The sequence below is a fragment of the Vitis riparia genome, chromosome 7 (assembly GCF_004353265.1).
Source record: "Vitis riparia cultivar Riparia Gloire de Montpellier isolate 1030 chromosome 7, EGFV_Vit.rip_1.0, whole genome shotgun sequence".
Lineage (NCBI taxonomy): Eukaryota > Viridiplantae > Streptophyta > Magnoliopsida > Vitales > Vitaceae > Vitis > Vitis riparia.
In genome coordinates this window covers 9,487,847-9,559,626 of record NC_048437.1, presented here as the reverse complement: position 1 = coordinate 9,559,626, position 71,780 = coordinate 9,487,847, and the positions used below count along the sequence as shown (strand labels likewise).

The window sequence follows — 71,780 nt, the reverse complement described above, 5'->3', positions numbered from 1 at the left end:
AGACTGCTTTTCGAACTAGATACGAGTATTATGAGTTTTTGGTTATACCTTTTGGTTTGACTAATGCACCTACTGATTTTATGGACTTAATGAATAGGGTATTCAAGCCCTATCTAGATCAGTTTGTGGTGGTTTTTATAGATGACATCTTGGTATACTCAAGAAGTAGAGAGAAGCATGAGGGCCATTTGAGTATTGTATTATAGACTCTCAGAGATAAACAGTTGTATGCTAAACTGAAGAAGTGTGAGTTTTGGTTAGACCGAATTTCTTTCCTTGGGCATGTGGTAAGCAATGATGGCATCTCAGTTGACCTTGGAAAGGTAGATGCTATAGCTAATTGGAGAAGACCTAGTACTGTGACTGAGATTCGAAGTTTCTTGGGACTTGCTGGTTACTATAGGCGGTTTATAGAAGAGTTCTCTAAGATTGCCCTACCTTTAACTAAGTTGACACAGAAGAGAGTTAAGTTTGAGTGGTCTGATGATTGTGAATGTAGCTTCCAAGAGTTGAAGAATAGATTAGTGTCAGCTCCTATTTTGACTATCCCTTCAGGTTCAGGAGGATTTGTGGTGTATAGTGATGCCTCTCATCAGGGTTTGGGTTGTGTTCTTATGCAGCATGGGAGAGTTGTAGCTTATGCTTCTAGACAGTTGAAGCCTTATGAAAGGAACTACCCTACTCATGATTTGGAGTTAGCTGCAGTGGTTTTTGCACTTAAGATTTGGAAACATTTTCTTTTTGGTGAAACTTGTGAGATATTCACAGATCATAAGAGTTTGAAGTATCTATTTTCCCAAAAGGAGTTGAACATGAGACAGAGAAGATGGGTAGAACTACTTAAGGACTATGATTGTGTTATTCAGTATCATCCTGGAAAGGCGAATATTGTAGCCGATGCCTTGAGTAGGAAGTCAGTTGGTTCTCTAGCAGCTATTAGAGGCAGTCAAAGGCAGTTACTTGAAGAGTTGAGGAGTTTACAAGTCCATTTTCAAGTTATGGGCTTAGGAGCACTTGTAGCAAATTTCAGAGTACAACCAGACTTAGTTGGGAGAATTAAGACCCTACAAAAGAATGATTCCCAATTAGTGCAAGTTATGGAGGAAGTTAAGAGGGACAGTAAGCTTGATTTTGTTTTGTCAGATGATGAGATCTTGAGATTTGGGACTAGACTTTGTGTTCCAAATGATGAAGACTTAAGGAGGGAGGTTTTAGAGGAAGCTCATTGTTCCAAGTTTGCAATCCACCCAAGAGAGACAAAGATGTACAAGGATTTGAGGCAAAACTATTGGTGGTCAGGTATGAAACGTGATATTGCACAATTTGTGGCTCAGTGTTTAGTGTGTCAACAAGTGAAGGCTGAGCATCAGCGACCAACAGGGTCTTTGCAGCCACTTGCTATTCCTGAGTGGAAGTTGGAGCATATTACCATGGATTTTGTGATAGGATTGCCAAGAACCTTAGGGGGGTAATAATGCTATTTGGGTGATTGTTGATCGGTTGACAAAGTCTGCTCACTTTTTGCCTATGAAAGTCAACTTTTCTTCAGATCGTTTAGCTTCTCTTTATGTGAAGGAGATTGTGAGAATGCATGGAGTACTAGTTTCTATAGTGTCTGACAGAGATTCTCGTTTCACTTCTAGATTCTGGCATAATCTACAAAAAGCTTTGGGCACTAAGTTGAGTTTTAGTACTGCTTTCCATCCTCAAACTGATGGCCAATCAGAAAGGGTAATTCAGGTTTTGGAAGACTTGTTGAGAGCTTGTATTTTGGACCTGCAAGGTAATTGGGATGATCATTTACCTTTAGTAGAGTTTGCCTATAACAATAGTTTTCAAGCTAGCATTGGGATGACACATTTTGAGGCATTGTATGGTAGAAAATGTCGATCTCCTATCTGTTGGAATGATGTTGGAGAAAGGAAACTTCTGGGGCCTGAACTTGTGCAGTTGACTGTTGAAAAAGTTGCTTTGATTAAAGAAAGATTAAAAGCAGTTCAAAGTAGACATAAGAGTTATGCTGATAATCGTAGGCGAGATTTGGAGTTTGAGGTGGGTGATCATGTGTTCTTGAAAGTTTCACCTATGAAGCCTGTGACGAGATTTGGGAAAAAAGGAAAACTTAGTCCTCGTTTTGTGGGTCCGTTTGAAATATTAGAAAGAGTAGACACTTTGGCATATGAAGTAGCCTTTTCCCCAAGTCTATCTAAGATTCATAATGTTTTCCATGTTTCAACCTTGAGGAAGTATATTTATGATCCCTCTCATGTTGTGGAGTTGGAGCTTATTCAAATTTCTGAGGACTTGAACTATGAAGAGGTACCCGTTCAAATTGTGGATGTGATGGATAAGGTACTGCGACATGCTGTTGTCAAATTGGTAAAGGTTCAATGGAGCAACCATAGTGTTCGTGAAGCTACTTGGGAGTTAGAAGAAGAGATGAGAGAAAAACATCCTCAATTATTTCAAGACTCGGGTATGTCAAGTTTAGAGGACTAAACTTTTGTTAAGGAGGGGAGGATGTAACGCCCAAGCATTTTCTTTTAAGGGTAATTTAGGAAATTACTAATAATAATTAAATTAGTTAATTAATTAATTTAATAAAGTGGAAGATGGGTAAAAGTGTAATTTTACGAATAAATACCCTAGGTATAAATTAGAAATTCTATTTCTTCCTGTTCTTTTCTGAATAGAGTTCCTGTTTGCAGAATTTCAGAGAACGTAGGTTGGAGTCAGATTTTAGGGTTGAAGAACAGATCTCTATAGGTAAGATTCTAACCTCTAGTTTAATATTTTAGATTCATTGGTTAATTTCAAATACATTAGATATCTTTTGGAAAACCCAAATCTAGATTAGGGTTAGTTTATTTTATTTTTAATTCGTTTTAATATCAAAATAATAAAAAATTTAAGATTTTGATTTTTATTGTTGGAATTTGGGAGATCTTAAGTTTCATTAGATGAAAAAAAAAAATTTGGAAGGTTTCGATTTTAGGCTATGGTTAATTTTATAAAAAATAAATAAATAAATAAATAAATAAATTGTTATTGGTGGTTGAAGAGATTAGAAAATGTTAAAAAAAAAAAAAAAAAAAAAAAAGAACGTGTGTGCACAGTACTGGAACAAAGAATGGAAAAAAAAAACACACACACACACACAAGAGATGCATGTGCACACTAGAAGGAAGGAAAAAAAATGTTTTTTGGTTTGTACCCGAGATGAGTAATGGTTGGGTGGCTTTTGAATTGGTTAATTAAAATAATAATAATAATATTTAGTTTTAGATTAATAAATAGGATAATAGTAATAATGGTCTTTTTTTGTAATAAATAGAATGAGAGATTTAGCAATATATATATATATATATATATATATATATATATATATATATATAGAATTTTATAATGAAATAAAATTGTAATTTAATTAAATTAGTAATGTGTTATCAGAAACAAATTGGGAATTTATTAATTATAATTAAATAAGGAATATAGTAATTAAATTATTACTTTGTTAATCAGAAATATTAATCTTAACATTTAGAAATTTTAGGATTATCAGATTTATATTTTGAGGTAAATAGTAATAGTGGTCTTTTTATTGTGTTAGGTGAGGAGTAGACTTTTCAGGGTTATTTTTCCTTCAAGGTCTTTGCATATTTTGAGGTAAGAGAAATTAATGCAGTTGTTAAATTCTTTTTTGAAACAATTTATATATATATATATATATATACATTATTTGAAAACGTTTGAGGTTATATTTCGTTTTATGCATGGATCAAACCTGTTTTGCATGAAAAGTATGTTAGAATTTTATATTATGTTTTTGACAAATAAATGTGGAGATATTATATGTTGTAAATTTGAATAAATGAAATAAATATTTGACTCTGGTTTGTTTGGCCCTTATCAACGGGATATAATAGTTGACTTTTGGCCCTTATCAATGGGATATAATAGTTGACTTTTACATTTCTTGGTGGGGAATGTAATTAATTTGAACCCCAGCCTCTAGGGGTTTCGATTAGAGGTTACTAGTACTAGTAGTGTTTGGTTCTTCCACCAGGAACAATTTGAGGCTAGCCACCCGTTTGAAAAGTCCCACCTAATTGGGCATTTGATATTTGATAACCAGAGTAATGAAAATTGAATGGATTTGATTGAATCTTATGTGAAAGTGTTTGAATTTGATATGAAAATAGTTGGTTGAATTTTGAATATATAGTATTTTTGAAACTCTGATATTTGATGAGAAAAAAAATGATATCTCCTATTTGAAATGAAAATATTTGATCCATGAACTGCATTAATATTCCTTATTAGGTTGTGAGCTCATTCCCAATTGTTGAAAATTTTTCAGGTACTCTTAGTTCGGGTGAGGAGTGATGGCTAGGCTGAGGAATGGTCATCATTAGGATTTGACTTAGGATTTTATGTTGGATTTTGTTTAACTTTAGTTATGTTCATTTGGATCTTTTGGTATTTGGAAGCTATTTGGATATTGATCCTTTAAATTTTATGTTAGTTCAAAGTTGAGTTTTGGAGATTTTGAAGTTTGTTTTCGTACTTGAATTGTTTAAGTTTGCAATTTTTTTTTTGGACAATGGATTTTGGATAGTAGATGTTTTAGTGTTGAAATCAAATTTTCAGGATTTTAGATTTTGTTCCGCTACTCTGAACAAGTACTTGGCAATTGGTAACTTCCGATTACAAGATAATTGTTTGGGTCAAGTTACACTATAAGTCTTCGGGTTTGAAGTGTGAAATGACCTTCACGCCTTTGGAGTGGGTCTTGGGGTGTGACAGAGTGGTATCAGAGCCGATCCCCGATCCCGGTGTAGGGGTTTGTTTGGCCCCGTAAGGGGTGTTTGTCTGTTTGGCCCTGCAATCTCATGGGACATAACGAGGACGTTGTGTCTGCATGGGGGGTGTTTGTGATGTCCCACATTGGATAGGGGAGAATATTCCTGGCGCTATATATGTAGAGGCTCGTCTTAACCCTGAAGACGCGTTTTAAAGCCATGAGGGCCCCTTTGGACCCAAAGCGGACAATATCTACATGGTTGGGTGCGGGTCGTTACAAATGGTATCAGAGTCGATCCCCGACCCCGGTGTAGGGGTTTGTTTGGCCCCGTAAGGAGTGTTTGTCTGTTTGGCCCCGCAATCTCATGGGACACAACGAGGACATTGTGTCTGCATGAGAGGGTGTTTGTGATGTCCCACATCGGATAGGAGAGAATGTTCTTGGCGCTATATATGTAGAGACTCCTCTTAACCAAGTAGACGTGTTTTAAAGCCGTGAGGGCCCCCTTGGGCCCAAAGCGGACAATATCTACATGGTTGGGTGCAGGTCGTTACATAAACTGACCCATCTTCCACATTAAGCCTCATAACCCAACAATTTACTAAAACTAGGAATTAAATTGGCCCATTTTCCACAAGATAATTCAGTTTTCAGATGGAGCAGGAAGTGGACGCTGCTATTATGAAGCCAGCCTCGGATCTCTGCCACTATAGAAGCCACGCCACCCAAGCCTTTACTCTGGTGTCGAGGCTCATCTCCCACCTTGGCACGAGCAGACCAGCCAGTTAACCCCACTCGAGTTACAAGTTCCCATGACTGAACTCGGTCGGAACCCTAAGCCCCATCGAAAACTCAGCATGACGCCTTTCTTCACCGGCAGCACCCCATCGAAAACTCAGTGCAATGTCTTCCTTTACTGGCAACATCGTGCTCGCGCTCAAATCCACGCCAAAAACAATGCGGTCTTCACCTCAGCCAAACCAGTCTAAGTCTCGAAGCCGCTTGTAATCTAATGATGCAGGCCTAGTAGCGGGAGATGATGCACTGTGGTCCAGCAACATGCAGTGCATTTCACTCTAGGAAACCAAAAACCCAAGCCTTCACCCGGATCTTAAGGCTCAACTCCCTACTTGGAACGAGCAACCCGGTTTCTCAACCCCAGTGGACTCTACCTCTCCAGCCAAACTTAACATTCAACCATTTACATACACCCACCACTCTGCTCAGTCCCAACCCAAAGTGCAGGCCCAACCTCACTACCAAACTGCAGAAATTCTCTGGTTTCCGTCACCTATTGCCATATAAGTTCATGTAGATGTGGTGTTTGTTTTTATGTACCAGATGTGCAGTTTTAATGTTTGGTAATGGGTTGAGACGGGTTTGACATTCCCGACAGTAAGCAAGAGTATTTTATTTTATTTTTAAGCAGTGATTTTGAGATATCAGAAAAGGAAAATTTTCTTTCAAGCATACTACATGAATGTATCTCATAACCACATCACCGGTTTCAGAAGAAATTGACCACTAACAAAGTTTCTGGTGTAAATAATACCAAGGCAGAGGCAAGATTTGCTGCTATAATACCGAATGTAAGGAATACATACAATCCAAAAGTGTGTGAAAACATTGTCATATGAATCAAAACTGAAAAGTTTAAGATCAACTATAACCTCCAGCCAGTTTGATTTTATGATACTTTTGCTGCAATTCTTGGCTTTTCCAAACTCTGATTTCTCACGAAAGATGGTGTAATACTGAAGGAGAAAACAACTGAAAGTCTAGTTCAGGAACCAAAACTATATATTTAGAATTGTGGCTTTCCATCAAAACCATGTCATTGCCTTTGCCACTATTTCAGAGCAGTCGTGGGTCACATTCCTAGACTATAGGGAATGTGGAAGATGTGTGGAGGACTTGGTCAGAGGTATTGGACCACTTCAGAGGTGTTGAGGGCGTGTAACAGAAATAACAATGGGATGCTTGTTTACAGAGAAAAAATTTTCTCAACTTTTACTATGAAATGTTTGTTTCAAATAATAATAAGAATAATAATAATAATAATAATAATAATAAAGAATATATTAAAAAGAAAGAGAAACATTTACGTTCAAAAGTTTAGTTGTTAATTATTGTTGATGACATGACAAGTAAAAGAGATATTTTAAGGAATAATTATATAACTTATTAAAACGTGTATGTATTTTAAATTATTTTTAAATAAATGAAGATAAAACTATTTTTTAAAAAAAAATATGTTCTTTTTTCCATATATTTTCATATTAGCAAGTCAAAATTCACTTTTCCCTTAAAGAACATAAAATATTTAAAATACCAAATAGATTATATTTGAAAGAGAGAAAAAACCATGTTAAGTACCTGAATTAAAACAATCCAAGGGTCGAAAAAATGTTAATGTAAGAGGAAAAATACATAAAAATAAAACATTATTTTAATTAAAGTATGTGATATAGGTTAAACTCTAATCCATTGATTTAAGTAGAATACTGGAAAACAAGAATGCAAAAAACAAGCAAAAATGTGAAATCTTATTGAAAAGAAAAATAATTGCTTCTCATAATCTTCTCAATCCTCTTTAAACAAACCAATCCCATCTAAAATTGGAAAAGTAAAATAAAGGAAATAAACTTAATTCCTATCCACATGCACTACATCCTCTTCTATTTTAGGAAATGAAAATTATTAAAATGCATATTAAAAAATAATGAGAATTTAGATTAAACTTTAAAAAATGAAAAATAGGAAGAAAAAAAACTAAAATTGGAAGGGTAATATAAAATTTGTTTACTTGAATGGCTTTGACATTAATTGAATAATGTTCTAATTCTTCCATGAGAAAGAACACTACAAATAGATTAATGATATAAAATGGATGATATGAGAAATCAGATACAACAAATGGATCAAATGGTTAGTTAAGTAATTTTAATAGGAAAACGGTTATAAAAATAAGAAAAATAAAAATAAAACTTCTGCAACTTAATTAATAATCTGAGAGATAAATCACATTAAATAATTTGAATTAATGCTTAGAATTTCTTTATCAAGTCTATGTTTGGTTTGAGGAAAAAAAAAAATCCTCTTGCTTATTTTCTTGAAGTTTGTTATCCGTGCTAATGAATTTCTTGGGAAGATTCAATACAACAAAGAAAGAGATTTTGTGTACAGAAAAATAAATTTTACATTACTATAAATAAAACTTTTATTTGAAAAGAATGATTTAATAATGATTTAACCATTTTTTTTTCCTCCTAAACCAAGTGGGGATTTATGCCATTTATTTTAAATTGTGGTAATAAATGTGAATCACCTTAGATAAATTGAATTAATTGTTGATAAACAATGGGATGTGAACTTCAATTTTCACCGTAAGTCTAAATTGGTTGGCTCTTTCACACCTGTAATTCCATTGCATTTAAACATTTTTTCTAGTGTAAGGTGGGTCGTGGGCAAATATGAGGCTAGCTTAAAAATACAACTTAGAGTTTGACAATGCTATCATAACATAAAGAAAAAAAGATAATTCCACATAATAATAAAACATCAAAAAAAAAAAAATCATGTACGTGAAATCTAAATATGTGCAAGCATGAGATATATGAAAATTAAACTTTGATTTATTAATCTCCTTAATACGTCAACAAATGAGGTTCCATCCACATCCAACTTCTACTCTCCTCCAAACTCTAGCTTTTCACAAGGCATGGATCATAATATATTTGTTGATTCTAAGAAAACTTAAGACTTCTCTCCCACACCTATCGACCCGTAAACAAGAAAACTGCGTTTGGATGTGTGCGAAGAGAAATAGTGTTGATGCTAAGCCAACTGGAATAAGATCCGTCTAGCTTCGCTGAAGTTAGACGAACTTTTTTCTTACTTCGTGCCTCTTGAAGAGTCCATCCAGCTATACTATAGTTAGACGGACTTCTTTCCTGCATAAAAGGATGTCCGAATACGTGGTCCGGGCACACCCCTCTTAAGTTTAAGTTAAATAAGAGTAGTTCTAACTATTTTATGGGAGATAGTGAACGTATATGCGCGCATGTACCTTGTTCGTGATTTTTGGAGGGTTTATATAGGTCTGATGACACTGCCACTATAGTGTTGACTATGCACTCTAACCTTTTCTGTAATGATGATTGTCCTTAAGATGACTAGGCAATCATCTTAGTTAAGGGCGGTTGGCAGGTGTCATCTACTGACGTGTCAAGATCTTGGACCGTGCAGTTGCTTGTCCATTCAGTATGTCAAATGTCTAGGATTATGTGCAACAATTAATTGACGTAGACTTGTGGGCTAAATGGAGTCTCGTCAGCCACTCGGATGTCAGGCGTGATGGATCATGCCAAAAGTCTTTAAAGGCTTAACTAGACAAATTTCTCTAGGTTTTCGATTCCATTTGGCTTGATGGGAGAAGAGAGTTCTTTCACTTTTGATACCAGACGGAACTTATCTTGGCCTGGACGGAATGATCCCAGATGGGTTACACACCCGTCTTAGACGGCCAAGGGAGCTTGAAAGGGATATGTGGAGGGGAACCCCCCCCCCCCAAATAGTACACCCTATTTGCAACCATCTTTGTTTGCTATCCTGCTGAAACTCCAAACGAAGGCTTCCCAACAAATATTACTCCACCTTCCAAGCTTTCCATCTTTCTCCAGGCCCCATCCAACCAATCATACTTGAATATCTTGCACTCTGACACCATATCAACCTCTAATTCCATAAGAGATACTACATGTAGATGTCCACCATATGTAACAAAGTACCACGTCCCTATAACAAAATCCCATACATTGATTCTGTCATCGATCAAAGGTCTTTCATTAGATAGCAACCTTCACTCTTGGGTAGCAATATGGAAGGATGTCAACCCTCCTCCTACATTATAATAGTAAACACCCTTCGCCATGTAGGCTATGGCATGAGCAAAAGGAGTATTATGAGTCTTCCATGTTTTATTCCCAACGGAATATGTGTTGATGAACACACATTGCTCTCCTTTATGTACTTTCTTTTTTCATAGTGTGCTTAGCTAATTAAGGATGTTTGTAAAGCTTTGTTCAAAATGCTTATTTTCAAGCACCTAGTGAGTGAGAATGCCCTTGACCCTCCAATTTTTTTACTTTAATCTTTGAAATACTGCAAGATGTATTAAGTCGGTCAACTTCTCTAATCTAGGCAGCCATATGACAGTCATGTTGTGGCAACTCCAATATAGGCAGCGATATGATATCTTTAGTGAAATGATTGTAGACATAATACCGATAGACATGATACAAAGTAGAATTAAAAACTTCTCTAATCATTTCGGAGAAAAGCACCCACCCGCATCTTGAAGTACAAGTTGTTGCACGAGACAACAAGCTTCCTGTTCTTATCCACCCCTTTCCTCTTCCATAATGTAAGGTAGCTTGCGACATGGTTCAAAGAAAGAGCATATGGTATGATGAGGTGAAAATCAATAATACATTATCCATGGTAATTTATCAATGAGTGGAATATCATGAATAGGTGATGCTATCCAATTCTTGCAAACTGCATGGAAGCAGATTTGATCCACCAGGTATAACCGTTCCACTACTAATCTTAGTAGATCTTTAGGAAGCTTCAACCATGGACGCCAACTTCTCTTTCTTTTTCTACTTTTATCAACGGTGAGAATGGAGTGAGAAGCCATGCCTGCCCATGCGTAGACTTTCTTGTTCAAATATACAATGAGGAATGATGATGATTAAAGGAGAGGAAAAATGAGATTTGATTCATTAATATGAAAATATATAGAATATTAGTGAACCAAATCCCACTTTTTCTTAAAGGAGGATTGCAATTCATTTCCTAAACTACACTAACCACCGATTTTCTTTTTTAGAAAAGAATTACAAGTCCTTCCATAAAGGAAGTCCAACTATACCAATAGTATGCCTATCTAGGGAAATAAGAAGGCGAGTTCCTTCATTAAAAAGAATCATATTACAGGACCACACGATAGGTTAATCAAAATAAATTCATTTATAGTATATATAAAATTTTGATTGGAATTCCCTTGTTAAGTTTATATTTGATTGAAAAAAATTAATATATATATATAACCCCTAATATAAATTTAATTTAAATTATTATGTAGAAAATAATTTATAAAAGTTTTTAAAATTTAAAATAATAAAATTAAATCTTTATAATCTCTTGTTACTTTTTGGAGTGTTATATTTCTTCCAACCCAATGAACTTTACCTGATTTTTAAAATTCATATTAAAAAAATAATTTCTTTGGAAATGATAGAAATATGAAATGAAGTAATTTGATATGCATCATTATTAAAAATTATTTTTACAATATGAAGGGATATGATACATTGTTTATTAAAAATTAATAAATAAAATTAATTTTTAGAAATTAAATTATTGATTATCAATGTTTTTAGAAGTAAATATAGAACCTTCATAAATATATGATTTATATATTATTAAAATTACAAATAATTATAAGAAAATAAAAATGATAAATTCTACGAAAATTTCAACAACTTTCATCTATTTGTTGAATTTTTTCACAATTTCTTTCATAATTAAACTTTAAAGTATATAGTAATGGAATATAAATTAAATTTGTTTTAATAATGATTTAATTAAAAAAAAAACTAGTTTGAAAATAAGGTAAGATGATTATAAAAAAAAAATCATAAAACTTTGTAAAGTACCTCACTATTTTACATTAAGAGATTATTCAATAGATATTGAATTAACTAATTTTTGCACCAAATGTGTTATATATGTAACACGTGAAAATCATTAAATTATCCCTTTTTAATATTTAGAGTTCATTTGATAGTGATTTTAGGAAACGCTTCTATCATTTCTAACATTTAAAAGTTTTTCATCATTTAAGTGTTAAAAAGTTAAAAAAAAAAAAAATATGTGACAAACACACTCTTAATCCTCTTACTTAATGTTATAAAATAATGAATAAAAAATATTTCAACTATAACAATCTATTTAATTGAAGAAATATTTTATTTAAAGAAATTAAACTTGTTTTGAGTTATGTTTTCTTCTTGAAATAAACGTACAAACAAAACTAACAAGATTGGGGCTAAAATACGATAATTAAAAAAGGAAAACGTTTGATTCAAGAAAATTAAAATTTTCAAAATTATAGATTAAAGGATGTGATTTTATGTTCACTTTTGAATTAAACTAATCTGAAAATAAGCACCCATTATAGAAAATATCTAGGTGTGTGTGAGATGGCATCAAGGTGCATAGCTTCATGGCTTGTGAAGCTTTTTCTCCAATGTGGTTATTGTTAAAGTCTTTTTTCATGATCCAAGTCTGTATCACTCTCACTTCTCTTTATGGGCACCAATGGAACTCTCTAGAACCCACAAAGGTTCCCCACTATCTTAGAATTCTCTAGAAGACTCTATATAAAAGTTATGTACAAATATTTACAAGACATGTCTAGAAGTCTCTAGAATATCTCATAGGTTTCCATTATCTTCTACCCTTGGTGTAGAGATGTGTAGACATCTCTAACTCTCTTCAAAACCTTCCACACTCCTTCACTAGTGTTAATGACTCCAAGGTTCCAAAAGCTTCCAGCTCACTTATATAGGCCCTGGGAAAGGTCATTTAAGCAGGTTGTGACATTGTGCCAAAATTTCTAATGGCTTTGACCTACATGTGAGATCCTAAAGTGATCATATATTTCTTATGGATTGAGTCACTGTTAATAGAGGTTGGTGGTAATAGGTATTCTCAATAGAGGCACCATGATATCTTATAGAGTTTGTAATAGTGTGTCCCCTTGGTGAATATAAGGAAGCGTGTTCAAGCGAACTCCATAGTAGTCCCTTAAGCGGACCTTGATATAAACTCTTTGTGAAGGATGGTAGAAATAATCTTGAGAGGTTGATAGAATTCACCTTGTTAAATTTTGGAAGTCAGTTCATGGGGATACTGCAAACAATGGATAGTAGGTTACAAACCTAAGTTTTATCTCGTTGTAATATACATAGGGTATTGAAGTGCAGTTGATTTTTTGTAGTGAGATGATGAGTCAACATCAGAATTGGATTTCAAGGAAGCCAGTATTATCCTATGGGCCCTAGTGGTTCCTATTTGAGCTTATATTATTTGATAGCAAGGTTTATAAAGATTTGATTGGTTCTTAGTTCACTTATGTCCATAAGAGCATTTTAGTAAATACACAATATTATACATGAGCTATTGAATAATCTCTTTGTATTGGACTTATTGATTAATTAGAGTTCTATTAAGCTAATTAATTAATTAAGATCATTTTTGGGTTAGATTTAGTGACTCAAGCCTTTAGTGGGTTCAAGTCACTAAATCCTAATGGAAAACCTATAAATATCCCCCTATGAGTAAATGCTTCAAACTTTTATCTCTTCCAATTGTTGGGATTGAGCCCTAGAAACCATGACATGATGTAACATATTGGGATTCATTTATAAAATTATTTAATTATGTTTCTTAGTTTCCCTTTATCCCATATGTATCAATTGGTTATTTGAGCAAAAACACACACATCACTTGCATTGCACATAACTTGGATGCATTAGGAGTAGCATAAAAGATCTAAGTCATATGTTCCTTGCAGAGTGATGAGTAATCCACAGTCGATTTATGAATTTGTGTAATCCATTAGAGATTGTAGTGGATTACCTAATAATTGAAAAAATGATTTTTCTTAGTCATCGACATGGTTGTCCCATAGTGAGCACACTCATGTACGTAATTTACACTAGACCAAACCTATAGTGAATCAAAATATAAGGCTATTAGTTGTTATCAAGGTATATGAGCTCAAATGGGGACCACTAAGACCCATCCAACAATATTAGCTCATTAGAATCCAAATTTGAAGTTGATTCAGCATCCCATTACAAATAATCAACTACACTCCAACACCCTCTATAAATAATAACGAGACCAAGCTTGAGTCTGTGACTTCCTATCCACTACATACGGACTCCCCATGAACTAGTATCCGTAATCTAACAAAGTAGTGTTATCACCTATCAAGATTACCTCACTAATCCTTGAGTTATAAATCCTACTTATTATGTGATCAATTGACATACTCTACTTCAAAAAATCATAAGTGAAATGTTATGACCGTAATATTTTAGATAACATGTCATTTGGATCACCTAAATGGATACACTATCTTAATATCATAAGATATCATAGTGTCTTTATTAAAAATATCTATTTCCACCAACCTCTATCAACAGTGACACATCCATAGGGATATATGATAATTTTAGGGTCTTATCCATAGATCAAAGTCTCCTATTAATTTTGGCACAAGCTCAATACCCTCTCAAGGTTAAGAGTTCATGTAGTATAATAACTTGGTGAATCATGACAACTGATAGTCTTATGTCATGACTCATTGTAGGTCCTATCCAGTGTGCATCAAATACACTAGTGCACTCACCATGGGAAAACTATCTTGATGACCAAAACAAGTTATCCTTTCAATTAAGAGGTAATGTATTACAATCTTAGATAGATTGCCTAAATTTATGAACCAACTGTGAACTATGCATCATTTTACAAAGAACCTATGACTTAGATCTTCCATTTAACTCCTAATGCACATTTTATAGTTTTTCTAAGCAATTGAGAGAAAGATAGGGAGTTAAGAGAGTTGAGAGAATGAAAGATAAGGATAATGAAAGAAAAAAAGAATAAGATAAAGAGAAAGAGAAAGATTTCTTTCTTGCTCGGGATACATCTTACACAAGAGATGGGAAACCTTAATTAACATTTATTATAATAATGTGGTGGCATTCACCATTGCATTTATAACACTTCCCCTTGAATGTCCACCACATTAGAAAAATATGTCTCATTAAAACCTTAATAGTAAAAACACAATGGGAAAAACCTAGTGAAAGAAAAAAAAAATACAATATTCTTATAATTCTTTAAGTTGCTCTTGGTCTGTTAAGACTGCCTTATTAAAAACTGTTAGGAATTTGAGGCTAATCCAAACTATGATAATCATCCTAGAATGAGGGGTAAATAGGGTGATGGTCTCTTTTTCACAAATTTAAACTATGCAAAAATAAGAGACAATTATATGCAAGTATATAATAAACAAACTAAAGACAATTGCATATAATTTAAAAGAGTTAGGGAAGAGAGAGTGCAAACACAAGAGTTTATAGTGGTTCGGCACTTCTTTGCCTACGTCTACTCTCCTCAACCTCCTAACCAAGTGAGGGTTCCACTATCTTGAAGCTTCAACCTAGCTTCCAATCTCTTTACAATTGGATTATGGTTTCAATTCACCCTCTTGGACTTTTGGCTCCAAGCACCCTTTATACTTCTTCAAGAGATATCCCTCTCTTGAACAACCTCTCAAGTGATACCCCTCACTTGAGAAAATTTCTCACAAAGATATACAAATAATGATCTCACAAAAATCCTAGTAATAGAACTTTAGGCTCAAAGATACAAGAAAAACTAGGATTGAATGGTACACTAAAGATATGCAAGTTATGAAACAATAGTGTACTCAAAAACACTCTTCCAAGGCTCAAATATATTCAAGAATGATTTGGGAAGGTTAAACTTTTTAAACAATGAAGTTTGGAGCCTTTTTATAGAAGAAAAAAGTCAAACTAGCCGTTAAGGGTTCGATCGGTTGACTAGTTGTTAGGAAAAGTGACAGTTGGGCCTCAACTGGACCTCAACTGGTTAAGGTTCAACCTTGATCGGGAAGAGAAGGCCACTGAGAGAGAGATAAACTTTTTGGCCTCCCTCAACCGGTCCTCGACCGGACGAGCACAACCAGTCGACCGGTTGAACCATTTTTTTGGCTCAACGCTCAACATTTTTCAACTTAAAACCTTTTAACACAAGTTTGAAAATCATTTAACACAAGGTTTTAGTTGAAAACATAAAATCATCCAATTCTTAAGATATTTAAAACAATATTACTCTTGGATGATTTTGGTGCATAAATAAAGAATGAAATGCATGAAAGTCCTAGTGCACCAACAACCTTACAAAGAGATCTTAAGAAGCTTTAGTCTTGAAAAACTCTTCTCTTTGAGGTGGTATTCTTCTTCATGATTTCTCATTGGCTTGATTTGTCTTTGGATTGCCACTTTGGAAGTCATCTTGTCTAATCTCACTTGAAATATGATCATTAGTTCTAAACCTTGTTTTGTTATCATCAAAATCAAGATTAACCAAACCTTGGTTTCACAAAAACCTTGCCAATAAAACTCACCGGGATAAGACCTGGACAAAAGGAAAAAAAAGTATGGTACACTAACACCCTTTTACAACCATACTCCCCCTCACATCAGTATTCTTAAGTTGACGCATTCTAATCTTGCATATGAACTTCTTAAATGTTGAGTTTGATAATGACTTTGTGAATAAATCTACTAAATTATCACTTGAGCATATTTTTTGAACATCAATTTCACCACTCTTTTGGAGTTCATGCGTATAAAAGAATTTTGGTGAAATATGTTTAATTCTATCTCATTTAACATAATCTTTTTTTATCTGTGCAATCCATGTAACATTATCTTCAAAAAATTGTGTAGGGTCACCTTTGATATAAGAGAGTCCATGTGATTTTTGAATATGTTGGATCATAAATCTTAACCATATACATTCACGACTTGCTTCATGAATTGCAAGTATTTTTTAATGATTAGATGATTGACCACCATTGTTTCTTTGACAAATCTCCATAAAATAGAAGTATCATTGCAATTAAACACATATCTTATTTGTAACCTAGCTTTATGTGGATCTGAAAGGTATCTTGTATCTACATATCTAAGAAATTGTTGTTGTTTTGATTCCCTTGAGTAAAATAGACTCACATCAGTAGTTCCATGAAGATAATGCAATATATGTTTGATACCATTCCAATATCTTTGAGTTGGAGCAGAACTATATCTTACTAATAAATTGACAAGAAAAACAATGTTTGGACGTGTACAATTGACAAGATACGTAAGAACATCAATAGCATTAAAATATGATACTTTAGGACCAAGTAATTCTTCACATTTTTCACACGGACGAAATGTATCTTTTTTCACATTAAGTGATCAAAAAACCATTGGAGAACTTAAGAGATGTGTTTTATCCATATAAAAACACTTCAAAATTTTCTTAATGTACGTTGATTGATGTACTAATACTCCATTTGAAAAATGTTTGATCTACAGGTCAAGACAAAATTTTGTTTTTTCAAGATCTTTCATTTTAAATTCCTTTTTCAAATAATTTGTTGTTCTTGTGAGCTCTTCAGGAGTTCCAACAAGATTTAAGTCATCAACATACATTGCAATAATTGCAAATTTGGTTTCTAATTTCTTAATAAAAATGCATAAACATATAGGGTTATTCACATACCCTTCTTTTAGAAAGTATTCAATGAGACCATTGTACCACATGCATCCAGATTGCTTTAATCCATACAAGGATTGTTCTAACTTGATTAAGTGCATGCTACAAGGCTTTGTACTATTTGTTTCAGGTCATTTAAATCCTTCAGGGATTTTCATGTATATATCATTATCCATTGATCTATATAAATATGTTGTAATAACATCCATGAGATGCATATTCAGTCCTTCTAAGATTGCCAAACTAATTAAGAAACAAAATGTGATTACGTCCATGATGGGAGAATATGTTTCCTCATAATCAATATCAGGTCTCTATGAGAAACCTTATTCCACTAATCATGTTTTATATCTTATGATCTCATTATTCTCATTGCACTTTCATACAAATACCCATTTATACCTAACAGACTTTACATCTTCAAGTGTTTGGACTACAAGTGTAGAACCTCAATTTTGTCCTTTTGACACTTGCATTTATTTTAGGGGTGTCACATGCACCCAATTTTTATTTTTTTTTATTTTTTTTTCGTATGGCACCGCCATGGCCACCCTTTTGGGCTTGATCGATTTTCGAGCCTTGTGTAGGTTCATCTGTGGTCCAATATAGTGCGAGTGTGTAGTTCATTTTGGATGTCATCATGGCCAATTCCCTAGTTTTTCACATCATGCTAAAGGAAGTGAGATCCCCAAAGTTTCAATTCAACCCAAGTTCATAGGAGTAGGTTCAAATATGGAGCACTTGGGCTTGTTTTGATCATATCTCCCTCATTCGAACTCAGAATCTTGCACCATTTTTTTTTATGGACTTCTTGTTCTTCAAGGAATATTCTGTTAAAATTTCAAATTTTTTCTCAACTGGATCCTCTGGTCCCCAAAATTTCAGTTCAGCCCGAGTTCATAGGAGTAGGTTCAAATTTGGAGCACTTGGGTTTGTTTCGATCATATCTCCCTCATCCAAACTTGGAATCGTGCGCCGTTTTTTTTATGGACTCCTTGTTCTTCAAGAAATATTCTTTCAAAATTTCAAAATTTTTCTCAACTAGTTCATTGGGTCAGCTTGTATAGAGCACTAATTTTGGTGATTTTGGAGCCCAAATCCTACATGGCTCGGGCCCATAAGCTCCAGATCGGTCTTGGGAAATATTTTAGGTCCATTTTGGGCCTTGGTTCAAGTTCCTTGTAGCCCACCACGAATCCATATGGATTCTTGGTGGTGAAGCAATGGAGTAAATATGGAGAGAAAAGCTCATCTCGTGACTAGAGGAGTGTTTATGGGGCTAGTTTTCGAGGTTGATGGGGGCATTTTCCATAGTTGAATGAGGGAAAAACGAATGGGAAAGTGGGAGGAGCAGGGGTTCTGGTATAAAAAGCCAAAATGAGAAGATATAAGGACCTTTTCCTTTGCATTTTTTCTAAAGGGAAAACTCTGTCCAAGTTTGGTGAAGGGAGAACAATCTGGTAAGCACTGATTCCTTTCCTTTTAGATTCACTTCTCTGTTTAAGATACTGCTAAAACTTCTATAGTTATTTCAAATAAGAAGTGTTTGATGATTTGGTATTGTTCCTATTTGCATCATTTTGATCTATTTCCCAGTTCATAGTTCGGTTGATATGTAACTGTCGCATGGTTTCATTTTTTTATGTTTGCTATGGATGTCTCATTTTGGGTTGGTTCTGATCAGGAATGGGGGGGAGTGACCTACTTTTGATGTGTGAGTAATAGGGTCACTACCTTCATTAGTTTTGGCTTTGGTTGAAGGTCATTGTGACCTCCTGATTGTTAAGGGAAGGATTCTTGTGGCCTTAGTTTTAATAAGGTTGGGTGGCTCGGGTTTGACCTTCTACAAGGAATATGTTGCATTGTTTTGGCTGATTCTCCCTTATTCGGGCTCGGAATTGAGCGTCATTTTTTTTTATTCCTTATTCTTTGAGGAATCTTATGGTAAAGTTTCAGAATTTTTCTCAATCGGTTGGACCAACTGGGAACCAGCTCAATAGGTTCTGCTAGGCAGCCCCGTTTTATAAACATGTTGCATTGTTTCAGTCGTTTCTCCCTCATCCGAGCTCGGAATGGAGTGACATTTTTTTTTGTTGGATTCCTTATTCCCCTAAGAATCTTTTGGTAAATTTTCAGAATTTTTATCACTCGATTGAACTAATTAGGAACCGGTTCAATAGGTTCTGCTAGGTAGCCCCAGTTTTAGCATGTTTTGACCTTCATTTTTGTTGTGGCTTGAGCCATTGGGCGCCAAGGCACTTGTGGGCCACCTTTAGGGTCAAGTTCAGTTTAGTTAGATGTCATGTGAGCCCAATTCATGGATGGGAAGAATGTGGGTTAAGCAAGCATGGTTTGGTTTGATGGAATTTCGAGGGATATGTGCAAAAGAAAGCAAACCATTTATTTCATTTCAACCTGCTAACCTCCCTTGTGGGTATGATATTTGATGTTTGATCGAGAGTGCATGTTGTATGCTTGTATTACTTGCCTCACATTTTCCTTACAGCGCATGACTGGAGACCACAGGTATGCACTTCGGCTTTGGATAATGAAATTCACATGAATTCTTGGTGCATGATTGCTATGTATATTTGTTGTGCATTTGAGCTTATTGATTGACCTTTTATGCAGCGCTTGGTTGGGGACCTCAGGTATGCACTCTGATTTTGACCTGTTGAGTGTATGTGCATGCTAAATATTAGGCGGGTCTATGTGATTCATGTCATATGTTTAGCCTAAGGTTTGTTTGATCTTTGACCCATATGCTCTCATATACCCAGTTCATTAGTAGAGATGGAGTTCCGGGCCTAGAGGGGTGCTATCTCGCATGAGGTACCTTCTCGATAGGTAACCTAATCCCCGAACCTAAAATCTAGTTTTCGAATACCGTTTTTTCCTGACTGGAGTCATGCTGGGGTTTTTGTTTTTACTTAAATTTTCCCCATTTAAAAATAAAAATAAAAAGTAAGTGGCAACTCCAAACAAAACCGTTCCTCACTGGGACGAATTTTTCAAAACTTGAAAACCAGTTTTCCCTTTCACATTTCAATATAGCAAGTCGTGTCGATTGGTGGGTGAGGGTCCACAACAGGTCCAAAAACTTCTCATTTTTTAATGAGTTTAACTCTACCTGCATAGCTTCTTTCCATTTTGGTCAGTCATTTTTATGTTAGCATTCTTCCACATTTGTGGTTCAGAATCTCCATAATTTCTTATGATATCAAAAGCCACATGGAAAGCGAAAATATTGTTAATAACAAAATTATTTTGATCCTATTTTTTCTCCCATGTAAACATAATTTACTGAGATCTCATAATTTTCAAGTTCTTGTGCCTCTTTAGGGGCAATTTGTTCAACATGTGCCTTTTTAGGAGCTTTTTGTTCAATTTGTGTCTCTTCAGGGGTTTTCTGTTTTATTTGTGCCTTTTGGGGGCTATAGATTTATCAATTTTAGATTGATCAGTCATTTTGATGCCTCTTTCTAGAGTGCCAAGTTTTCCTTATGTTTTCCCTTTTTGAGGAGTTACATCGTTTAAGCCGACAGATCTACTAGGCTTCAGGCGTATCTTAAATTTATTTCTTAACTATCCTACAAGGACATCAATCCATGCTGAAGTATTTGCAACCAGGATATGTGACTTTATCATTTTCTTTTTAGTAATGAATGCATCTGGTAATTGGTTTGCAAGATTTTACAAATGAATGATCCTTTGAACTTTTAATTCACATTGATTCATACGAGGATCAAGATGAGACATAATAGATGCATTTGGAATCAACTTTTCTCCCTCTGATGATGGGAAAATACTCTCATTAAAATAATAATTTGTAAAGCGGGATATAAAAACATTGTCTATCAAGGGTTCAAGATATCTTATGATAGATGAAGAATCAAAATCTACATAAATCCCATGTCGTCATTGGGGACCCATTTTAATGTGTTATGTAGGTGCAATTGGTACATATATTGCACAACCAAATATTCATAAGTGAGAGATGTTTGGTTGTTTTTTTAGCACAGGTTGTGAAAAGAAGTATTCATGGTAAGTTATAGGTTGAATACGGACTAACGTTGCAACATGCATAATAGCATGTCCCTAAGTAAAAATAGGTAATGTGGTTTTCATTAGTAATGATCAAGCTATTAATTGGAGACGTTTGATAAATGATTTTGCTAAACCATTTTGGGTGTGGGTATGAGCAACAGGATGCTCAATATTTATCCCTACTGACATGCAGTAGTTAATGAATGTTTGAGAAGTAAATTCGTCAGTATTATCAAGACGTATTGCCTTGATTGGATAATTTGGAAATTGTGCTTGTAATCTGATCATTTGTGCAAAGAGCCTAGCAAAGGCAACATTACGTGTCAAAATGAGACAAACATGTGACCACCTAGTAGAGGCATCTATTAAGATCATAAAGTAACGAAATGGTCCACATAGCAGATGGATAGGCCCACATATGTCCCCATGTATTCTTTCTAAAAAGACCGGTAACTTAGACATGACTTTAGTAAAAGATGGTCTAACTATCAATTTACTTTGTGAAAAGGCAACACAGGAGCATTCATTAGGCAAAAGAATTTTTGGTTCTTTAATGGATGCCCATGTGAGTGTTCTATTATTCAAAGCATCATTGAAGACCCTGGGTGACCTAGCCTATCATGCCAAAGGATAAAAACTTTTGGGTCATTGAACTTCTGGTTTACGATAGCATATGACTTAATAGGTTTTATAGTTGTATGATACAACCCAGAGGAGAAAGTTGAGAGCTTTTCCATTATAAGTTTTTGGCAAAATATAATAGAAGTAATGTAAAGATATTCTACATTACCTTCATTTATAGTTTCAATATGATATCAATTTCTACAGATATCTTTAAAGCTAATCAAATTTCTTCTGTATTTGCTAGAATATAAAGCATCATTTATATTGAATGTAGTTCCATTAGGTAGTATTATGTTTGTTCTCCCAAAGCTTTAAATCAAGTTCGTAGTACTAGATATGGTACTTACATTAGCTTTTATTAATGTCAATTCGACAAAGTATCTTTTATCTTGAAGAATAGTGTGTGTGGTTACACAATCTATGAGATATACATTATCATCATTCATCTTGAGGCCAAAAAACACATGGATTTTAGACATAATAATAAAACAAGGCATAATGTAAATAACAAAAGAAAATTATATGTAAATATAAGACATAATAATCTATTATTTGATATATAAAGTAACATCAATCAATGTTAGTATTCTTATTATTTATTAAGTGGTTAGTTTTTCCACTAAGACCTCTAAAGAAATTGATGTCATAGTAGGTTAGGTCCAATCCATCACCATCGGTAAAGTTCATCTCTATTTATTTTCTTTTTGCTTTTATTGATGCTTGGTAAAGTTCGACCAAATGTTTGGGTGTACAATATCTATAACAATTATTCTCATGGTTCTTGGGAGGTTTATCTTATATACACTTCCCATTTTCTTGTTTTGTCTTAATATTACTCCACTTTTGGTGGTGCAACAAGGCATTTTTATTTTTTTTGAGAATTTGAGGAATTATTACCATAAAAACCATGGTATTGAGGATTCCTTCTAAAACCATGACCACATCATCATCCACGTCCACAAGTTTGGGACGATATTGCATTCACATCAGGAAATGGTTCATATCCAATTGGACAAGACTAATGATTTCTCATAAAAAAAAATTTATTATTTTGTTCAATAACAAGAAGACATGATATTAATTCAGAGTATTTTATAAATCTATGCTCTCAATATTGCTACCGTAAGAGCACATTTGAGGTGTGAAATGTAGTAAAAGTTTTTCTAACATGTCTTCTTTTGTGATTTTTTTTCCCCACACAACTTTAATTGGGAACTAATTTTGAACAACGTGAAGCTATATTCACTAACAATTTTAAAATCTTGCAACCTCAAGTGCATCTAGTCATATCAAGCTTTTAGGAGAATCACAGTTTTCTAGTGGTCGTATCTTTCCTTCAAATCATTTCATAGAGTAAAAGAATCCTTTACCATAAGATACTCATTTTTTAAACCTTCATGGAGATGATGGTGAAGGAAAATTAACACTTTTGAGCAATCTTACAAGGATACTTGATTTCCTTTTTTGATTGTAACTCAAAGATTCATTGCGTTAAGATGTATTACAACATCAATGATCCAAGATAGATAATTTTTTTCCCAAAATCTCAAGTGCCACAAATTCGAGTTTTGTGATATTCAACATTGTCAAAGAACTTTAGATATATGACAAAATAATATTATTGTAATCAATTACAATAAATTGATAATAGTAGTATAGTTTTTTATTATAATCAAAACCAAATAATTTTCTTATACCTTCTAACATATATATACATAATTTAAATAAACAAAATCAATAGTAATATAAATATATAAAATTTATTATATACAAACAACTTTAAGTTTAAGGTACGAAAATTACCTTCAGAGCAATTTGTGTTAATAACATATTGTAAAACAAGAATAAATGCAACACAAATAAAAGTAGAGATAAATATATATTACTTTGATAATAATATATGATATGGAGGAAAGAATCAAAGAAGATAATTGAGAGAGTTGACTAAATGAAAGATAAGGAGAACAAGAGAAAAAAAGAATAAGATAGAGAATAAGAGGGAAATAGAGATTGTTTTCTTACTCGGGATGCATCTTATACAGAGGATGAGAAGCTTTTTTATAGGCTCTCCAAATGACTTCCATTAATGTTGAATTAATGGAAGTCATTAATAATGTTTAATAATAATATGGTAGCATTCACCATTTCATTTATAACAATTAGATATTTTAAATGCTTGTATTAAAATATTATTTTAATTTAATAATTTTATATTACAAAAGTTTAAGATATTAAAAATTTGATAGAAAACAATAACATCTGGCTTATTATAAAATAATGAGACTTAAATGCAGAAATGATAGAAGTGATAATTCATCAATTCAAAATGTTTTAAAAGGAAATTTCAATTAATAAGTGAAAACTACGAATTTACCCTCATCAAATCGGTATAAGGACGGCCCTTCCGTTCCAAACGGCCAGTCAGTGAATTCAAATTGGAGGGCCTTCTCTCCCTCGCTACACAGGCCGTCTCGTTTCCCTCCTCTCCTCGTTCAACTTGTGAAATTGCGGAAGAATCTGAGATACATTTTTTCTGGTTTTCTTCATAATTATTGAAGAAAAAGTGAAGAAGATGGATGGGTATTTGCACTACGTTAAGACTTTGCGATCTCAAATCAACGGTGCATTTCTCTCTCTCTAAAATACCATATTATCTGGTAATTGATTCAAATATACATATTTTTTGTGATACATTTGATTGGAATGGCGTAGACGTTGAGGATCAAGCTGCCAAAATCTCAGTTGAAGAGCAAATGCGCATCACCGCCATTCACACACTCGAAACCGACCTTGTCTCAGGTTCTCTCTTCTTTCTGTGTATAGAGTCTCTGATTGTGATTTTGGAAGTTCTGAATTATTTGGCTATTTTTCTTGAATTGTGTTCTTGAATTCTGAAATAAAATATTTGGATTTTGTGACACTAAGCGTCAAATTTCCTTGTGTTTATATAAGTGCCAGGTATAATTCTCATATCTTTTCCCGAAACTGTGTGGTGTTATTGGTTCTTTTCCTCATTTTTTGAAAAAATGATGGTGAATGTTCCAAGTATAGATTGGATTATGTTAAAGACTTTTATTTCAATACCTAGGTGCATAAAAAGCATGTGATTGTGTGAACCAATCGAAAATTTTCAAATGATATGTCCTTTTATGGATCAAAACTCAGAGGCCAACTCAAATATTTTCGTCTGGTTGGCTCAAGCATGTGCAAAGCTTAATTTTTCTGTTCAGATGTGGAGAGACAGCCTTAGGCTGCCCATTTCCCTAAATGAAGCTTGTGTAAGCAAGGATGGCAGTTTGCATCATTTCATTTTAGCCTAATGCTTGTGTTTAAATTAATGATTTGTACATAGGTTTAAGGTAATGATAGTTTTTCTTTGGATTTTTGGTTCAATGATTACATTGACATAATGCCTAGTGGTTTGAAGCACACTTGATCTTCTGGGTTTTTGGTTTAGCAACTTAGGTTATCATGAGCCCAAGCCAAGTTTGGACCTAATATAAAATTAACAAAACTGCAGTTAGTTCTGTGTATCCTGGCTTGAACATTATTAATCTTTTAAACTTTGAGTTATTGATTTCTGGTCTCTTGACTAGCAATCAAACTGATTCTGGGTATATGAATGACTGAGCAGCTTACAGACTGGTGTTTATCATTGTCTGTGCAACTGCCTGTTTAACCAAGTATAATGGACATTGGACCAGAGTAACAAAAAATTGCCAAAATGCGAATGCAAGTCCAAAGCTGTAAATTTGGTTGTTTGTCTAGATGCTGCTTTTCTAAGCAGGATTAACAGCTCTAGGTCTAGGGCATGATGTAATGCTGATGGTTCATGTAATAAGTTTTAGGCTTATACTGGTCCACTCCTCACTTTCAGGTTTGTGCTGCATTCAGTCAATGCTCAACTATGTGCGGAATATTCAGATTGCTAGTATCAGAGCATTGACAGAATGAGTTCTAAATGATTTTGAAAATTTTAATTCATCATGAGAAAAAATCAAATTAGATCAAGTGAACAAAAGCATTCTAGATACTTAAGCGTTGATATTTCAAGGGGCTTACTAATTGTTGGGTTTTAATCCTTAGCTTGTGAGTCTCATGTATCTAAGAAATGGTGCCGAGATAGGTTCAAATGCTTGATATTGAGATACTTCCCTGTTTTTACCTATGCTTATACTATATCATGACTCATGAGATTAGGTCAATTAATATTTTCTTCCATAGTTAATGATCTAGGTAAGTCACCAATTGAAGGACTGCCTCAGTGAGCTCCTGCTTGAGCTTCCTATTACCTAAGTTGTTGCTTGCTTTGTTTTTGTTTAAAGAATAGAAAAGGGAAATTAACGACACGGGATATTATTAAATGTGGGGTTGGGGGTTTCAAAACAAAATTTCTTAGGAATCCATACTTATTGCTTTATAGATATTTTCTCTCTTCTTTAAAAGCTAAGGTTCTAAAAGTAGTTTCAAAATATTATTTGTATGGATTAATTTATTTCAGTAAATAATACAGCAGTCTTTATTTAAGTACAATGGATAAATTCAATTAAAAATTTGTAGAATTAATATATGGAAAAGTTCTTTTGTTGGAGCTGTACGATGGATTTAATGACTTCTTTGCAATTATGTTTGCAGCAAAATCCCAGACAGGCCGGCTCAAAGAGGAAACCAATCAGATGGTGAAGGAAAAAAACCGGATATGCTCACAGATCTTAGCAAAACAGAAAAGAATTGCAACATTGGAATCCGATTCATCTACCCTTACCCAGGTTGTGTTTATTCTTTATTTCTTGACTATTCAAACTGATATCCCCTTCTTCCATTCAATCAATTCCTTGTTTTCTGATATTAAGGACTGTTAACTTTAGCTGATTCCAGTAGAAGCATGGATTACAGAATAGGTGCTTTCAGTCTTATGGATGCTATACTAATGGAAATCTTGTTCTTTATTGGTTCTTTGTATGATTCTTCTGTTGTACTTGGTATCCTTGCTCATACTTTAACTAGAACAAATGAGCAGCTGTTTTCCTATGGTCAATACATGATAGGTAAATTGACATATTTTTAAATATACACATGGATGATCATTTGATCTGGATAACAAGGTCAGCACAGTCCCCTAGAACTTTGAACTGCACCTGGAAAAAGAAATTGATGTTCCTGTGGTAAATCCGAAAGTTATATTATCTGTTACAGATAAACAACAAATTTCAAATGAGGGGAAATGTTTGGTGTTGATGACCTATTAATGAGGGAACTTTGTTGTCAACATAGCATTTGATTATATCTAAAAGGAAAGATCTATATCAGAGTACCAAGTGCTCACAGCCTTGTAGTGTGCCTTAATATTAGAATTAGGTTGGAAATAAGTGGTGTCATATACATGATAATGTTAATTTGACAAAAAGTGTGTTAAGGTGGTAAAATGATTAATTAGTCTTATATTTTTTTCTTCCTGTGTAGTGTACTGTGGTTTTTTTTTTTTTTTTTGCTGTATATATAAATTTGCATTCCTATAAAAAAGTCTATATTTTATTGCTTGGTATTTCCTTCCTTTTTTAAGATTCTAAATTTTAATTTTTTATGACATACAGACATTGGAGCTTATTCAACAAGAAAGAGTCAGCTTGTCTGCCAAAGTCATTGAGAAAAGGTGATTTGAATTGCAAACTAAAATGATGGAAGTGCACCCAAAATTGTGTATAACAGTCACCCTTTTTACTGTAATAGCACTTATTATAATAAGGTTGCGGAGGCTATAAATGGCAAATTACAAGAACAACAGGTTTGATTCCAATTTGACGTAGCAAAAGAATTTAAATTTTTTTATGTTCATTGTTTCTAATGTCAAAATAATGGTCTCTTTGCTGTTTAATGTAGGATTGGATCAATACTCACAAACTTACCATAGAAGCTGGAGACTGTAGCTTGGTAATTTCATACTTATTTTGCATTTTCCTTTTTAATAAGAAACAAAAATTCTTTTTGACAATGGACTCTATCACTAGCTAAGGGTGCTAAGTCTGAAGAACTGGAATATTGTTTATTGATTTTTTTTATTTTATTTTTATCATCTGTTTAGGTTCTCTTGCAAATGCTGTCTTATGTTGTCTTTAAATGCTAAAATTAAAGTGGGAAGCTGAAGAGTAATACCTCACCCTTGATGGAATACTAGCCAACCAACATTTTAAAAGTGACAAGCCAATTGGATTTTGTGCTATTTTTATGTTAAATGTAATCCTGATTTTCCTTTGGATCTTCTGCTTTCTCTGAAGTTAAATGTTCAATACAAAAATCCTCTGAGTCTTAAGTTATTTAGACTGTTCCATCAATTAATATTCCTAGTTTATATTTATCTATGTAACTTTTACTGAACTACCATTTCAGAATTTGGATTTTAGTGTTTTGAAGATTATTAGCTATTACATTTGTTGGGAAGTTATAGTTTCCTTGGAATTTGGACTGCGTTTTATGTCTATAATGAACTGTATAATTGGCTCTTGAAGAAGAAATGACTATTTAGGTGTTTAATGTGCCTCATCTTTCTGTTGCCCTCACAACACTTGAGTTTTTATTTTTCATGTTGATTAGAATTTCATGCAGGTCAAGGTTAAAATTGATGAGCAAACAGGTGATACTGAAGGTATGATGTCTGATTTATTTGGATATGTATTCTTGCTCTAGTTCTTAATTCATGATGGCTTTTACAATCAACTGTTTAAGATTTTATGGCCATTATTGCAAAGAGCTTCTGATCTTTAATTTTGCGGTGTATTTTGCTTAGTAGTTTGCAGTTTCAATTGCCACGTGGAGGCCTGATTAACTGTGTAAATGTCACTTGGAAGAAAAGGATTATCTTCATTGATCTTGTACTTTAAACTCATTAAATGAAAAAAAGGGTCTTTCCCTTTTGACCTGCTATAAATTGCACTTGATTTTGGAGATCTTTAAAAATGAGGAAAAGCCTGAAGCACCATCTTTTTATTTTCCAGCATGATGGGGGCATGTTATACTTGAATTTGCTAGAGGGTTGACATGAGGCTTGGTGCATTGTAGAGCATTAATTATCCCTTTTTCTGTGATAAAATTGTTGGTCATGGGGTCAACAGGCTAAGAATGCTTTTTGATAAGAAACAGCAATAATATCATATCATTCCATAATGAAAGAAAAAATAAGGATGAGGGATCTTTTCAACGACTATGTATATCAGCATAACTATAAGTAGAAAAAGAACGAAAAACAGAATACCTACAGTCCAGAGAGTGAAAGGGAGCAAAAGGTATAGAGCAAGGTTAGAAGTGGATATGGCTCCTCTTTTAGTTAGTCTAGAGATGTAGGACAAGCATTCAACATCTCTAGACAAGTTGCAGTCCTGGCCATCCAATGATCATATTTCCAGGGCACGCAGAGAGATCCCAGGACAATGAAGAGTCCTTGTGATCCAGCATTTTGTTGTAGAAATCAGTAAAATTACCGAGGCCTGTGGGATTGGTTTGTGAATTGATTATCTTTAGAAACTCAGATATGAGGAGGGCTAGTTGACTATTTTACTTGATCTATCTGCTATTATTAGGTAAAAGACTCAAAGGTACCCATGCCAGGGACCTAAATTAAGGCACAATTACTTATTCCTTTTTATTGAGTTGAAAAAGATAATTTTTATTCAATCTTATTTTTCCAATGCATAAAACTCTAATTTATAGAGTTACAACATATGTAAAACAGAAGCCAAAGATCACCTCTTGGCTGACTTGAAATCTAGGAACAGAAAAATAAATTTTAAAATAAACAACCTGATCAGATAAGATAATTGTCTAACAAACAAGTCTGATTTGATCTTTTATTAAATAACACAAATTTAAACTAACTAAAAAATGTAATGTTTCAACACTCCCCCTCAAGTTGGTGAATATCTATCTATCATTCCTAGCTTGTCTACCAAATCTTCAAAACTTTGTCTGAATAGTCCTTTGGTAAGTATATCTCCTATTTGTTGTGTGATTGATACATAAGTCATGCAGATCACTCCATTTTCAATCTTTTCCTTGATGAAATGCTTATCCGCCTCTACATGCTTCGTGCGGCTATGGTGAACTGGGTTGTAGGCAATGTTAATCGCAGCTTTGTTATCACAAAAAAAGCTTCATGGGTTTCTCACCTGGTATCTTGAGTTCTTCCAATAGTCTTTGAAGCTAGATTAGCTCACATGTTCCCTTGTGCTAGTGCTCTATATTCAACTTTTGCACTACTTCGGGCCACAACATTCTGCTTCTTGCGCCTCCATGTGAGTAGACTTCCTCATACAAAAGTGCAGTATCTTGTTGTTGACTTTCTATCATCTATAAAACTTGCCCAATTTGCATTTGTATAAGCCTCCACACCCCCTTTCTCATTTTTTCCAAATAATATCCCTTTTCTAGGTGTAGTCTTCAGGTATCTCGATATTCTATGCACAACATCGACATGTTCTTGAAACGGGTCATGCATATACTAACTAAACTCACTGCAAAAGCTATGTCAGGACTTGAGTGAGCAAGGTATATTATTTTCCAACCAATCTTTGGTATCTCCCCCTATCTACTAGATTACATGCCTTCATTCTTAGCTTACCATTCCATTATATAGGTGTCTTAGATGGTTTGCAACCAAGCATGCATGTTTCCCTTAATAAGTCAATTATGTATTTCTTCTGGGATATAGAAATCTCTTTTTTTGTTCTAGCCACTTCCATGCCTAAGAAGTACCACAATTGACCTAGATCCTTGATCTCAAATTTTTGTGCTAAAAATCCTTTTAGTCGTACTAATTCCTCCAGGTCATCTCTTGTAAGTATAATATCATCTACATACACTACTAGAATAGCCACTTTCCCATTTTGAGAGTGCTGAAGAATAATGTATGATCTGTCTATCCCTGATTGTACCCATATTTCTTTGTAGACTTTGTGAAGTGATCAAACCAAGCTCTTGGTGATTGCTTCAGTCCATAGAGAGATTTCTTCAACCTATATACTTTTCTACCTTCATAACCCCCATCAAATCCCGAGAGTAAGTCCGTATACACTTCCTCATCAAGTTCCCCATTAAGGAAAGCATTCTTCACATCCATTTAATGAAGTGGCCAATTAAGGTTTTCAGCTAGTGATAACAGTACTCTAATGGTATCGAGCTTAGCAACTGGAGCAAAGGTCTCATTGTAATCCACACCAAAGGTTTGGGTAAAACCTTTGGCCACTAGTCAAGCCTTGTATCTTTCTATATTGCCATCTGATTTATACTTGATGGTGAACACCCATTTGCAACCCACAATATCCCAAGTATCATTCTTTTTTAAAGCTTACATCTCTTCCATAATTGCAGCTTTCCACTCGGGAATTTTTAGAGCTTCATGAATCCTTGTAGGAACTTCTGCAGTTTTAATTTTTTCACTTAGAACCCGATATGATGAAGATAGGTTGTTGTAGGACAGATAGTTGGATATTGGATACTTTGTGCATGAACTAATACCTTTCCTGACTGCAATTGGAATGTCCAAGTCTGAGTCATTTTGTTGTTGCAACATATCTTCTTGTTGACTGCCTGGGAAACCTAAGACTCCTTCGCATCCTGAGACTCCTTCACATTTGAGATTTGTTTTTGGTTCAGTCTCTTGACAGTGCTCTTGGAATGTGACAGCAGGTACTTCCTAAGGAGCCTGATGCTTTGCCTTTCGTGAATAAACACGGAGCTCAGGTTGGTGATTAAGCATGAACAGATCTCCTCCTGTTCCCAGTTCTATTTTTGCATTTTCCATAATCCAAGAGCACTGCCAAAAGACTAAATCGGAAACAAATCCCAAATGTGAAGGAGTCTCAGGTTGGTGATTGAGCATGGGCTGATCTCCTCCTGTTCCTAGCTCTGTTTCTATATTTTCCATAATTGTTAGTGGCATAATTGACTCAGCTAGAGGTTTGGACAAATTTGGCGACCCGGTTGAAACTGGAAGAGGAATAGTTAAGAAATCCTAAAGACAATCTTCACTTAATTTCTCCCCTTGTAGAGAAGGATTTGGATAGTATGGTTGGTCCTCAAAGAAAGTAGCATCCATGGTGACAAACAGTTTTCTAGTTTTAGGACAGTAGCACTTGTATCCTTTTTGGAATGGTGAATATCCAAGAAAAAGGCATCTATCAATAATATTTGTGTCGTTTCCAATCAAAAAAAAAAAAAAAAAAATATCCAAGAAAAAGGCAGTTTGTGGCTCAATGATCAAGCTTGGTATTAGTGGAGGCATGAGCAAAGACGGTGCAACCAAAGGTTTATATGGGAAGATTTTGGATTAATCGTGTGTGAGGATAGGTTTGGAGTAGGATTTGTAAGGGAGTTTGAAATTGGAGAACCTTAGATGAAAAACGGTTTATAAGATAAGAGAGGCAGTGAGGATGGCTTCTCCCCAAAATAACTTAGGGACATTATTTGTGAACATTATGGCACAGACAACTTCTAATAAATGTCTATTTTTTCGTTCAGCTATGCCATTCTGTTGTGGGGTTTCGACACAAGTGCTTTGATGAACAATTCCATTATTCTTAAGGTAGGTCCCAAGGATAGAGTTAAAGTATTCACGACCATTATCTGTGTGTAGAATTTGTATGTGGGTTTGAAACTGGGTTTTGATCATTTGGTGAAAAAATTGGAAGGTGGACTCAACAACAAATTTTTCCTTAAGTTGGAAGACCCAACATAGACATGTGTGATCATCAATAAAAATGATAAACCATCTAGGCCCTGCGATATTATTTACTTTTGAAGGTCCCCAAATGTCACTATGATTTATTGAAAACGGTTTGGACATTCTATAAGGTCAAATGGGATATGCAACTCGTGTATGCTTGGCTAATTGACATATCTCACACTGAAATAAATTTAGATCTTTATTTTGAAATAACGAGGGAAATACTCTTTTTAGATAAGAAAAGCTAGGATGCCCCAGTCTTTTATGCCATAACATAATCTTATTTGAAATAGAAATGGGAATCGGAACAGATCCACTACTTAGAGCTTGAGCTTGTTTATTCACAACTTGTTTGTGATCCTCTAAGTAGTACAAACCATCATGTTCCTTAGCACTACCAATCGTCCTCCCCGAATGCAAATCTTGAAACTCACAATAAGAAAGGAAAAATTTAACCCCACACTGCAACTCCCTAGTTAATTTGCTAATTGAAACCAAATTGCAACTAAGACTAGGAATATGGAGGACTATGTGTGGTGTTGTATTAAGTAAAATGGACACTGTTCCTTTGCCAACCACAGATGACAGGGAGCCATCAGCAATTCGAATCTTAAATGTCCTAGGGCATAGTGTTTAATTAGTAAATAGGTCATGGCTGGCCATCATGTGGTCAGATGCACCAGGGTCAATTATTCGTGACTCAATAGTTGCTGATTTTGTGGTCAGGGCAGATGAGAAGCTACCTTTTTGGGCTATAAAACAAGAGGAAGTAGGACTAGGTTGAGTATTGTGTTGCTGGTATTGTGCCTGCATGAAAAGTTGCTGCGGTTTTGTCATCTACTCAGTGGTAAAAGCAAAATGTCCTTATGGCTTGTTGTCCTCTACCGTGGCATGGTATCCTTTTCCATCACCTTGCTTTCTTGGTTGCCAATTTGTTGGTTTCCCATGTAATTTCCAACAATTTTCTCGACTATGGTTAGATCGCTAACAATGATCACACTATACACGATTATTCTGTCGACCTCCACTCTGGTTAGTAGTCAAACACTGCTCACCAGAATTTGGACGCTTCTCTCCATAATTTGGACGTTGCTCTCTAGAGGCTGAACTACTATGTTTTGTGACAAAGTAGAGTTTTGTAGCAAGGATCCTTAGAGGTTTTGAGCATTACTCGCTTTCTACTTTCTTCCCATCTAACTTTAGAAAAGGCATCTTGAATCCCTGGCAAGAGTTTTGTTCCCAAACTACGTTCATGGACCTCATTTAGGTCTTTGTTAAGACCATGGAGAAAAGCAAACAACCTTTCTTTCTCTAGTTTCTTGATATATCTTATGCTACAATCAGGACAAGCTCTAGTGTTATCATCAAACAAATCCAACTCTTGCCACAAACCGATCAAGGTATTGTAATAATTTGTCACCGTGGAATCACCTTGCTTCTTCTCCTTGAGTTCAGATTGTAGTTCAAAGAGTTGAGAAACATTGCCAAGATCTGAGTACATAACCTTGGCAGTGTCCCAAATCTCTTTCAATGTCTTGTAAGATAGATAATTCCACCTTGTTTTAGGTTCCATCGAGTTGACCAGCCAAACCATCACCATGGAATTCTCGGATTCCCATGTGAGATAGCCATGTTCAGTTGCTGTTGGTTTTTGAGAGTCCTGTTAAGTAGCCTAGTCGTCCCTTGCTGTGAATGATGAGAAGGACGGCATTGGAACCAGGCCAAATAATTGGTCCCATTTAATTTATGTTGGGTAATCTGCAAGGTGTGAGATTCAGCAATATTGCTGGCATAAACAGAGTTGGATGGTTGCGTAATTGTCTCGGAGGATACTTCAGAGGTTCCATCACGAGCATGGCCAGTCATTGTTGTTTTAACCATGGATGATAACCATTTTTAGGAAATCAAATAGTGCTCTGATACCATATTGAGTTGAAAAAATTAATTTTTATTCAACCTTATTTTTCCACTGCATAAAACCCTAATTTATAGAGTTACAACATATGTAAAACAGAAGCTAGAGATAACCTCTTGGCTGACCTGAAATCTAGGAACAGAAAAATAAATTTAAAAATAAACAACTTAATTAGATAAGATAGTTGTCTAACAAACAAATCTGATATGATCTTTTATTTAATACACAAATTTAAACTAACTAAAAACCGTAATCTTTCAACACTTTTGATTAGTCATCTGAAACCAGGATACTGATGGAGAGGTTGTACATGATATTGGATATCCACATTTGCCTCATATATTCATGAACTTTACTTGCAGGGAATTTTAGCATTGAGGATCACCTAATCATAGACAGCCAGGTACAAACATCATGCTGTGATCTTTTGGTTCTATGGGTTATGGAACAGTGGTCTTAAAAATATCCTTGGAGTTGCAGGGATATGAACCAAATAAGCAACTACTGGCCAAGTTGGAGTCAGCTAAAGCTAAGCTTGATAATATCATACAAATGAAACCCAAACTGGTTTTGGAGAATAGCAAGGTTCTCTTATTAAATCCCAATTTTTTGAATTTCAGTTATATACTTATTTAAATTATAGGATAAGATTTTATTTTTCAATTTACTTCAATAGAATAGGTTATCAAGTAAACAAACAATAGCTAAGCATTAGGATTGGTGTATGCATCAATAAGCACTTGTATCATGAGAAATATCAAATGTCTAGTCTATTAAATGTTTGAATGTTCTTATACATGTTTTCTGCCATTGAGACTTTTCTGGTAATGCTATTCTTTTTAAAAAATAGAAAAAAAAAAATAATGCATCTTTCATGTATTAAGAAAATGAAGGAATGGACAAGGTTAATGACTGTATTTTATATTAATTGATCTAATGCATAATGTGCACTGAATCTTCTTTAACTGAGAGGAACTGCTTGACCAAAATTGACAATTTTTAGTGGGAACTTAACCAATAGATGTTTGAGGAATTGGCATAGTTGGACAGGCTTTTTTCAGTATGTAGGAGTTCTGAAGCCCATTAATTTCATCGCAGTTTTATTTTACCATGTCGATTCCAAAAATATCTTTTATTTCTTGCATCATTGGAGATGTAGATGAATTGAATTTTCATGACCTAGTTGAGCCTGTGTTTAGGTCTCTTGTTTTTGAAAATTCTTAAAAGCCGTAGTGCATGTGTGAACATATTCCACATATGGATATAAAAAAGCAATTGAGAGTGTTTGAATAGTTGTTTGCTAAGATAATACAGTTTGATTCAAGCTGAAGTATTGTGGCATTTTTTTTTTTCCATTCCTTCACCCATTAGGGCAGTACTATGGACCCTCACCAAAAAAAAAAAAAAAAAAAACTACAGGAGGAAATAATTTGTTTATAAAATTATTGTAAGGTATTAATTTTATTGTAATGTATTTCCTATAAAATTATTCTAATGTTTGGTTCTACCTTTTCTTTTCCTCAAGCACTACTTTGATTTCTATTCTTGAGTCCTGTGGTATTTCAGATGAAGGAGTCCATTGAGCAAGAGAAGTGTCAGATAAATAATTTTAAGGTTAGTTGTCTATGTATAGAGTCAGTTGGAACAGGGAGGTTTTATTGTTTGCACCTATTTAATGCTGAAATCAACAGTATCAAACAATGTTGCCACCCCATTGGCTTGTTCTGAGTCCATTCTGTATTTATTTCCTCATGGGCCAAAAAATAAAATCTGGACTGCCCAAGCACTTTAGTAGTTTAGTTTTAATGAATATCTATTTAGTTGAGATTGCTAACCATGGTATAGTAACTTATGCATCTATAGTTTGTACTGATGCACTGCATATATGTATTTGTTTTAATGGGTGTGTCTCTGTAGTCTGAGCTTAGGGCAATGGATATGAAGAACATGGAAGAAGAATACAATGCTCTTTTATCTGATAAAGCGGGAGAAGCAGAGTATTTGCACTCTCTGCAGGGCCAAATTGAGAAGCTGAAGGTATATGCATTCACCAGATTTTGCCTTTTATTTTATGACAAAGAGACAATTTAGGAGCCACTTGATATTTGGACAAAATGACCATTGGATGTGGCAACGTGGCTGTATTCCCAGCAGGAAAGTTCTTGACTAGTTGGATGTTTATAGAATTGATTTAGTATTGTGCTTTGCAATGGCAGAAAAATCATGTCAGTGAATCAGTGAAAATTGAAATAATAAGCTATATCAGGTTTAAATTCATTGATTTCTACAACTTTGATGTGTTCATATTGCGAAAAACAGTGTTCCACACTCGTTAATTTGTCTTTTCCATATGAAAATGTCTCTCTGATCCTTGATGCCTCTGTTTGTTTTCAGGGTCTTTCTCACAAGATAAAATGTGCCTGTGGAACTGAATACAAGGTAGGACTGGAGCTATGTGTATAACAAACTCCAAATGCTTGCATGATCTCAGACAACTTCAAAGGCTGGGAAAAATCAAGCACTAGTAGATTGGAATCTGCTAAATCAACTTAGGGAATATCATTGAACAGGTAAAATTTTTACACATGCTCAAAAAAATAATATAGAATTCAGAGACAATTAAAACATATTGTAGAGTGTGTTTGGGAAAACTGATGATAGGCTTGATAAGGTCTTTCTCTGATGCTATACAAATGCTGATTGAAGTAATACATGCATACAGTTACCTTTCCATCTTAGGTTGGTTCTACACTTTATGGTACCTGAGTCTGAAATATACTAGTTATAATTCATCTCCATGGGAGTATGATATCGTTTTGTATTTAATCCCAAAGATAATGAAGAATATGATATATCTTATATTTTATGCCATAAATGGCTTCACCATACTCAAGTAAAAAATTAATGTTACACTGCATAACTTATAATTTTATACACTAGTTTAGATGTATGTATTCTGATCATACCATATATTCAGATTCATACTGTTGTGTTATATATGAAATCTATATGCATCAAAATCTCAGAAAGAAAAAATATAACATAAAAGGGAAAACAAAGTTACTTGATGCCAAGAGCCATCAGCACAGCAGAGATATCTAAGCTCCATAACTCTCCTCTACAAAGACAATGTTAGAGCTATCTTATGGGATTATATATTCCCTTGCACTAGACTTCTTAGAAACAATGGTCTTAGGCAGGCCCTCATAATTTGTATGGCCTCTTTCCCCAACCAAGACCACCTTAGCGCTCGGGCCTAATGTATAGGAATTACTTTCCCATTTGTTGCATCTCAAGTTAATATTTTCTCTAACAAAAGTCTCATCTAACATGAAGATATGTGCAGAACACATTAGTGTGAAGTGTCATTAGTGTTTTTTATGTGGGCCCTATATATATAGGACAAAGATCTTGAAAAATTATAAAAGAAATTGACATCTAAATCTCCTTGACTCTTTGAAAAAAATAGTTCAAGTAAAAACAATTTGAAAACTTAGTCGACTCACATCCACCTTCATCTTAATTGCATATTTTGACCTTTAAGCATTTTCAACATCTTGATCTTCATTAGACAATTAGTCTAAGAAATGATTTAGTAGACTTGAGTTAGGAGAGATTTAAGAGTTTTTGTTTGGAATTACCGACCTAGCTAAAATACTCACAAAAATGCATCACAATATTTTAAAATAATATTTTATTTATTTATTAATATAGGTTATATATGAAAAATTATTTCAAAGGTGATTTGTAAGAGGTTTAAAATCAATTTCAAGTTGGACTTTAACAATCTATTTGGTTTTTTGAAAATACTAAGGAAAAAGATGTTATAAAAAAATAAAAAATAAAAAAAGGAGAAAAAAAAAAGTTTCCTTCACGTTTTTCTTTTAAACAAGGAAGAAAAGTTTGGTAAAAATGCATTTAAAAATGAAAACTAAAATACTATTTACAAGGGAAAATAGTTCAAGGAAACCATTTATTTAATATAGTCTTTAATTTAGTTGTCTTACTATTAATAATACTCATTTACACGATGAAAATAGAAAGAAAAGTTGGTTATTTTATAAAGTCTTTAATTTATTTATTTTGGTCATAGATTTTCTCTTGACAAATTTAGTTACATTTTAGTTGATTAAAAGGTGATAAATTTTTCTTGTTGAATGTTTTAATAGTAAAATGTTTTATGTAAAGAAACTACTTTACCAGCTAAGAGTAGAAGAATTTAGAGAATTATTTAAAGTAATTTTTAAACAAGTATTTAATATATTTTTATTGAAAAATATAATAAATTGCAAGTATTTTTTTTATAATATCAAAATATTCAGGGAATGTCCATAAAATAATTTCTAATAAAAGTGGTATAATTTAAAATTAATTTTATTATAATCATTCTTAAATATGTCTTTAAATGTCATTAATTAAACTGATACTTAATTTCCCATTTATTTTGATTGACCCTATTATTTTGGTATGTTAGAGTAAACATTGTGATTTTCTGTTTTTTTCTTTTTTGGGACAATTATGCTTTAGGAATTGCTAAAGTTGGAAATGGGCCTAAGGTCCACAAAAGATATGAAATTCAGCCCAAAGGTCAACAAAAATTTATAATTAAGTTGAAGTATTTAATCTTGTCATAATGCAATAAGCATCCTTATAAGGTTGTGGTGCAAAACTACATCCAAAGGAGATGAAAATTGTAAGAAAAAAAAATTATATTGCGTGAATAGGTTGTATCATCTTTTGGTCCATCCTACTTGTTATATATATATTTTAGGATTTTAATTCTCTAGTAATTTTTTTTTTAAAATTGATAAAACAAAGAAATTAAACTCATATGTAAAGAAAAATCTTGATTTGAAAATTTTATTTCAATATATGACTTTAAATGAAGATATTGAAATTATTATTTTTAAAATGATTTCAACATGTTTTTTATTTTTTTATTTTGCATAATAAGAATATATATTATATGATAATTCTAAAATATGTACAAAAATTCTAAAAAAAAAATAGTTAGTACTTCCTTTCAAACATATGAAAATTACATTTTAAAAATCCTATTATTAATATTAATTTTTAATGAAAGTTTCATTAATTACTTTCAACAAGATTACCAACAATGAAATGTTATGTTATTAATAATAAATAAAATTAAATAAATAAAAATAAATTGTCCATTTGTTATTCTTTCAGTGTATTAACATTGATTTGAGCATTTAACCTATATTTCTTATATTGTACATGATTTGAGTGCATTAGGAGTTGCACAAAAGATATAAGTTATATGTTCTTTGTAAGTAGATAAGTTGTCCATAGTCAATTCATGGATTTAGGTAATTTAATAGAGATTATAATGCATCACCTCCTAATTAGACGGATGACTTGTTTTGGCTATCAGGATAAGTTTCCCATGGTGAATGCACTAATATATATGATACATATTGGATAAAACTTACGGTAATCATAATTCAAGGGTATCAATTGTCATGATTTATCAAGCTACTATACTACATGAACTCTCAACATTAAGAGGATATGAATCTATGCCAAAATCTATAGGAGACTTTGACCTATGGATGAAACCCTAAAGTGATCATTTATCCCTATGGATTAGGTCACTATTGATGGAGACTGGTGGCAATAGGAATTCTCAATAAAGGTACCATGATATCTCATGGGATTGATGTGTTCCTTTGGGTGATCCAAATGACATATGATTATAAAATCTGTAGCTACAATAATTTCTTTAGTGAAATTTGACATATGCTCCTTGGAGTTAGAGTATATCAGTTGATCACATAAAGAGATCAGTAACTTAAGGATTTGAAATGTAATATTGATAGGCGATAACACTATTTTGTTAAATTACAAACACTAGTTTATGGAAAATCTACATGCAATGGATAGTAAGTCACAAACTCAAGCTTCATCTTGTTGTTATTTACATAAGGTATTGGAGCACAATTGATTTTCTTTAGCGGAATGTTAAATCAACTTCAGAATTGGATTATAAGAGAACCAATACCCCTATGGGTCCCAATGGTCTCCATTTTGAGCTCATATATCATGATAACACAATTTGTGAGGATTGGATTAGTTATAGGTTCATTCTTATACATAAGGACGTTTTAATAATTACATAAAGTTGTACAAGGTATGATAAATAAGGTTTCTGGATTAAACTACTTGATTAATTAGAAGACCCTATGTAGTTAATTAATCAATCAGGGTCTATTTTAGGTTAAATTGAGTGACCTAAGTATTGATGGAATCAAGTCACTTAAGCCTAATAGTCAACCCTATAAATACCTCCTTAGGGTTTAAGGTTTCCACAACCCTTTTGGTGAGAGTTGTCTTCCATTTTCAAAGAAAGAGAAAGTTATAGTTTCCTTCCTTCCAAAGGCCACACTTTGGAGTGCCAAGATTGTAGTTCGAGTCATCGGGCGGAGAATCTTGGGTGTACGAGACCTCCAGACTCTTTAAGCTTCTTCATCAGATGGATTTTGATATGAGAACATTCAGATAAGATAACATGTATCAACATTTTTTCTCTAGATCTTTATCCTAATATGGTTTTTATAGTCATATGTTTCTACTTTGATAGATTTAGAGAAACCTATGATAATTTACATGCACCCTATACAATCTAAGACATGAGAACAGAGTATTCTGAGGTTCATAATAGACATTATCTCATCCCGCTTCACGATTAACCCGATTCTATAAACATTCAATAAAAATAACTCAAACCACTGCAATACTTCGGTGAGTCTGAGGGAGCGTGAGAGCGCGTGCGACGGTGACGACGATGAGACCAGCGAGGCGAGTCGAAAGCGAAGCTTCACGGTGGAATCCAAGACTTTCGAGCTTGCCCTGGATGAAAGGAAAGGGAAATGTCAGATTCTCATTGTGGAGAAGAAGCGGGAGGTCTCGACATGGGTTCGATTAGGGCTGGAAAGCTTAGAGCTCTTCAAGGAGGGACTAATCCATTGTATACGAGAAAAAAAAAAGAAGGGAGATGGGAAAAGGAGTGGAAAGAAATAGGCAAGCTGTATACATTGGCTCGGGGTTTCAACAGAGCAGGTGGTTTTTTAAGATTGGGGGTTGTGGATCTGGAACGAAAAAGGTTTTGTATCTTCTTACCGAGGGGTAGGAGGAACAAAAGAGAATGGACGGCTATGGCGGAGATGGTACGTCAAATGGAAGAGTTGGTTGGTAGAACAGATTTGCAGGAAGTAAGGACCATCGGAAAAGCTACTCCGGCGAAATCATACGCAGAAGTAGTCACGAGAACAAATAGGAATGGCTTAAACGCAATCAAGATGAAGGTCACTAGGGAGGAGATTGCTGGTAATTTACAGAAGTTGGAGCACTGCCTCATCGCGAGCTGGAAGTCCAACAAAAAGGAATAAGAAGATTTGGAGAGGTTGGGAAGTCTTTGGGCCTAAAAGGCAAGCTAGGGCCAGCCAAGTTGGAACGAGGTATGGCATTGTTGGAGTTTGAAGATCTAAGAGAGGCACACCATGTGGTCTCCTCGGGAAGCAGAGTGATGGGAGGAGCCCACTTAGGGTTGGACCTATGGAATCCAAAGACGGGATGTTGGGTAGAGAAGGAGAGAGACAGGAAGCTTGGGTTAAAATCTTCGGCTTTCCAATTTCGCTATGGAGCCTGGTGATTCTGAAGAAAATAGGGGAGGAATGTGGGGGCTTTGTAGAAATTGACGAGCGGACAAGGTCGATGGGGAAGATTCAATGGGCTAGGATATTGGTCAAAATAAGAGGTGATTTTAGACCGAGCATGTTAGAAATTGAGGTAGAGGAGGAGGTATACACTGTGGCACTGTGGTGGGAGATTAGGCCGGTGGTGAGACGGATCTTCTCTGCGACGGAAAACAGAAGGAGGAGTGAGGTCAGGGGTGACTTGTATTCACGCGCGGAGAAGCGCGTGGGGAAGGAACTGGTAGACACGGGAACCGAGAAACTGCACCTGCCAGTTGATGGGAGTGTTCTGCAGGAGAATGGGCCGGGTCTAGTGCCCGGGAACCAGATCCATGGCCCGGTGCCCCGGGATTGGGTCTATTTAGATGGAAGAGTGGCTGGGTCGACTGCATGTGGCCCAAATATGGGTCTTAATGAGCTGGAGAAGGATGGTGGGCTGACTAAAATAGACAGGCCTTTGGGTCGAAATTTAAAAAATAAGGCAAAGGTGGCTGGTGATTCAGAGGCAAGCCCATCGTCTAGTAGTTGGGCTGCTGAACTGGACTGCCATCCTTTAATTGAGGCGGAAGGCCTGGAAAGGGAGGGCCCAACTGTTCCCCTAGAGAAGGCTGGTTTTTTGGGTCGTTTTATCTCCAGAAAATGATCTTTTTCAGAGGATCCTTTGACGAGCTGGGTGCCAGAGGAGTTTAGAAGGGATCAGAGGGATGATGGCTTTTCAATGACTGACCGAGCGCTGGAAGAGGAAGCTAAAAGGTATGTCATGATTTCCCATCTTAAAGGAAAATGGGTTATGGGGACACCTCTTCTTCTCTCTTCTAATTCTGATCGGGTTCCAGAGGGGGAGTATTTCGATCGCCTAGAGGAAATTAAGGAGGAATTATGGGGGGACAAGTCAACATGGTTAACAGTCTATGAGGGGAACGTTGAGAATGAAAATGGATCTTGGAAGCTGGGAGAGGCCAACAAAAACAGAGACAAGGTTAGGGGCAAAGAGGGGAATACTGGTGTCTCTGGTTCTCAAGATACCGAAATTAAGAAAAATGATCTATGGGAGGACTGTAGTTTAGCAAAATTTAGCCAATTCTTGGGATTCTCTATGGAGGGGCTGAAAAAGGAGATATTGAATTTTCTGATTAAAATCAGAAAGAGGCGGAAAAAAATTCACAGCAAAGAACTTTTGGAGAAGTCCAAGTTTGAAAGAGAACTAAAGAAGCTGGAATGCTCGGTCAATTATGAGGGGGGGAATAAGCAGAAAGGTCCTTCACAGGGCAAAGGGAATCAGTTGATAGTTGCCCAATGAAGCTGAAGATTATAACTTGGAATGTGAGGGGAGCTAATGACAGCTCTAAGAGGAAAATTATTAAGAACTATATAAGGAACCAGAGGGTGGACCTAATGTGTATTCAGGAAACCAAGATTCAGGAGATGACCAAGGGTATTGTGAGAAGTCTGGGCTTGGGGAGATTTATAGATTGGAGAGCCCTAAATGCGGAGGGGGCTACGGGTGGCATTTTGATATGCTGGGACAAGAGGGTTTTGGATATTTTGGATTGGGAGGAGGGTCAATTCTCTTTGTCTTGTAGATTCAGGACTACAAAAAATGAGGCTACCTGGGTTTTTACGGGAGTGTATGGTCCTTTTACCAAAGTGGAAATGGAGGGTATGAGGGAAGAACTTGGGGCAATAAGAGGCCTTTAGGATGATCCCTGGTGTCTCGGTGGGGATTTTAATATCACTCTGTTTCAACAAGAAAGGAGCAGCCAAAGAAGAATCAGCTCAGCCATGCGGAGATTTGTAGAGGCTGTGGATGAGCTAGAGCTGGTGGACCTGCTCCTTCAGGGGGGAAAGTTCACATGGAATGGGGGGCTTAATAATCAGGCATGGGCGAGACTAGACAAATTTTTAGTTTCCCCTAGCTGGTTAGATCAGTTTAGTGGAGTCACTCAGGGCAGATTGTCTCGGCCAATTTCTGATCATTTTCCAATTGTGTCAAAGGGGGGTGGAATAAGAAGAGGCCCAACCCCGTTTAGATTCGAAAATATGTGGCTTAAGGTTAAGGGGTTTAAAGACATTGTTAGAACCTGGTGGCAGGGAATTGAAGTCAGGGGCAGCGCTAGCTATAGATTGGCTGTTAAAATGAAGGAAATTAAAAAGAAGCTGAAAGTGTGGAACAAAGAGGTTTTTGGGAGGCTAGAAACTAATAAAGCTTCAGCCTTACAACAAATAGATTATTGGGATCGGGTGGAAAGTGAAGAATCTTGACTTTGGAGGAAGCTGAATTAAAAAAGGAAGCTAAATACTCCTTTAAGAAATGGGTCCTGTTGGAGGAAGCTCATTGGAGACAACACTCAAGGGAGATTTGGTTAAGGGAGGGGGATAGAAACACGGGGTTCTTCCATAGAATGACAAGTGCTCATCGAAGAAACAACGCTATAGACAGAATTAAGGTTAATAGGGAGTGACTAGTAGAGGAGCAGGAGGTGAGAGAAGGAGTTGTGAATTCGTTTCAGTAGATGTTTTCTGAAGATATGGATTGGCAGGCGGATATTGGTAGAATTCAAGTGGGTTGCATCAGCCAGCAAGAAGCAGAGAGTCTGGAAATCCCATTTGCAGAGATTGAGATTCATTCGGCGCTAATGGAGATGAATAGGGATAAAGCCCCTGGCCCGGATGGTTTTATTGTAGTATTTTGGCAAAACGCATGAGATTTTACCAAAGAGGAGATCATGGAGATGTTTAAAGAATTTCATGAGCATAATTCCTTTGTTAGGAGCCTTAACAACACTTTCTCGGTGTTGATACCTAAGAAAAGTGGGACTGAGGATCTTGGAGACTTTAGACCTATCAGCCTGTTGGGGGGGCTCTATAAACTTTTGGCTAAAGTCTTAGCTAATAGGCTCAAAAAAGTGATTGGTAAGGTGGTCTCTATTGCTCAGAATGCCTTTGTAATGGGAAGGCAAATTCTGGATGCCTCTTTAATTGCTAATGAGGTGATAGATTCGTGGCAGAAGAGAAAAGAAAAGGGCCTTATTTGCAAATTGGATATAGAAAAAGCTTATGACAGCATCAATTGGAATTTCTTAATGAAGGTCCTTCAAAAAATGGGCTTTGGGACCAAGTGGGTGGGATGGATGTGGAGCTGCGTGTCTTCTGCTAAATTCTCTATTCTTGTTAATGGAGTGCCAGCTGGGTTTTTCCCTAGCACTAGAGGGCTTCGTCAAGGGGATCCTCTATCCCCTTACCTCTTTGTTATGGGAATGGAGGTTCTGGACGTTCTCATCAGGAGAGCGGTGAAAAGGGGATATCTTTCAGGTTGCAACATTCGGGGTGGTAATAGAACTTCCTTGAATATCTCCCACCTATTTTTTGCTGATGACACAATTGTGTTTTGTGGGGCGAACAGAGAGCAAGTTTCTCACCTAAGCTGGATTCTCTTTTGGTTTGAAGCGGCTTCGGGTCTTCGAATTAATCTAGCCAAAAGCGAAATCATCCCAGTTGGAGAAGTGGAGGAGATTCTTGAGATGGCAGCTGAGTTAGGGTGCAGGGTGGGGTCTCTACCCTCTCATTATTTGGGTCTCCCCTTAGGGGCCCCAATAGGGCTACTTCTATGTGGGATGGAGTGGAAGAGAGGGTCAGGAGGAGACTTGCGCTTTGGAAAAGACAGTACATCTCCAAAGGGGGGAGGATCACTCTCATAAAAAGCACCTTGGCTAGCATGCCAATTTGCCAAATGTCTATTTTCCGAATGCCCAAGTCTGTTGCTAAAAGAGTGGAGAAAACACAAAGAGATTTCCTATGAGGGGGAGGAAACTTGGAAGGAAAAGTTCACTTAGTTAAATGGGATGCGGTCTGTACAGAAAAACACAAGGGAGGGCTAGGTTTAAGGAGAATAGCCACTCTGAATAGAGCCTTGCTGGGCAAGTGGATTTGGAGGTTTGCTTGTGAAAAGGATAACCTTTGGAAACAAGTGATCACTACGAAATATGGGCAAGAGGATTATGGTTGGCGGTCAAAGAAGGCTAGTGGGGCGGCTGGAGTAGGGGTCTGGAAGGAGATTATGAAAGAATCTGAATGGTGCTGAGAAAATTTGGCTTTTCTAGTTGGGAAGGGTTCCAAAATCAAATTTTGGAAAGATAGTTGGTACACTGACACTCCGTTGTCCCAATGCTTCAATCATCTTTTTGTCCTTGCCGCGCATAGGGATGCTACGATTGAGGAGATGTGGGACCAAGAGACGGGCCAAGGAGATTGGAATCTTGTTTTTGTGAGGGACTTCAATGATTGGGAGTTAGACATGGTTGGGGAGCTGCTTCATACTTTGAGGGGTCATAGGCCTTCCCTGGAGGATGATTCAGTCATGTGGAGGCAGGGAAGAAATGGTCTTTTCAGGGTTAAAGAAGCTTACAGACTGCTAGACAAGCCTAATGTCACAGTATTTCCCGCAAGGAGAATATGAGTGGATAGGATGCCAACTAAAGTCTGTTTTTTTGCTTAGGAGGCTATGTGGGGGAAGGTGCTCACTCTGGACAGACTCCAAATAAGAGGGGTGCAACTCCCAAATTGTTGCTTTTTGTGTGGTTGTGAAGAAGATAATGTAAATCATATTCTTTTACACTGTATAGTGACTAAAGCCCTATGGGATATTGTGGGTCCTTCAAGAAACTGTAAAGGAAACTTTAATCTCTTGGAAGGGTTCATTTGTAGGGAAGAAAAGAAAAAAGATTTGGAAATCCATTCTGTTATGTATTTTTTGGACGGTTTGGAAGAAAAAGAATAGGTTAGCCTTTAGGGAGGGTGCGTTGAATATTCAGAAATTAAAAAATACTTTTGTCTATAACTTGTGGAATTAGGCCAAAGTGTATTTAGGTGAAGAGTCTTTCTCCCTTATAGGATTTTTGGAGTGGATAGCTTCCACTTAAGGGGAGGTAGTTCTTTTTGGTCCTTTTTCTCTTTTTGAGGTTGTTGCCGTCTTGTATACTCCCTGTATGCTTTGTGGCGTTTAGCCTTTTCTAATGTTTATCTTGTTTACTTATCAAAAAAAAAAAAAAAAAAAAGATAATTTTTAACATACAAGTTAAAAATGTCTTGCAAAAGACCATTTAAATAAATAGTGGAAACACCTTATCAAAAGACGACTTCGACATGCATATAGACTGAAATTTCTTCCAATGGGTATCTGTAGAAACCCAGAAATGCTTCAAACGAGGTATTTGAAAGTTAGGAAGGAATATAGACTCAAAATTTTCACCCGAAATCCCTTATTTAAAAGCAATTTCACATTAAATTAATACCAACAAGGGAGCAACACTAGCCAAAGATGTATGAAAAAAATTTGATCATGCAAGATGAAAGCTCAAGCTCCGGTTATCTGTACAAGTTACAGAAGCACTGAAAGACACAAGTGAGTTTATATACTATTTTCTAAGCAGTGGCTGGGCTCGTCACACCTGCTCGAACTCTCAACATTTCGGTTCTCTTGCTTCTCTCCATAACCTTAACCAGCCAGTCTACACTCTCTTTAATCCCCATCCTGCAATCAAAGTACAATCCTCATGTTACTCTCAAAACACTTGTTCCATTTCGGTTTCAGAACACTTCAATCTCAAATATTTTCTTTCTATACCTAATAAGATTATACTAGGAGAAACAACAAACACAAACATTTTGTCAGGGCGAAGAAATTTCATAAGTCGTCTACTGACCCGTCATATGCTGAAACAGCTTCAACCATGTAAACCCTTTCATCCAATTTTTTGAGATCTAGGTACCGGGCTATTTCTTCAGAGGATGCAGCATCACCAAGATCCTGTCATAGTATTATTTAAAGCAAAATATGGAAGATGTACAATAAAACAGTATCATGATATCTGGTTCTCTAAAGTGATTGACAATAATGTGACTACTATGGTCTGAAACACAAAGGGAGACGCATGGCAAAAGGGTATCACACTGTGGTTTTTGGAAAGGAAGACAGAAAAGAAATGAAAATGATTAAAATGTTTTAACATATAAAGCATTTGAAGCCATTCCTTAAGTACCTTGTTTCATTCTCAATCTGCCTAATAGAAAAAAAAAGCAGCCACGTTCCATATCATCAGCCACCAGATTAGCAGGAGTATAGCAGATTTAAACAAATGTTGCAAATAGAAAGAAATACAAATTCATAAATGTGCATATACTGTGTTGGTGAATAGGCTGAAAAAGGTGATTGTTAAGGTCAGTTTCAGAGCATCAGAATGCATTTGTGAATGGCAGACCAATCTTACATGCAGCCCTGATTACCAATGAGACTGTAGACTTGAGAAAAAGAAGCTCTAGACTAGGCTTATAGTATGCAAGCTGGATATAAAAAAAAAGCCTAGTCATTTAAATTGAAACTTCCTCCTATCAGTCGTGGAAAAAATGATTTTTGGGTTATGATATTTGAGGTGGAGAAAGTAGGTTACAGTAAATGGTTCCCTTATGAAATTTTTTCACAGCTCTAGACATTTCGGGCAAGGGAACCCTTTCTCTTCCCTTATCAATTTGTTCTAGTTATGGAGGCTCTGGGTTTGCCTAATTTCTAAAACAGCGCAAGGAGCTTATTAAGTGGCTTTAAGGTAAAAGGTAGATGGGAAGCAGGGGTGGATGTCTTGCAATTAATGTTTTCAGATAACACTGTTATTTTGTGAGGCTAAAATTAAGCAGCTGAGATAGTAGATACTGGTGATGATGGATGGGCTTCCTTGATTTGGTTGTAAGGTTAGGAGCCTCCCTTCCACCTACCTTGAGCCCCCTTTGGGAGTGTCTCAAATGTCTTCCACTGTGTAGGATTCAGTTGATGAGAGATCTAAGACGAGATTTGGCCTCTTAGAAGAAATAGTACCTGTAATAGGGAGAAAGATTAAACCTCATTAGGAGTACTCTCTCAAGCCTTCTCATATACTTCATGTCCTTTTTGTGATGACAAGGAAAGTAAGGAGCACATTAGAAAAATACCAAAAAACTTTGTGAGACAATCATTCTAAGGAGAGATCTGCACATTGTGAACTGGTGGACAGTGAGCAATGATAAAGAGGACTGGAGGCTTGGGCATCAGAAAGATGGATGTTCTTAATAAAGCATTGTAAGGCAAATGAAGCCTGTTGAGGATGATAATCCATGGCAATTTTGGAGAAGTGGAAGGGGATTGGGCACTCTAGAGGTTAAAGTCTTTTCAGATGGGTTATAGAAAGTAATTAGAAGAGGATGGGAAGAATTCTACCTTAGAAATTCTATTCTAGCTAGGAATGGATTTAAAACCAAGTTCTAGATGGATCGACTGGTGGGTGAGTGTAATACGATAGAGGCGTTCATCAGCTGTTCAAGCTTCCCTCTTCCAAGAATGCAACAGTAGCTAACTTAAGGGTGGCAATGGAAGGGAGAAGACTCTTGGTCCCTTTTGTCAAGAAAACATTCTTAGGATTAGGAATTAGGGGATGTGGATCAGTACATGGAGCTCATCCACAAGGTGAGATTGCAAGAATCAAGGACAGATAATTTACTTTGAACAGAGGAGAAGAAGAGAACTTTTCCATGTGAAATATTTACACAATTTCCCTGCCAAAAAATAAAAATAAAAAACTCAGGCCACTTGTGTCCCCTTGAAACCTGTTTTTTTTGCTTGGGAGGTAAAGCAGTGAAAGATCCCAACCATTGATATCCTTATGTAAGGAGAGGATGAATGATAGCAACAGATGCAGCCTTTGTAAATCACATCCTCATCCACTGGTTTAGAGCTTGAAAGCTGTGGGAGCTGTTATTCCCAATACTCGAACTACAGTTGGCATTCCCAGATTTTTTGGAAGAGCTCCTCTTAGGCTAGAAGGTGAAGGGTATAAATAAAAGACAAGAGGAAGGTAATGAGCATGGCTCCCCCTTGCTCGTTTTGGTGCATGTGGCACCAGCAAAGTTGAAAGATCTTCAATGAGGAAGATCTTCCCAACCAAAAGTAGAAGGAGATCTCTATTAAATAAATTTGGAATGATCTAAAGTCCAGTTGGGAAAGGAGAATTGTTCTTTATAGAATTATATTGATAACCTAAATTGTGGATAGTCGTTCATGTTTTTGTCCGAGTGTTGCTCTTTTTTTTTTCCCTCTTCTATTGGTGCTTCTTGGATACCCATACATACATACAAGATTCATGCACACAGAAGATAGGTCCACTACAAAATAAAATCTCAACATGGTTCAAATTCTTGTCTCATCACACACTGAAGCTCAAATGCACTATTATTTATAATTGTATGGGGAAAAAGATTCATAATAACTTTCTTTTGATCCAAAAAGGTCAAGATTTATTTCACCTGCTTGTTTGCTAATATTAAAAGAGGAGCTCCTTGCAAATCCTCATGCCGGAGAATTTTTTCTGATAATCAAATTGAAGGTGTAAGTGCATCATTGTAATTTCAATTTGAAACTCCACACTAATGGTAAAATTGATTAGTAATTAAAAGAGCACTGTGTTCCACAAAATCAAAATAACCGCAAATAACTCACCCAGTGCTGATTTTGAATCTTCAAAACGTGATGGGCAAGAAGCATCAATTACATATACCACAGCATGTGCCTCTTCATAATATTTCTCCCAAATTGAACGAAGACCGGGCTGACAAAAAAAAACTAAATAAATAAATAAAATAAAAAATTCTTGCATCAGTGAATCATAGACATTCAGACACCTAGAATCTTAGCAGATACAGGCTTGCTGAACCCTGGAACTTATTGCTAGCTACATTTCAACAGTTTCTAGTAAAAAGAACTTAATCTGATCAAAAGAAAAAAATTTCCTTTGAAGAGGATGGAAGAAAGACCGCTGTACTACATACATTTTATCATGCAACTTTGAGACCATTTATAGAACAGCATACAGTTAAACCCAAGTTTCATCCCTTCTTTTCATGTGAGCTCATTTTCAGTTTTACTTATGGAATTTCAGGTTTTTACAGTTCCCAAATCTGCCCTTAAGACAAAAAATGAAAAATAAAAATAAAACACAATAAATAAATCCTAAGATAGTAACAAAGAAAGAAGGAGATTCACTCAGTTGCCTCAAGATTTTTGGGAAGTCTGCCTACCTGGTGGGATCCAGCAGATAAAGTCAGAAAAGACTCTAGTATGAAGAGTTGTAAATATCACAGATATTCATAATCCCACTCCTGTTTGTTCTAGTGGCTATTAACAGTAAAATACCAAAGCACTATTATGTTGTACAAGAATGCAGTGCTGGAAAAATGGTATTATATTCTAACCATAGTTGTTAATTCATAAAATGTATCGTATATCGTTTTTCTATTTTTCTGTATCGTGTATTGTAAGTTTTTTTATATAGTAAAAAATAAATAAATAAAATATGTATATGTATATCTACTGAAAGTATGAAGTATAAAGTAACATATAACCAATTTTATGGAAGATAGTAGGATCTAAAGAGTTAAACTCTATCATATCATATGAAAACATTGAATGTTAAAGTTTTGACAAGTTTAAATTAACACAATATGACTTTATATATAGATTCATCACATAATCCACAACAATAAACTTCTTCAATAAAAGAAATAAAAAAAGCTAATATGTTAAGTAAAAATTTGTATTTACTAATCACCATCATTTTCATTATCAATATTCAAACCATTCAAATGAAAAATTCTTCGATATTCATTGTAAAAATAAACTTATTTGACTTCTAATATAACATTTGACTACAAGAATATAGCTTTTCTTATAAGATTATATTACCAATTTCTCCTTTATATGACCCATTTTAAATTTTTTAGTATATTTTAAACAATTAATATAATAAATTCTTTCAATAAAAAAAATTAATTTGACTTTTTAAAAAAATCATAGAAAATAATTAAAGATGTATGTATTGTTGTATCGTAATATCACGTATCATATCATGTATCCATGTGTATCGTAGATATGCTTTAAAATAAGATACAGATTGTAATACATATTGATTTCCATAAAAAATGTATCATATCATTGCATTGTATTGTGTATTGTAAGTTTTTTAACAACTATGATTCTAACAATAAATATTACAAAAGTGAAAAACCTAGTAAATGATATAACCCAGAAATTATTATCATTGTAGATGATTGCATGAGACCCTGCTGTTATAGTTCAAGAAAATGGTGTTGGAACTTTTATGGAGTAATCGAAGAAACTCTGAGAATATCCACCTGATTGTCAGTTTTGGGATGTCTTACATACCTGACCTCCCAGGTCCCAGAACACAAGTTTTGTATTTGACAATTCAACACGACCAATATTGAGTCCCACAGTTGGAAGAATTCGATCAGGAGGGAGGCCTTCCAAGTTCGAGTATAGAGCCTTCAACTTCTCAAGTAAAGTCTACAAATCATACATGTTAGTAAGTATTAATAAAGTTTCCAGAGACAAGTGCAATGGTTTAAGGAACATGAACAAATAAAAGTATTAATAATATTAAAGCTGAATCAGAAATAGACAGGTAAAAGAAGGGTTTTTTGGAACTTTTATGCTTCAAACTTGGAATAATGTTCCTTTAAGCTACAAACAGTAAAGAATACATACTGTTCCTTTCTTATCAAACATAGAGGGCTTATACTACACATAAAATTTAAAATATTACAATAACAAAATAATGAAAAACTTAAAACCCAAAGCCACTAGCGATTGATCAAGGGCCAAAACAGCACTTAGAAAGGCAACCAGATTTTAGTAATTAATGATAAAGCTGTGCTTTATGTCATTCCACACAAGATGAAGAAGCATGCATAGGAAACTTTTGTTTCCACATGAGAAGATAAGATGATATATTACTGTTTTCCCAGCCTTGTCAATTCCAAGAATAAGAACATGAAACTCTGCCTTACTGAAGAGATACTTCCAAAGTCCATAAAACAAGGAGAACATGTCTGCTTGGTAATCTTGTTTATTATCTGTTCCCTTTAACCTTCAAGTGTAAAAAGAGGATTTTCTGATGTCAACTTCATTCTTCTCATGCTCATCATTTCCAAATCCTGAAAACACAAAAGGACAAATCAACATGAGATGATGTTCAATTTAAATGGTTCAATTTCCATTTCTTCCTCTATATTTTAATTTTAATAGACTAGCAGGTGATTAGATGCAATCTTTGAAGGTACAGTGGTCAAAGTATAACCAATTCATTATCTGAAATAGACTGACCCATGTCTTCAACCATCACAACTTTTTTCTTGCTATTTCTAATTTAGGTCCTGATGAAAAAAAATAATCTCCTCTATATTTTATTACTTTCTGATTTACAATATATATAGAAAGGAAGGGTTAAAAAAATCCCTTAAATTAAGCTACCTATAAAAAAGAATCCTTTCAATTAAGCAATCTGATTGCTAGGGCCCTATGTGGAATTTACCCAGATTCTTGGCATAGAATTCTTGGGTCAACTTTGACAAGAAAGGGAAAAATATATGGTGTTGAACCACCAATTTTCCTAAAAGCTTAAACTTGCAGGATGTAGACTCAATATGCATATCATGCTCCTTAACACCCTCCCTCACATGCACTCCATACCCGCACGTGGAGAGACAACAAAACTTGGATTCATATCCACCCTAAACCCTAACCCCTAAACCCCCCCTAACCCCTAAAAGCTTAAAGTTGTAGGATTTAGGCTCAATATGCATATCATGCTCCTTAACACCCTCCCTCACGTGCCCTCCATACCAGCACGTGGAGAGACAACAGAACTTGGATTCATATCCACCTTAACCCCTAAACCCCCTCCCCCCCTAACCCTAACCCCTAAACCCTAAACTCCCCCTAACCCCTGAACCCTAAACCCTAAACCCCCAAACCCCAAACCCCCAACCCCCAACCCCAAACCCCAAACCCTAAAAAAGCATTCAAATCTCACTTTAATTAGATCATCCTAAACTAAACCATTATGATAAAAAGCATTCAATTCTCACTTTAATTAGATCATCTTAAATCAGTGAAAATGTGAATATAAAATTTTATTAGTTTGGTATGAATAAGGAAGAATCCTAATATTCTAATTATAATGAATATATTCACATTCACTAAACCTAAATTATGAATCACAAGAAACCAACATAAAAAAATAGAACCGACTTTGTTTTATGGTTAAATAAAATATAAATAAGTAAAAAAAATGAATCATGTTTACAAAATCTGAATTTCCAATTACATTTAAGTAAATATGAATTTGTCGAATCAAAACTAATTTTTCCATTGAGTCGAAATAATTCATGCAAGTGGGATCTAAACTAGAAATTACAAGACAGATTATAAACCAATGTCCTAAGATAATGATAAATCCATTCCAATCAACAAGGATGCAATTAAAATTTCTAATCATATTAACAATTAATTTAAAATCATAAAATATCACCATAACATAAATTTATAGAATGATTTGATTAACGGGAATATATATATATATATATATATATATATATATATATATATCATAATCTCACTGCCTTAGGCCTCCTGGAATTAACAAGAATTCAAGGAAAATCACAAACTAAATTACAATCTAATTAAACTGTTGCAGGATATCAAAATAAACCTTCAAGAGAACTTCTCAATCCTGGATCAGCTTTTAATGACTTAAACTGAAAGAAATAGTTCAAAACTGCATAAATTATCACATCAAGACAGATGAATAAAAATTCCTCAAAAATAATGTTTCAAAATTACAAATGAGTATTCAGAATACACTAAAAAAATTAGAATCTACAAATAATTCAACTTCATGTTTCGAAAATAATTAAAACAATATATATCCAAACAAACAAATGGGAATACAGTCAATAAAACCTCAGAATGATCTCACCTGATTACTAAAAAAAATCACCAGATAAGAAATAATGAAGTTCATCATAGAAGAATAGAGACTACAGAAAGAAAAGGATCTCTTAAAGTTCCCAAGGCAACAGATCATAAAACGAACGGACAAAACACCATCAAAACTTCCCAATGGTCTAATCCAAGTCAATATATATAAAAATGTTCAGAAATAATGTCTTAGGAGTCCACAAAAGCTCAAGATACCAAATACAGGCTCTACGGGAAAATTCATGCTCAAATCCCAACAATACCAAAGCCAATACAAATCAACAATGGATGAACGAAAGGCAATCATAAACTCTAAAGTAAACCAATCTAAACCAAAAAATAAGAACTATAAAATGAAAAGATCATAGGCTTGATTTTCATAAATACATGGAGGAATTTAGAAAAATTGGAACCTGAAGAGAAAATGCAGTATTCAAGAAAATCTAACGGCCTAGAATTCTATAGCATGACAGCTTCTTCCGGAACTCTCAATCTTCACTTCTCTGCTAAAGTTTTTCTCTCAAAATCTCTGTTTTCTCTCTCACTTCCAAACTCTCTCATAGAGATCTAAAAAATGGCCTCCAGAAATTAACAACCTCCAAACCGACAACACTTCCTTCACAAATGGCCGTGAGGGTATAAGGAGTTGTATGATGTTCGGTTTTGGGAGAGGAAAGTGGCAGCTGTGATGGAAGTACTCGGTTTGGAGAAAGAAGAGGGTACGATGGAGGTCAAATGATCAGCGTAAAGGTTAGCAGCATGGGTGTTCGCTTTTGAAAGTTTAGATAGGTCGCCTAATGGGTCACATGCAGTGGGGTAGGTCATCTAGTACGTGAGTCTTGGGCATCCAAATAAATTAGGGAAACTTGTGTTTGGGGCTAGTAATATCAAAATATTATGAGATTGGAAACCCAACTTTTGATTTTTTAATATAACTATTCTAATCCCAAAAATAATATAGGCTTCATGCACTTTGGGCTGAGCTATTTTTTAATGCACAATATGTCCTTTTTCTGCCAGGTCAACCTCCACATGAGAAAAAAAAAAACAAAAACCAAAAATAAAAAGAACAACTTAATAGCAGGGCCTTCTTCTATCTGAGCATGCTCCAGCATCACCTCCAGTAGATGACCATAACTCCTCCCAAACTTCTTCACCTCCTCCAAACACAAGTTTCCTTTTTCTAAATACCAACGCAACAAGGTTCCATATGTTTTCACCACGCACTGTGGAGGACGCTCCATTTGAATCAATGAGCCCTTACCTTGGGTTTACATCTGGGTTTTTTTGCTTTGACTTTAAAATTGACACTAAATATGTCGACGTTTCTTGGAAATTTCAGCTGCAAATTTTCATTCCAGTTTCAATATCGACCTTTTTCCATTGCCTAGTAAGAAGATTTCATTTACCCTTTGCTTGGCTCCCGATAAAAGTAAGGAAAATGAAAGAAAAAAAAAAATTCTTAGAAAAAAATAATCTAAAAATGTAAAATCCTACTCAACTGGCTCTCGAAGAGGAAAATTTATTTAGGTGTGATAAGGTGGATGATCTCTCTTTTTCCTGTGTCTCAAACAGTAAAGGGAAAATTTTATATTTTTAACCTTCTACCTGGATTTCTCATCAACCAAATAGCTTCGAACAAAATTTTATTTTATGACGAGATTTTTGCTGAAATTTGTTTGAAATTTAGTTTATGGTGTTTCTCATAATAAATTTCTCATTTTTTTTTTCCCACTTTTAGGATGAAAAAGAACAATGCCCTTTGCTGTATGAAGAACAGAGCTTACGACTCTGTTTCGGTTAGGTACATTCCTAAGAAGTCTTATAAGGTTGAGGATTCAAAATCTTTGAAGAGTTTTGAGGAAGAAAAAATTTAGGATTGTGTTCAAATTCAGGCTTCAGACGGTGGGCGAGGTTATCGGACAACTTTTGCTTGGGATGAGAAGAATAAAATTCAGGATAAAAGGCCTATGAACAATTTGATATTTGATGCTGAATCAGGTATAATTCTATTCAGAACCATGGCTCAATTGAAACAGATCTATAGTCCTGTAATGCATTTAAAATGGAAACAGTCTTGTAGCTCCTTTGCCTAGTCATGGATCCATGCCCTAGGTTTGTTGTATAAATAATAAGTTGTATCAAGTTAAATATGATGCACAGGATATTAGCCATCCCTATAGTCCAAATAACTCCATATGTTAATATCTCACTTGAAAGAAATCTTCTCACAATCTAAAGGTCAAGGATTTGAGTCCCTAAAGCCCCGGGATAGTCTTTGAGGTGATCCACAGAGCTTGAGTAAGTGTTGCATGGGACTTGTAGGAGATGTGAAAGAAGAGTATAGGTGCTTGCAGTATAAGACCCTGGGGAGTAGAAGCCTTTGATTGTGTACCTTCTTTTTAAATTTAGTGGATTGATTGTAGTGAATAGATCATCTATTGTTACACTTTGGAGTTTCTAGGTGGTATTTCTAAGTTATATCTTGTGTCACTTCTGCGATTAAACATTCTTGTGATGATATAATTCAATAGCTATTCATTATTGATACACCAATTGAAATAATTAAAAATAAAAGTATGACAACCCATTTGATGAAAAGTGACATCTTAAAAATAAAAAAGGAATCCATTTACAATGATAGAAAACCCAGGCCAGAAAAAGACCCTGAATATTGAATCAAAATCTCCTCAAAGCTAAGACACTTGCTAAACAAGATTATACAGATAAAATTAAACAAGTGCTCTATATGAAAATTTTATTTCTTAGCCAAAGCAATAAAAATAAATAAAGAACCAAATCTCATCATTCTTCTATGATTAAAGAAGTCTAGATTGACAGTTTATTAGCCAAAAGAATCCACGATGATCATCTAAGTGGAAGTATGACAAAATAAAATGGAAAAAATACCTCTTTGTTATGTTTTTTCAATGGAAGGTTGAAAGGTGAGCAACAATCACTAGTAACTCTAGAAACCTCCAGGCTGTGTCTTGTTAAATCCTAGATAACCCCCAGAAAGTCAATCTTCAAGAAGAAAGTAATGAACTTGAAAAAATCTCTAAATTTAACATCAAGATGAAAATATTATTAGTTTAAGTTTCACTATCAGGACTTATGAGGTTATCTGGTTCCTACTTTTGGGGAGTTGTCTGCACATCACTAAAATAACTAGATATGAACTCTTCAAAAGAGAAAAAAAATCCATCAAACTTCAAGCCAAGCACTTCAAATAGAACATAAGCTGTAAACCACTATTTAATGTTTCATAATACAAATCTTCTCCAAATCAACTAAGATACTTGAAACATCAGAAAAGAGATGATCAACAAAAGATGAAGAAACAAAATGAATGAAAACTATCTTAAATTAAACCTATTTTCCCAAAGACATTTCCCAATGCCTACTTGGTTAAGACAGTAAAAAAATTCAGCAGAATAAAACAAAGCAATGAATCCATCAACCAAATAATAATAAGCATGTCCAACTCCATGGACATTTAAGTTGAGATATCGGTTCATAAATGATTCCAACAAAAGGTAGTTCATCTGAAAAGAGAAAAAATAGAATATGGGGATGTAAAGCACCATTTTTAATAAAAATGCATCAGACAACCATTGCTGGCAGGCAAACATGAAGCAACCACATATTTGATCCTTCCAGTTCAACCTGGTCTCTGCATTCTATGACAAAACTAAACTACTAAATCAGGTATGCCTGCAATGCAATAATAATTGCTCATGCAAATTCATTTTGCATATGATAAGGGATCAAAAAAGATGGATTAACCTACTGGATTGGAAGGATATTAATTGATATAGTCATATCACCAATATTGAGTTAAACTAAGGAGGCCTCACACTCTGAATAAAAACAATCCTTAAAACCATGATTATTATACAGCTTAATGATTTAAAACTGTAGTTACAGTATGAGAAACAACTGCTCTTAGATTAGTTCGATGAAAATAGCACTTAATAAAAACTTGCTAATTTTATGGATGAAATATAATGCATAATGGGAACAAAATCAGTAGATACCAAAGGATGATAAATCCATATTATCACAGAGATGGAAAAAGAAAATATAATATATTAATTATTCATATATCACTTCCCCTCCCTAAACGAAGGAAACAAAATGATTTGCAGTTTTTTTTTATATGTAATTACCTTTCTAACAATTGGGTAAATCATTTGACCTAATAAATGTTTAGATCATTGTATTAGTAAATAAGTCCATAGGTGAAACAACTAGATTAATTCCTTCTTTGAAAAGGCCTTTGAGAAGCCAAAAACTCTTTTTAAACTGAATAAGAACTTAACTAAGTTTTTAAAAAGGAGTTAAAAGCTACATAATATGAAATCCGGGAAAATGTTAATTTCTCGTAGAAGCTTTATTTAGCTTATATGGGAAACTATTTTATGTTATAAGATCAATATTGCCCTTTGAGAATTATGGCTTCTTCCTTGAGCTAAAGGCAAAAACAAAGGCCTATCCGATAGGAGAACAAAGTAGAAAACTTGATTCTTACCAGGAGAGCATAAATTGAAAATCACCAATTATCCCAACATCCAACTCAATAAATTGAAACACCTCAAAATCAGAATGTCAAAAATATATCAAATTTCTTCTATAGAAACATAAAACGAACTGAATGCTTGAAGCAACATCAACCGTCCATTAATTTGATTTTTAGTCAATCGCCCATTTCTTTCTTTTTGAAAAATGAGAAGGCCGCACATTTAGGTAGAATCGCTCTCTGCTACAGCGCAAGCAATGCCTACATAAGAACTAAATCCTACCCACAAAATGTCTCCTCAAAAAACTATAATTAAAAATAAATAAATAAATAAACAAGGGAGACACCGGTTCAGGAAACTATAGTTTCAAAGCAATATATATATATATAAACAAGGGAGACCAGTTCAATTGCAAGAAATCAAAGAACAAAAGGCTCACGAACCTGAAAGCTACCTCTGAAATTCTTGAAAAAAAAGTAACAGATTACATACTGCACCAAGACATTGATTAACCCAACGAAAAGAATGGAACTCCACAAAACGATATTTACGCAAATGAGGTTAGGCTTTCAAGGATTTGGGTTTTCAAGATGAAGAGAAAGACGAGACGGAGGTTAGGGTTCCGGGAGGGACGAGCAAATGGAGTTTTGGGTTTCGTTGAGAGAGTTGGCGTCGGGGTGAAAAACGTGAGAACTTTCTTTTTCATTTTTCTTTGGGCTTAAAGGTTTTTTGGGTAATCAGATCCGGAGGCTGAGTTGGACGAATGGGATGGCATTTTGGGAATGAAAGCACACCTCAGTGGAAAGTGCATAAAATTACTAATGCGCAAATTTCTTGATTTTCCTAAAGTTGAGGGTTGAAAATCCTAATATTTTGGATCAACGATAAATTATACTGTTGCTGGAGATGGGCTTGATCGGGGTTGTGCTAAGATGTGTCTTGGGCAGCTAGAAGGTATGGCTACAGCATGGGGAATAGGACAAATTGATGGTTGGAGCAGGGTCTTGGGTTTCTCAAATGTCAGTTGATTTTGTGATTTGAAAATTAGTACAATAAATGTTTAATCATTTTGTTTTGCATGTGGGCAGTAGCCGGCCTGCTCCAAAGAAGATTACGTTTAATGAATAATAGGCTTTGAGAACTATAGAAGAAGTATGCACGTTTTTTTTCTTTGTAGTAAGATCGAAGAAGTGAATCTTCAAATGAAATCTTCCGGAGAATGACTTTTTGGGGAATGCTGCATTTGAAAATTTCCCATTAACATGTTTTGAGGTTTTCTTTTGTTTGTAATGATTTTTTTATTTCTTTTCAGTGATATATTCTTTTTGAAACTCTGTTTTATATCTTCATGAATCTACGAACTTTTACTCGCATTGCATTATTCGTTCTATGTACCAAAATTGATAACATTCGAGATTATGCAGAATTATACATGAAATATCTTTTTTGGCTCTCTTTTTAGCCTTATGTCTTTTATCCTTAAAAGGTCTTCCTCCACTAGTAGGTTTTTTTAAAAAAACTCCATTTATTCGGTTATGGATAATAGACAAACATATATTTCTTGGTTTCAATAAGACTCCTTACGAGCGTTGTTTCTATCTTCTATTATCTAAAAATAAAACATAAATTACAATTTTAAAATATTAATTATGAATGAAATGACGTCCCTACTAACCCATTTTGAAAGGATTGATTCAAAATAATCATTTGCGCATGCCCCTTTTACATGGGGTATTGTATGTTGAGAAAGGACAGAAGGTAAACCAGCTGCCCCCTTTGGCTGATGTGAGTGATTTTTACTTCATCTGTTATGCCAAAATCTAGAAATAAACCTATAATGATATATTGATATCTCTAAAGATATTAAAAAGGGTAAATATTTTGACGTCAAGCATGAGTTTACCAAAGAGTTTGGTGACAAGCATGTCTTCATATACTATTAATATTTATACATTATAACATTATCATACTATCTAACCATATTATATATTAATTAATAACATTTAAATCGTATAACAATATACTATTAGTATAATATATTAACATATACGATAATATTAAAAAATGTTAATTGTTTTTTTTAAATCTTTTCTAGACATCTTCACAACCATGAACAATACCAGCAATGTCCTATATAATCCTTCAAAATTTCCTGATGAAAGGTATTAATTAGTAATACCTCTATATTACTTTTTAATCCTAATTAATTTTAGTTAGAATATAACAAATTTTAAATTTTATAAACTCGAAGACTTCTTTTACATTTTATCTTTCAAAATATATACGAAAACACAATTTACCTGAATGCAAATGTTTCCTCTTACACAAGTACGTGAACAGAAACCTTTTGAAGAAAATAAAAACCTGGCTCTGTTCTTTGACCAAATTGTGGTCAAAACAATTCCTCAGTTACAGGCGAATGAAGCAGCAGGGGTAGGGGTGGATACTCTTGTACCCAAGCTACTAAAGAAGAAGCAATTGCAGCTTCCCTACCCTTCCGCACTTTCAATGTACATATAAATTAGAAAGAGAAAACGGTTTTAGCAGTTTCAACAACTCAGGAGTCAGGAGAAACAACACTGCCAGCATCAAAGAAACCCATCTTCCAAGAATTAAGGCTTCACTTGCAACAACTTGTTTCACAGACAACCACAGCTTCTCCCATTAAATGCCATGAGAATCACTCTCCATCCACTCAGAAATTTGATCAGCGTCTAATCATGATGAGTATTCAAAAGGCTGAGGTGGCTGGGGCTCCTCATCTACTGCCATGGCTGATGCTGCAGCCTGCTGTCTAGTTGCTGATCCACTCGCCGGTGATGCTGTAGATGAGGGCGTGTCTGTGAGAGACAGCACCTCAGGTTCAGTAGGACGCAAGTCTTTCAGGAGAACAAACCCTGATGGAGCTAACTTCACTGGGACATATCTGCTTTCTTCCAGAAATTTAATGAACTTCTCCTGAGCAGGAACCACCCTCGCTGGGTTGGTCAAAATTTCAAAAGATGCCTCAGGCTCCGCCTTCTTCTCTGAAGGGCTATCAACCTGCCAATAAATATTCCAAAAAACATATAATAATTACAAGGCACAAACAAAAATATAATGCTGTAGCTCATGGTCATAACAAGCAACCAATACTGACCAGAACAGCTTATAGAACAAAAACAGATTCAAAATTTCAGTGGATTTTTTAATTCTTGGGTCCAAATGAAACTCCTCATCACCATTTCCTAGATAACAGTAGAGTGCCAAAACCAAATTAAAGCACAGCAATAGATTTTGATGTGTTTTTCCTTTTATTTTTTCAATTTTTTTATATTTTATTTCAGGACAAAATGGAACAATTGAACTACAGAAATCAGAAAATCAAGGATTAATAATGAAAGAATTTTGCAATTTTTTTTTATAGCTGTAACTCATGGGTTATTTAACAATTAAATTATATCAATTCCAACTGGGAAAAGGAAAAAAAAAAGGGAACACACCTAAAGTTCCCATGTAAGAGAAGGATGTAGTGCATGCATTGATACATTCAAAACAGATGGTATGTGATATTTACCTGCATAGAGTCTCCATCCTTCTCAGCAGAGGATTTTCCTCTTCCAGAACTTTGACTGGTAGATGAAGACTCTGCCCCAGCTGACTTTTCAGCATTACCCTTCTGTTCAGCTTCTTTTTTAGCCCTAGCTTTGGCCTTTGCTGATGTTGATAAAACTGCAGTGGGGAGCTTCACAGTAGATGTAGCAGTGGGCACGGTGGTTGGTCGAGGGTACTCAAACAGTGAAGGTTTTGCATGAGATAAGAACTCAAACCTTGGGACTTTCAGGTCATAATTCAGTCCAATAAAAGCAGTGGGTGAGAAGGACAGGCTAACAAAATAGATAAGGGGATACCAATACCAGAACTGGCTGAAAACAGCAAGACCAACAACCGCAGTCACTTTATCATGTTTTGTCTTAGAAAGCAACCTTATGGTCACATTCCTTCCACCAGCATCCAGGATTCCCGAGGCCAAAATTGCTCCCATCTTGCTCATGGTGTCTTCATGCTTGTCAAGAATTATTTTTTCCAATTGTCGCCTGCAATTAAGAAAAACAATAATAATAATAATAATAATAATAATAATAATAATAGTAATAATAATAATCAGGAGAAGAAAAAAAAGGGAAAAAAAGGTGACAATGAGCTAAAAAGGATTTTTTATAAAAAAAAAAATTGTAAATAATAGTGCAACCTGAATCTGATATGAGCATCACAAGAAAAAAACATAAAATAATAAAATAACAAGCAGCAGCTAAAAAGAACATAAAATGTCGAAAAAAATGGGTGCAATACCTGAAAGTTCCAACACGGGAATCACTACTTTCACTGATCTGGACCATAACCATAGCCATTGCAATAAGGGCACCTTGACGAACAAAATCAACAACATCTGATGTCAGAGGCTCTAGCAAAGATATTGCCTCGCTCAAGCCAGTACCAGCACAGGAAATTCCTACTGCAAGAGCAGCACCATATCGAACATGTGGGTTGTAGGACTCAGATAACAAGGAGACAATTCGAGGAGTCTACAATTCAGCAGCACCATGGGATCATGCAATTCATCATACAAAGAAAAAATTGACAGAATATCCAAATGACAATTTCAATAGAGAAGACTAGGAAGCAAAAAGAAAATTTGGGAACACATTTAGATCCTAACCTGCTCTGGTTCGGAGTATAGGACAAACCCAAGTGCTAGAACAGCAGTTCTTCTGACATCATCACTCACATCTGATACAGCAAAGTGCAACAGCTGGCGAATGGCCTTGTTGTTTGCTGTTCCTTGGTAGGCCAAGGCCAATGCATACATACCACCATAACGTAGTATAGGATCCTGATCCCTAGTCATCTGCTCAATTAATGTGTCAGCTTCTTCTTCTCTTCCATACACCGTAAGGGCTATTCCCAATGCTAAACCCCTGTAACACAGAGCAGCCATATAAACAAGAGGACAAAATAAATAAAGCAAAGCCCCAGTAAAACACCCAAACTGTAGAAAATTTTACCTAATAATCTTCTCATGCTGTGTCTCATGTGCATAAGCAAGCATCTCACTTGCCTTCTCACTTGCAGTACCAACCATTAGTAAACCCATACTGATGCCAGCTGCTTCACCAGCAACAGCACTGTCAGTATAGAGCACATTTTTTATATCGTCATAGACATCTTCATCAGCAGTCCCAAGAGCAGCTAAACCAAGACCCAAGCATGCACCATGCTGTATAACCTGCACCAACAAAATATTTGACCAATTTGGATTCAGTATTGACTTGTAGATTGCTCTAAAAAGGCTAGAACTGTATTATAAAAGTAAACACCTCAACATTGCTACTGCGCAAGCTATCACGAAGGAATTGCTTGATTCCCTCTCCATGGTTGGCATGAATCAGACCAAGAGCATAGAGGGCTCCACCTTCTGAGTATGGACTGCCACCACCACCAGCCCCACTCTGAGGCAAGTAAGGTGCCATCAGTGACCTTCCCTGTTGCAGGTGGCCTCTATGAATCACACCTAGCCCTGCTGTTGCACTGAACTTAGCCCAATTTGTGGCTCTGCTCAGCCAGTCCTGTAAAACACAAGACAATAAGCATGAACAATAAAGTGAAAGGAGCATCATGGAATAAAAGACAAAAGGAGGGTTAGAAGTTCAACAAATCCCACCAGATTCTCCCTGAGAAATGTATCCACTGTTGTCCCAGCATGCATAATTGCATTAGCATAAATTGTTGCACTGTGGCAGACACTATTTCTCATCTCAACAGATTGCTTTATTGTCTTTAGAATTAGAAGATCCGATCTAAGTTCAAATTTCAACTGGCGTGAGAGTCTTATCATAACTTAATTAAAAGAGAGCCAAAAAAGCATTTACAAAATTTAACATGGAAATTCCAAAGATAGAAAAAAATGAGCCATCTCACTTGTTATGACTATATAAAAACTGTAGAGTCAATTGTATCAATGTCTCTCCAGACAAAACTCCCTTGATTTTTGTCAGTCTCTCAGCATATGATGCTTCAATAGGATCCATTTCATGCAGACTCCCATTAGAAGCATGAGATCCATCTGCCATCTCAACATCCTCTGAGGCACCAGGATTTCCATTTTGAGTAGAATCAGTATCATTGTTTCCTGGCTGCACTGATTCAGAAGGTTGAGACCTGGGATTAGAAAGGCGATCTCTCACATTCAAGAGAAAAGCTTGGTGCTCATTCTCTACAAGATCAAAGGCTATTTGAAATGCCAGAAGAGCATCATCTTTATTTTCAGAACGAAGGAGCTTTTCTAATATGCTTGCAACACCTTCAGGTTCATCCAAGAACATCAGACACTGGCAAATACTCAAATAATCAGGAGATGGAAGCTTTTGATACACTTTAACAAGACGACGAAGAACCTGCGGAAACAATTTTAGAAGGATCATTCTACAGATGTTGCAAAAATATCTTGATATAAAAGATCAAGTTGGAACAGACTTCTATTTTTTCAATCAAGCAATCATCATAAGCAAACAAGTGAAACAACTACTAAAACCTACAAGTAAAAAAAACCCGTGTTAGGCTTATAAACATCTTGGTCCCTATCCTTGCACTTAAATACTTAAAAGAGTTTCCTTTCTTTTATCTTTGCAGGCCTATCTTTTCTTTAGTTCCCTTTTTTCTTTGTATCTAAGGACTTTCCTTGCTTTCATGACCAATATATTGAGAAAAAAAAAACCTAGGAATAAAATGCTAGTGAGAGTGGAAAATTGCACATCTCTTGATAGAAGCATAACTAATAAACGAAAGGGAACATAGAAGCTGAAGCATCCGGAAGAAATGCTGGAGAGGGCAGAAGATCAAATATCCATACCTAGAAAACAGTCAATAGAAAAAAAAATGATAGAAACTGAAGCATAAACCAACCAAGGAAAACAGTGTGCATCTAGACTATTTTATTAGTCTTGAATGATAATAATGATTACTATTATAACAATATTCTGTTGATTTAGTTTCTAACACATTTACCAATTAAAGGTAAATTACTGATTCACTTTCTTCACTCAGCCAATCATCTCATTTACAAAGTGACATGGGAATTATTGCCTTGACATCACCATTCTCGCATCACAAGCCAACTACCAACTGCCAAGTGGTCTTAGAATGGAGAAACCAACATGATAGCATCAGCTAAAATATCCGGGATGTAAGGTGGATGGTTTTGAGAGGAGATCAACCAACATGCCTAATGAAGGAATTTTCTTGAAAGAGCCATTATTCACAATAAACAAAATGAACCAACCATAGCAAGAAAACATATATTATCATGACAGCTAGGATCTGATGGAAAACATAAAGCATTAAGAACACATGGTTTGACAGCAACGGTTTGAGCGTCGATTATAAATCTTCGGTGAACAGACAAGATTATCCCCTTACCTCATGGCGATATTCTCTACGATTAACAAAGGAATGAGAGATGTTAATGCAATATGACAGAGTTCCATGAACATTATCACTCCTAGTGATTGCTTCCTCAAGTTTATCCAATCTTCTGCATTCAACTGCCATTCCCATAGCTTGTTGGTATCTTCCATCCACAATACACCTAAAAAAAGCAACGGTAAGACAAATAAGAGAATACATAATATAGAAGGGAATAAGTAGAGGTCTACATACTTATCCAACATTCTCTCCACAATTGCCTCCAACCGAGGATCCACCAGCGCTTCATTATTTGATTCTGCTGCCTTAGACTTAAGACTGGCATATTCATCTATAGCTTTAGCTAAAAGGAGAAACACAGTCCAAAACGTAATGTCAGTAAGCCACAGCCTTACATTTATCTAGATTTTTCCATCATTAATCCTACTTCTTAACAAATCAAAGCTTCAAAAGATATCCAGGCCATAATCAACTATTCAATAAAGTTGGTTTATCAAATTAAGCCTTCTTAAACTCCCATTTACATCCATTTCATTGGCAATTGGAGCTAAACCACGTGCAATTATGATGACTCCCTGATGAAATCAGTGCAACATGCCAATCATTCTTACCAAGAAGAGTGTGTACATAATCAGAATCCTCTGAAACATCAAATAAGGGACCAGCTCCTAGTGCGTACGACAACGAGTCATTGAGCTCGCCTAGGTAATAGAAAACCTGCAGGCAAAAAGGTGTAACCAAGGTTAAGAGAGATTTAGGCACATGAAGTAACATAGCAAGAGTGCCCAATTCAATATCGTAATTTCATTGCACTGAGTAGTATTCACTATCTGATGGATGCAATAGTCTACTTATGGATGCAAACTCAATAGTTCAGTTATGGATGCAAATTCGAGCTTTTAAATTATAAATAAGTGGATTTAGATATTTGTAAGGATCATATAAACCTCAAGGAATTTCTTCAACTCAATCAAAAGAGCATAGTAACTCTGACACATTTCAATAGTAATCCAGGCTATGGTGCTACTATTATCAGCAAACAAAATAACAACAGTGCATTAATATTCTCTGAGTGCACAATCAAACTTCTTAAAATTTAAAATACAACTGAATTTTTGTCGGCAACATAATCTCCTTGATTCCCTGCCCCTCAACCATAGCAGATGGATCAATGGCTTTCGAAGCTAGTTTCCTCAGTTATGCAGTCAATACAGCATGTCGGATGGTGACAGGTTCCAGAAACAAGGCACAAAAGATATTATGGCTTCATGGACATTTTGACAGCAACATCTAGCCACAATGAGCATGCCATGGAAGATGGTGCAGCTGATTGATTCATGTATATGCAGGTGGATATTCTAATTACCATAGGAACTGTCAGAAGCTTTCAAAGTCATTGATTAAGGAATATTTGCTTCTTTATTGTTGATGGAATTCATATTATACCCAGTTCAAACAGCAGTGCACAAGACCATGGAAATGGTGTCAAAATCCAGTCTGGTGTGATAATCCTTGTTAAAGAGCAAACCTTCATTTGTGTCAAAAACCAAGACAAAAGCATGGTAATTTTTAGGACTCCTGTGTCTATGCCCAAGACACGAAAAAAAATTACCCATGACACTAAGAATAGATGAATGATTCCGAATGTTCTACTCTTTTTCCTTTCTTGACAACAAAGAGGGATCTTAAAGGCCTCAATTGGGATAACAAATTTTTACAAGAAAAAAGTCATCCTGTTGAAAGCAATATGACAGATTTAGTGAGAAGCATTGATTAAGGAGAGAATAAGGTGGTTCTGACCTTTGAAACTAGCAATGCAGCAAGTTGCCTTTGTCTTTGATCAAACTCTTCATCTTCATATAAACTTTCTCTGGATAAAAATATAACACAACTATCATTTCCAAAAGGCTAAACAATTCACATGTCAAATGTATAGAAATTTTAATTTTTATATATAAAAAGCACTAGTAGTTCAACAACACCAATTTTGAATGAGAATTTTTGAAGGAACAGTTTGAATTTATAACAACAGAGACAAGAAAGATTAGAACAATGAATATGTGAAATATACACTCAAGAACAAAGAAATTATGATTTTGGTGAATCTAAAATGCCAGAAATGTAAAAAACTCAACCAAACCATCTAGCACTAAAACCCAATAGGGATTAGGATACTTCAAACTTGGTATAATATCTCTACTTTGAATCCTACTAGTTGATGTTTTTTGTCAGCCCATCCTGTGTTAAGCATTGATACTGCTGGTTGGAACAAGCTCTGTAGGAACCAAGCAAAGAAGCTGTCACATAAAATACATACATTGTAGTAAAAATTGCCACCAAACAGCAGAACTTGATGAGCCCTTTAAGCTATGTTTGGTCCTAAAAAATCTGAGAGAAAATGCACAGGAAATAAAATAAAGAGGAAAAGTAGATGATAAAAAAAAAAAAAAAGTGAAAGAAAATAAAAAATAAATTTAAAATTAATAAATTATTTTTAGATGCTACTTCAAATTCATTTTACTTATATTTCCTCTTCCAGTAAAGATTAATAATTTTAAAATGTATTTCTAACTAATTTTAATTATATTTCATTTTCCTTTACATTTTAGATGGTGAAACCAAACATCAGAAAATCATTCTTTTTAGCATTTTTTTCTTTCCTCGGTACTTTCGGGAACAAAACATAGCTTTAATAAGTTTGTCATGTTCTTTTCTCTTTCTTAATGTAATTAGAGGCGTTTGTAGTGTATTGTACATGAAGAAGATAGCATCAGGAAGACCAAAACACAAAACCAAACAACCATAGAAATCAATAAACAAGAACAACAAGAATAAACCATATTCATAACTACAACACCATAGAGTTGTAAATTTTCAATATTAACAATTTTTTTCCTTCCACGACCAAAATCAGGCAACATAAATCTGAAAGTTAATATTATGAAATACGCTTTCCTTAAATACTGGTTGAATCAAATTATGGAATGGAAAGAGAGAAAATGTTCATCGAGAAAATTACGGAGAAGGATAAGAAACCAAACAAATTTCATTAGAAGAAAATTACAGAAAATGAGATTATACTGCATGCCCGAATCAATTATGAGAAACAAAACACTTAAAAAGGGGGAAAAAAACCTGAATTTCTTAATCAGTGAGAAGTTGTTGATTCAAACCCTAATTCGAAGGAACAAAGAGATGGGGAGAGAGTGAGAGAGGGAGTACATGATGGGTACGCTGGTGGAGATCTCAGGCCAGAAATAGTCAACGAAAGCGTTGAGATTGGAGAGTGCGTGAAACTTGAGCATGGGATGGCTCTCGTTCAGCATCGCTAAAAGGCCACCGGCGGAGCTCACCTTCGTCGCCATAGCTGCAACACCGAACTCTAGGGTTCCAAGTCTCCGGGAGTCTTGGCTAGGGTTGGCGCTTACGAAGAAAATTTAGAGGTGTGGAGAATATAACCAGAGACGGGGGTCAAATTGATGGCAAAGTGTAATAAGCATCATCAGCTAGCAAAGGTGTTGTTGTCTTGTGGCTCACTCCCATTGGCTTCCACGCATTTTTGCTCACAGTGAACTTCTTTCTAAGATGAAAGACACGATGGATTCGTCGGCACCATCGAAAGGGAATTGTGGCGGTGGATGGTATGTAGGGGGACTGGGGAGTTGTTCTGATACTTTCTTTTTCCTCAAGAAACGGTAATCTTCGGTCTTCACTCTTCAATTCCTTTTACCAAACTTCCCATTTTTTGCTTTGGTGTTTTCCAAGCATAATCTATAAAGATTAATATTTATTGCCAATTCTTCACATTAACTAAAAGGTATTATTGCCGAATTATGTATTATTAAAGATGGATTAAGAGGGCATTTTGGATAATATTAATATTCAGGATTATTATAAAAGTATTATAGAATTGATTTCTCTTACATCCCTAAATATTAGGGTGTGTTTGGTTTTTTTATTTAACACTGTAAATAGAATTTTAATGCATTAAGCAGTGGGTTGTTTATTTTTATAGTATTTTATTTCCATTAAATATTAAAAAATAAAGAAAAATTAATATGTTATTTTTTTTATTTAAAAAAAAATTATTAAGTAAAAAGTTTATAATAAATCATTGAAAAAAATAGAAAAACAAACAACATAAAGTTTAAAAGCAAATTATTTTTAATAGAAACTAAAAAAAATAAACACTCTTAGGTGGTGTTTGTTTTTTTACTTAATTCTAAATAGAACCTTAATGTTTAATAGTGTTAAATATTAAGTTGTTTGTTTTGTAGTATTTTATTTCTATTAAGTATTAAAAAGTAAAAAAAAAATCAATATGTTATTTTTTTTACTTAGAAAAAGCTACATATTTTGGCTTTTTCTATTTAGAAAAATTCATTTATAATAAATTATGAAAAAGTAGAAAAACAAACAACCTAAATTCTAAAATTAAATTGTTTTCAGTAAAAAGCCAAAAAAACAAACACCACCTTAGTATAAATATAGTTTCAAATTTGATTGGTCAGCATCACTATAAACTTATTTTATCTATAAGGTTTTATTTTTTAGGATTCGTTAAACAAATTCCTAAAATATCTCTAAAGATATATATTAAAACAATAAAATATTATAAACAAAAGATATCAAAACAGTATCAAAATATAAAGGAAGTATACAACAAGCCCCTAAATTTAGGAATGTCCC

The 71,780-nt window shown here is 34.9% G+C and overlaps 4 protein-coding genes across 10 annotated transcripts; 2 read left to right on the top strand and 2 right to left on the bottom strand.

Moving 5' to 3' along the window:
* The first annotated feature begins 24,347 nt into the window (after window positions 1-24,347).
* Window positions 24,348-37,270, top strand: LOC117917583. Of its 3 annotated transcripts, none has more exons than XM_034833902.1 (12): window positions 24,348-24,531; window positions 24,623-24,709; window positions 26,546-26,679; window positions 27,505-27,563; window positions 27,641-27,695; window positions 27,791-27,841; window positions 28,514-28,553; window positions 34,902-34,942; window positions 35,020-35,124; window positions 36,106-36,153; window positions 36,457-36,576; window positions 36,934-37,270. In XM_034833902.1, the coding sequence occupies exons 1-12, from the start codon at window positions 24,483-24,485 to the stop codon at window positions 37,000-37,002; spliced, it is 858 nt and encodes a 285-aa protein (XP_034689793.1). In that variant the 5' UTR covers window positions 24,348-24,482; the 3' UTR covers window positions 37,003-37,270. The 3 variants fall into 3 exon arrangements, with proteins under 3 accessions (XP_034689793.1, XP_034689792.1, XP_034689794.1); XM_034833901.1 differs by having other exon boundaries at window positions 28,502-28,553; XM_034833903.1 differs by lacking the exon at window positions 35,020-35,124 and having other exon boundaries at window positions 28,502-28,553.
* A 6,766-nt stretch (window positions 37,271-44,036) lies between these two features.
* LOC117917515 lies at window positions 44,037-46,710 on the top strand. Its single transcript, XM_034833817.1, has 4 exons — window positions 44,037-44,432; window positions 44,795-44,927; window positions 45,441-45,584; window positions 46,355-46,710. The coding sequence occupies exons 1-4, from the start codon at window positions 44,037-44,039 to the stop codon at window positions 46,708-46,710; spliced, it is 1,029 nt and encodes a 342-aa protein (XP_034689708.1).
* Window positions 46,711-47,495: 785 nt separating this feature from the next.
* On the bottom strand, window positions 47,496-60,395 carry LOC117918751 (ADP-ribosylation factor-related protein 1-like). 5 transcript variants are annotated; one of them, XM_034835627.1, is made up of 8 exons: window positions 60,074-60,376; window positions 58,021-58,110; window positions 53,086-53,285; window positions 52,495-52,635; window positions 50,773-50,881; window positions 50,580-50,641; window positions 47,957-48,060; window positions 47,496-47,784 (listed from the first exon to the last, which is right to left on the bottom strand). In XM_034835627.1, the coding sequence occupies exons 3-8, from the start codon at window positions 53,176-53,178 to the stop codon at window positions 47,676-47,678; spliced, it is 618 nt and encodes a 205-aa protein (XP_034691518.1). In that variant the 5' UTR covers window positions 53,179-53,285; window positions 58,021-58,110; window positions 60,074-60,376; the 3' UTR covers window positions 47,496-47,675. The 5 variants fall into 5 exon arrangements, with proteins under 5 accessions (XP_034691518.1, XP_034691520.1, XP_034691517.1 ...); XM_034835629.1 differs by lacking the exon at window positions 58,021-58,110 and having other exon boundaries at window positions 53,139-53,285; window positions 60,074-60,380; XM_034835626.1 differs by lacking the exon at window positions 58,021-58,110.
* Window positions 60,396-61,931: 1,536 nt separating this feature from the next.
* Window positions 61,932-70,798, bottom strand: LOC117918345 (26S proteasome non-ATPase regulatory subunit 1 homolog A). The gene is made up of 13 exons (XM_034834918.1): window positions 70,314-70,798; window positions 68,892-68,961; window positions 67,703-67,808; window positions 67,326-67,434; window positions 67,086-67,254; window positions 65,589-66,064; window positions 65,332-65,467; window positions 64,988-65,236; window positions 64,676-64,896; window positions 64,330-64,588; window positions 63,963-64,195; window positions 63,187-63,706; window positions 61,932-62,672 (listed from the first exon to the last, which is right to left on the bottom strand). Exons 1-13 carry the CDS (start codon window positions 70,454-70,456, stop codon window positions 62,349-62,351), a joined length of 3,015 nt encoding a protein of 1,004 aa, XP_034690809.1. The 5' UTR covers window positions 70,457-70,798; the 3' UTR covers window positions 61,932-62,348.
* Window positions 70,799-71,780: the final 982 nt, after the last annotated feature.

Coding starts and splice junctions, on each gene's coding strand:
- LOC117917583 (XM_034833901.1), top strand. CDS start 24,483: ATGGATGGGTATTTGCACTACGTTAAGACTTTGCGATCTCAAATCAAC. Junction 24,532..24,622: donor TTTGCGATCTCAAATCAACG/GTGCATTTCTCT, acceptor GGAATGGCGTAG/ACGTTGAGGATCAAGCTGCC. Junction 27,564..27,640: donor GCCAAAGTCATTGAGAAAAG/GTGATTTGAATT, acceptor TTACTGTAATAG/CACTTATTATAATAAGGTTG.
- LOC117918751 (XM_034835627.1), bottom strand. CDS start 53,178: ATGTTCTCCTTGTTTTATGGACTTTGGAAGTATCTCTTCAGTAAGGCA. Junction 52,636..53,085: donor TTGACAAGGCTGGGAAAACA/GTAATATATCAT, acceptor TATGATTTGTAG/ACTTTACTTGAGAAGTTGAA. Junction 47,785..47,956: donor GCTGTTTCAGCATATGACGG/GTCAGTAGACGA, acceptor CTTTGATTGCAG/GATGGGGATTAAAGAGAGTG.
- LOC117918345 (XM_034834918.1), bottom strand. CDS start 70,456: ATGGCGACGAAGGTGAGCTCCGCCGGTGGCCTTTTAGCGATGCTGAAC. Junction 67,809..68,891: donor CTGCATTGCTAGTTTCAAAG/GTCAGAACCACC, acceptor TTTTGCCTGCAG/GTTTTCTATTACCTAGGCGA. Junction 65,468..65,588: donor TTTTTATATAGTCATAACAA/GTGAGATGGCTC, acceptor ATTTGAACTTAG/ATCGGATCTTCTAATTCTAA.
- LOC117917515 (XM_034833817.1), top strand. CDS start 44,037: ATGCGGAGATTTGTAGAGGCTGTGGATGAGCTAGAGCTGGTGGACCTG. Junction 44,928..45,440: donor TAAAGCCCCTGGCCCGGATG/GTTTTATTGTAG, acceptor ATGGAGTGCCAG/CTGGGTTTTTCCCTAGCACT. Junction 45,585..46,354: donor AGGTTGCAACATTCGGGGTG/GTAATAGAACTT, acceptor TGGCTTTTCTAG/TTGGGAAGGGTTCCAAAATC.